General features: G+C 34.7%; 5 protein-coding genes, 2 non-coding genes and 2 pseudogenes across 7 annotated transcripts in view; 3 read left to right on the top strand and 6 right to left on the bottom strand.

The window, feature by feature from the left end:
- The first annotated feature begins 9,094 nt into the window (after positions 1-9,094).
- LOC144998863 (Mitochondrial substrate carrier family protein) lies at positions 9,095-11,525 on the top strand. The gene is made up of 7 exons (XM_078958591.1): positions 9,095-9,425; positions 9,898-9,980; positions 10,063-10,270; positions 10,403-10,529; positions 10,620-10,804; positions 10,895-11,017; positions 11,101-11,525. The coding sequence occupies exons 1-7, from the start codon at positions 9,246-9,248 to the stop codon at positions 11,242-11,244; spliced, it is 1,050 nt and encodes a 349-aa protein (XP_078814717.1). The 5' UTR covers positions 9,095-9,245; the 3' UTR covers positions 11,245-11,525.
- LOC144998862 (pentatricopeptide repeat-containing protein At2g15690, mitochondrial pseudogene) lies at positions 11,487-12,955 on the bottom strand (annotated as a pseudogene).
- Positions 12,956-36,977: 24,022 nt separating this feature from the next.
- On the bottom strand, positions 36,978-38,012 carry LOC145046225 (uncharacterized). Its single transcript, XM_078994521.1, has 2 exons — positions 37,427-38,012; positions 36,978-37,357 (listed from the first exon to the last, which is right to left on the bottom strand). The coding sequence occupies exons 1-2, from the start codon at positions 38,010-38,012 to the stop codon at positions 36,978-36,980; spliced, it is 966 nt and encodes a 321-aa protein (XP_078850647.1).
- Positions 38,013-40,446: 2,434 nt separating this feature from the next.
- Positions 40,447-41,564, bottom strand: LOC144998836 (uncharacterized). The gene is made up of 5 exons (XM_078958570.1): positions 41,284-41,564; positions 41,130-41,201; positions 40,982-41,038; positions 40,745-40,828; positions 40,447-40,660 (listed from the first exon to the last, which is right to left on the bottom strand). Exons 1-5 carry the CDS (start codon positions 41,494-41,496, stop codon positions 40,502-40,504), a joined length of 585 nt encoding a protein of 194 aa, XP_078814696.1. The 5' UTR covers positions 41,497-41,564; the 3' UTR covers positions 40,447-40,501.
- Positions 41,565-44,547: 2,983 nt separating this feature from the next.
- LOC145046226 (serine acetyltransferase 5 pseudogene) lies at positions 44,548-47,779 on the bottom strand (annotated as a pseudogene).
- On the top strand, positions 46,533-46,615 carry TRNAL-UAA (transfer RNA leucine (anticodon UAA)). The gene has a single exon. It is a non-coding gene; the product is annotated as a tRNA-Leu (tRNA).
- A 6,584-nt stretch (positions 47,780-54,363) lies between the features above and the next one.
- LOC144998870 (serine acetyltransferase 5-like) lies at positions 54,364-57,334 on the bottom strand. Its single transcript, XM_078958599.1, has 2 exons — positions 56,864-57,334; positions 54,364-55,071 (listed from the first exon to the last, which is right to left on the bottom strand). The coding sequence occupies exons 1-2, from the start codon at positions 57,233-57,235 to the stop codon at positions 54,583-54,585; spliced, it is 861 nt and encodes a 286-aa protein (XP_078814725.1). The 5' UTR covers positions 57,236-57,334; the 3' UTR covers positions 54,364-54,582.
- On the top strand, positions 56,586-56,668 carry TRNAL-UAA (transfer RNA leucine (anticodon UAA)). Its single transcript has one exon. It is a non-coding gene; the product is annotated as a tRNA-Leu (tRNA).
- A 13,702-nt stretch (positions 57,335-71,036) lies between the features above and the next one.
- LOC144998872 (protein EFFECTOR OF TRANSCRIPTION 2-like) overlaps positions 71,037-72,089 on the bottom strand; it is a 2,601-nt gene continuing 1,548 nt past the window's right edge. Inside the window, exon 3 of the mRNA XM_078958601.1 lies at positions 71,037-71,990. Within this exon, the coding sequence (XP_078814727.1) occupies positions 71,220-71,990 (771 nt within the window). The 3' untranslated portion in view covers positions 71,037-71,219. The remainder of the gene's footprint in view (positions 71,991-72,089) is intronic.

The following is a 72,089-nucleotide window of genomic DNA, read 5'->3' on the forward strand; positions in this document are numbered from 1 at the left end:
ATTAATAGCAATGTAATAGTCTATGTTAACCTTTGTAACCCATTTTGAAATAATAAGAATGTATTATTTGAGTATCATGTGTTTTGTGCTTAATTGTGTGACTTAAATGAATTAAGGATAAAAATATGAGTAAAACTTAAATATTAGACAAGCCCGATATCGATACATGAAGACGTAGTGGTCGTAACGAGCTTTCCGAAGATATATAGAATGCCGAAATCCGAGTTATAATGAAGAAATTATGATTTGTTGAAGTTTCGCGACAGAACCGGTACGACACAACGTGACGTAAATAGTGAATTTATGATGGAGCGATATTTAGCCTTAGTGATGTAAACAAAAGTCGTATAATATGTTAAACTGAGAGCGTGCATAAAAAGAATGCCCAAATCTGACTTCATATGAGGAAGTTATGATTTTCCGAAGTTTCGACTTAGCGGTATGCACTCCGAATACTCGATTTGTGATCGAGTGGTTTTTAGCCGACACAATCTAAAAGAGAATCGAAGATCTCATCGATAGTAGTCCAACGATAAAAGACAGACGAAAACGGACGTCAGATGAAGAAGTTATGAATTTATAATGGAGTTTTTCTGTCCCGACCTACTAAAAATAAATAATAAAAATAAAGACAAAATTAACCGACGGAGTCTAAACGAAAGTTGTAGATCGTAGTCTCACCTACGCGTGGATATATAAACGTCGAAAACGGAGTTCGTATGAAGAAGATATGAATTTATGAAGTTTTTAAATAATTAATATTTATTATTTAATCTTTAATTCGGATGGATATCCGAAGGAGTCACCAATCTGATCCAAACTACGCCCAACGTAGCTGAGTACGCCCAACGTACCCCGATGCATGCACGGCCTCGCACTCGAGTGCTCCGATGACGTAAGCGATGACGAATCTGAAGCGTACGCCCCGCGTACTGAGCATCACGCCCAGCATAATGTGAGGCTTCAGCCTCTATAAAAGGGCATGCGAGGGCAGTCGATTCTTTTGCTCAATTTCTCTTCTCTCTCTCATTTTTTGCATTGTTTTGCGTGCAACTTATACCCCGAAGCCTTGATATCATTCTCGATCCCCGAAGCAAGTCCCGAAGCCCCGAAGATCTCGAGAAGTGCAATTCCTGAGCTGAATCTCTACCCGTGAGAAGCCCGGTTTTTGTGAAGATCTTTCAGATCTACCGAAGAATACTACTTCTACAAGTCGTAGTGCTGTCCGATCATCTTCTGATCAAGTGAGTGTGTAGTTACTTTTTGTTCTAACGCATAATTACGAAGTATTTTATACGAAATACGTATTATATGTATATTTTGTTGGTTATATGTGTGAATGTATATTCACTTTCTTCTATCTCATAGATATGATTTATTCTCTATGATATACATGTTATGTGTATGTGTCTCATCTGTTGTTTGGAATATGTATTGAATGAGAATGCTATACAGGTTTTAAACTATGTATAAAAATATATATTTTTATCTACTAATATGTTAGGTAGAACATGGGTAGATAGTTGATGTGTGATAAACAAATGAGAGACCTCGATGTTGTTGTTTTTGATCTAGTTATTCAGCGGAGTATGGATAACGACCATATACTCTTTCTAGATAGTCCTGTGGAACGCTAGCAGGCTCATAACCTGTAGGTGTTGTGAATGATGTGTTCACCGGTGTACTCTATCCCCCTCATGGTTGCCTTAGGAAACCCTTTAACAGTAATGTCCGTCCTGAAGAAAATCCTAGATTAGGTCCCTTGAGATAGATGTTGTTTTAGGGATGTAAAGTGAGGATAACGGGAATAGGTAATCGGGTTATTGTTGGTTGGTAAAAGTAAATATAATTATTTGTTGCGGGTTGAAAACCCTATATGCTAACCAGGCTCCCAAGCCTGACCCACTCAATTTATTTGTATTACAGGTAGTGGTGCGAGGGCATAAGATTGATGAATCATCAAGTTATTTTGTTTATTAGACCGGTTGTTATATGTAACTGTTGTATGGTCTATCTTTTGTTGTTTATGCTTTTGTGTCTGTATCAAAACATGACATCCTAAGTTTTGATTATATAATACATTTCTTTATGAAATGCTTTGGTAAATATTATTTTATTATATTTTGTTTTTGGGAACAAATTCCGCAACTCTTTTAAATCAAAAGGATTTACTCTGAAATTATTTTAAAAGTATAAATGAAACCGGTCTTTTCAGGCCATGATTTTGGGGATGTCACATATTAATAATATTATTTAATTAGTATTGATCAAAGAATTAATTTGGAATTAATTAAGTGATCAAAAAGAGACTAAATAAATATATGGGGTTGCATGTGTAAGTCATCCATTCTTATATAGTGGGCTAATGATCCATGATTTATATGAATTGGGCTAAACCCATAAGGTGCTCCATGGATAGTCCATGAGAGTTATAAACCCATGGATCATGGAATATGGAAAACCGTGACAATTAGGGTTTACATGGTGTAACCCTACTTGTGTCACAACTATATAAAGACCCCATATCTAGCAAAATCGGCCACTACAAGCAAGTGTAAGAGGGCTAGCTGAATTTTGAGTGTTAGTGAACTTCTCTCAAGGTTAATCCAAGTATTGTGGTGTCGTGTGAGACATTTGAGGCATCACACTTGAGGTGCTAGGCTCACAAGGTTCTCAAGGAATCTAAACAACAAAAGTTACGTACTTCAACTAGCTATTATGTTTAAAAGTTCCCTATGCCATGCTAGTTAGGTTAATAACCTTGGAAAAATCAAATTTGCATGTATCTTAGTAAAACATAGATCCAAGGTTTCTAGGGTTGCATGTACACCTTACGATAGATTACTTTTTAGCCTTAGTGATCTACATGAAAGTTGTAGAGTATGTATCCACCTACGTGTGGATATAAAGAACGTCAAAAATAGAGCTTGTATGAAAAAGTTATGACCTTCCAAAGATACAGTTGTCTGAGAGCATGACACGTGTCAAAAACCCTAAACTGGGTGGACTCACGATGTGAGCATGATTTCTCACGACGTGAGGAGTCAAAACGCCACTTTTCAAGCCTAGAATGCAGATGACAAGTCTATGTTTAACGCTTACGACGTGATCATGTTTGCTCACGACGTGAGGAGTCAAATGGACACCTTCTGAAGCTAGGGACACAAATGGCAAGTCTACAAGGTGAGCATGATCGAGCTCACAACGTGAACATGTATGGCTCACGACATGAGAGACCAAAAATTAGTCTATAAATAGCAAGCTCAACCATTTCACTTCTAACACCAAATTCTTCTCACTCACTCTCTCTCTCTCTCTCTATATATATATATATATATATATATATATATATATATATATCGTTTACTAAAGGCATTTCGCTTCCCGAGCCCGACGATCACGAACCGCTGACCGTTTCTAGTCAGATTCTAACCGCAATCACACTCAAAGTGAGTTCATACCCCCTACATTTTTACAAAGTTTTTCTATGTTTTTAGGGGGGGGGGGGGGGGGGGAATACAAGTAACACACAAGAAAATTTACTTTAAAAACATAACCATACAAATACTTTTAATTATTATATTTATGAAAAGTGATAAATACATGAAATGACTTTATTATCAAACTCGTATATTATTACGGGCAAAGTTTTGGTAAAAACGTAACGATGTGAAAAACAAATACAAAATACTTATTTTCTTATATATATATATATATATATATATATATATATATATATATATATATATATATATATATATATATATATATATTGAGTACGACTTGGTTTCTATGATAAACTATATACATACGGCTTATGGAACTTTACCCCTTTGTAACCCGTTGAGTAAAGGGTATAATTATATAATTTTATTACGCCATTTTCATTATTATCTCGACCAAGGGGATAATTACATATTCAAACGTTTTCAGTATAAAAACATGTAAACTCTTTGAACAACTTTGTGAGACAGTCTTCACAGTACACTACAAAGTACAAACGAAAGTCTTGTTTTATAACCAGAGTCTCCTCGAGGGAGAACGTGATATTTGTGTATAGATCTATAGAGAACTGACAATCCCACACCTAAACTGTTAGCTACATTTAAACCGACAGGTATGAGGTGACAAATGTCATAACATTCTGACGCCTGAAGAACGTCGCAACAGGCGAACATCGGTCATTGGTACGGTTATAAAAACTCACATAAAGCAACAACGAGTCTTTTAGTTTATGCAAAAGCATTTCATTCAAATCGTTTTATATACATGATTAAAACTGTGTAATATTATTTTAAGTGTGGAAAATACTTATACATTACGGTCTTGGTACATTTAAGACTACGATACATTTTATGGAAAATATAGGATTTTTTGGTATGACAAACATTATTACTTTACAAGGAGAGGTTTACATATTAAAAACGCTTATGAACTCACAAACTTAATTGTTAACACTCTTTTCAAACAACTTGTATTCTAAGGGAATCAGTAAAACAGGTAACCACTGGATTTTGAGGATGAGACGCTAAGGCGCCTAAACAAATCTTTTGGCAACATATTATAATTGTCTTTTGAAATATGTAACGCATACAAACGATGTAACTATTTCAATTATATATATGTTGGTTGTGTTGATTTGATCATTTATACTCAACTATTATGATACTATACATTGATAGTTGCCCCCGGACGTTTCCGCCATCCTGGTTTAGGGGTGTGACATAATCCATGTATAATAATCAAGTATGGTCTTGACTGAACTTCATCTCTATAGCAATGCTAGAAGGAGTAAGTGATTCTTCTAGAATGAATACATTGCATTGATAACTATACACATTTAAAGCAAGACTTGTATAAAAGGATTTTCTAATACTCATGTCATTGACTATGGTTAAACCTTTTTCACAAATAGCTATGATTAGATAAAAAAGGATATTATTTACTATAAATTCATATTCTTAATATGAGATATAGCAAATAGATTTCAAGAAAGACCGTTTTTTTAATATACATCTACTAGAAGATATCTATATAAATTAGCCTGGTGGTTTTCTTGATCAATGCGATCGTAAAAAATGTATAAAGCTTGAGATCCACATGTGGATATAAAGCAAACATCTCAAGGTTGCAATCATCATTTTAATATAAAACCACAAGGTATGCTTTTATATCAAAATGAATAAAACGTGTGTGATTACTAAGAACTAGTGAGAGCATAGTGACATTCCTAATATTGTATGGATGATACATACTTAATCATGAGAAATTACCGTCTGATCATGCCAGGCCTTTTCAGGTTGACTCGGAATGCATTTCTAAGATGAAAGACTTAGGAAGGACAAGATACATTCTTGTAATGTAAAATCTATAGAGATTGATAAAATGAATGTTAAAAGTTTTACATCTTTATCCATATATTGACAATATATATCTTAAAAGAGATCAAGATCTAAAACTCCTTTGGAGGAACCTTAGCATTATCACATGGCACAAAGTTTAAGCCATCCTCAAAAGAACCTAGCTCATAGGTTTGAACTAGCTAAAACGATTTATATTCGATTAGCTTGGAAAATGAATACATCATTTATGCCATAATTATGCTTAAGACCTGGTATATGATTATACTATAAGCATATCATACTATAGCAATTAAATACATGGTTGAGTCACTAGATGACTATAGGAACATTCTAAGAGTACTTTAGAAGAACTAAGAGAATGTATATGAGATAATTAGTTTAGAAAGGATCTTTACGTAAAGAGCTACATAAGATTCTGATTTCTAAACAAATGTAGATAATTATGAATTATAATTGGATTATGACTTCATTGTGGGATGAAGAGTAAGTTTAGTTGGAATGAGGTCTAAGCAAAACATCATGACACGATTTACTACAAAATAAGAATACGATACTTTATATGTTGAAATCAAATATGATTGGATGAATGAGTTCATTGAAAAACTATTTTGATTTCTACCATTCAAGAATTACATAGAAATCTTTGTGACTTTGAGAGTATACTTAATCAAGCTAAGAGACTTTATGTCACGAAAGAACACCAATCATATACTCCTAGATATCTAACTATACCTAGAGTAAAGTCGAATATGAAGATGATAGTATGCGTACAATTCTCACAAATTAAGTTTAGTCGAACTCATTAATAAATCCCTTCTTATGAGCTAAGTATGAATGGTCACACTTTAGCTATAAGAGTTTATTATTTTGGAAATGAGATTTTGATTTGGATTTAGTATTTGGATATTGGAACACTGTGACAACAACTATTATATAATGTTTTGATATACTGGGATATGATCATAACATCAACACTTATTGTGTTCTATATTAAAATGCTTAATCCATGAATAATCTTATTATTCTAAAAGTTCATGTTCGGTTATAATTATGCGAGCAGTTATGAAGTAAGAATAATATGAATTGGATTGGTTGACTTTCACCAGATGAAAGTAGGCAAGTGGTTGTAAAAGTTCCATAGGTACTTGTCAGAGAACTAGTATTGAACTCGCCTGCATCAAGATCACTTCATGGATTGCTATCATGAGTGATACTTGATTAAAAGGTACTATCTTTGTATCCTTAATACCTGAGATAAATAATGGAACTTAAGTGTAGGTAGTATTGTGCTTTGATGTGGTCAAATGTTGATCCTTAACCAGGCACGAAATCCATTTCCAAGTATAGTGTGAACTATGCAAGAGGCTTATGTAGTCGAGATGAGATTTGTTCCTCTTATGCGCCTTACCAAAAGTTGAACACCTAATGAGATTGATCGTGATTCGTATCTCATGTTCAACATGATGTCTGTGACAAAGTTCTTGGTGTCTTTCATTTTCCTTTGAACACCAAAAGATCGCCACATACACATAAAAGTTTGATTCCTTGTCAAATAGAAAATTGTCAACATTGAACACCAAAAGATCGTAGGTAAGAGAAGTTCTTCATGTCTTTCATCTTCCTTCGTTCTTTAACTGATGAACACAATGAATACCAAGTGTTCTTGGTGTTCGTATGAGTAAGAAAGATTGGTCCAAAGATAAATGATTTCAGAGAAACAAACAAAATAATCCTCTACCGGTTACCTGCGTATAAAAAAGGGGAATTTGATTCCTTGTTGCTGAGGATTCTCACACATACACATAAAAGTTGTGAAGAGGACGAAAGAGTAGTGTCGATCTTTGTTTACTTGAGGTAAAGGATACGAACGTAGAAAAAGCAAAATCAGGACACAGCAGCAAGCACAATCGCCATTTGATTTTTATGGTGGTGGAAACGTACTGTTGGTCTTGAGTAAATGGTGGGGCTTTTTTAATTTACCATATATTAAAATAATAATAATAAAGCCACATGACTTAGGCCCCGTTTGTTTACCTCTTAATTGAAAAATTAAGAGGCAATGTCTTAAAAATTCAGATTCAGATCGTTTGTTTGCGTCTTATTTTTTACCTCTTAATATTATAATTGCCTCTTATTTTTTCAGATGTTGAACAAGATCTGAAAAATAAAAAAAACAAGTCGCGTACCTATTTTGCCCTTATAACGATCGGACAATTCTCTTCCGTCTTTTCTTCCTTCGCATCTACTCCCGCTCCCAATCGCTCTGGTTCTCTTCACCAGCAAGGATCCGACGAGGCCTTTACCCTTCCCCGTCGACGACGCTTCTCCCTGGAACGCCGCCGCTGCCGTCGCACGTCCTCCCGCATCGACTTCAGGTATGTGTTTCTTCTTTTTAAATTTGATTTCTTTGCTATTCTTCTATCTTCCTTCTCCTGAAAATCGATTTCCTTGCTGCTCCCAAACCTGAAAATCAAAAATCGAAATCATCTTATGTTATTTGTTCCTGATTTGTTCAAAAACGAAATCAGGTATGTGTTTCTTCTTCTTAAAATCGATTTCTTTGCTATTATTCTTTCTTCCTTCTTCTGAAAATCGATTTCCTTGCTGCTCTCCAACCTGAAAATCAAAAATCGAAATCATCTTATGTTATTTGTTTCTGATTTGTTCAAATAACGAATTGAGTTATGCAGAATCTTAAGTATGTTTTCTTGAATCGAAGGTAATTTGCTCGATTTCTCTGTGTTGAAAATGTGCTCTTTGTTCTAATTTGTTCCTTTTTGTTGATATATTTTTGTTGATATATGTGGATGTATAGCTGAAATTGAATTAATTTGTTGAAATTGAGTTCATTTGCTGAATTCATTTGTTATGGGTTGTTTGTTCATTTGGGTATTTTTTTTTGAAAAAATTTGTGTTATGATTAGTGATTAATGGGTAAAATGATGGTTTAAGATCATGTTTCCAGTTTGACGGATTTCATCACATATGTTTTTAAGGTGTGGTTTCACTGGTTACAGAAATGGTTATAGAAATAGGAGAAAAGGAAGAGAACATATTTTCCTAATGTTAGAATTGAAGGGGGTAATGAGAATGAATTGGCCTTGGAATGGAATGAAATTCCACTTGCGAAGAGTTTCTGTTTGTATGTATTTAGATGCATGACTAGATAAAATTATAGATTTGTACATAAATTAATAATTAATTATTCATACATTTAAGTTTGATTTGGATTGATGTTTAATTTTGATTTATTTAATTTGAATTTTTTATTTTTTTCTACATAATTATTCAAGAAGTTGATTTGTTTATTTTATAAACAAAAACATTGAAGTTAGCAAAAATAATACAAAAGGGTAAAACGGTCATTTTTATAATTCAGAGGTTCCAACCCAACAACAATTCAAAATTCAGATCTTAAAAATTTAGACCCTCTTAGAAATTCAGACCTCTTAAAAATTCAGATCCTGCCAAACAGCCCCTTAGTTTAAATAGTGAAACCATATAGAATATAGATAATTTTCCTATTTTGCAGGTATATAACAATTTTAATGATCTATTACGCAAAATATTAAGTTCAGAAATTTACCACGTATATAACTAAATTTTAATGTATTACACTTCATTTTCCCTTTAGTTTTATTTGAAAATAGTTAAGTTTTGTTGGTTAAAGCACCAATTTAGAAATTTACCACGTATATAACAATTTACCACCTACGGTTACGGCCTACGTCATCCCCATCGCCTTCCCCTCTCCAATCTCCAAAAAACCAAGAAACGTCTCCTCTCCTCTTTCCTCTTTCCTGTCTACGCAGTGTTCTATAATAGGAAAGGAATCTTCCTTTCTTTCTCTCTCTAGAATCTAGAGAGAGAAAGGTGTGCGCCATGGGGGAGAAGGTACAGAATGATAAAGATGGCGTATCGTACGATACGAATACGACGCCCCGGGAAGGAGTCGTAGAGGGTATGCCTTTGTTTGCTAAAGAGCTGATCGCCGGTGGTGTCGCCGGAGGAGTCGCGAAGACAATTGTTGCTCCTCTTGAGCGCGTCAAGATCTTGTTTCAGGTATGCTTTTCATCATCAATTATGCCTCTTAATTGCAGATCGTTGTCGGTGACAATTCGCAATTTTGTTAATATCTGATGTGTTCAATTTCATTTTTGGTCACATTAGTATCTAATTGTTCATAAATTTGGGCGAGATTTTGATCCTAATTTATTTAGACCTACGTTCTGTTAGATGAATTTTGCCGATTAATGCTAATTTCATGCTTTTGATTGCCAATTTTAACAATGCTATAAACAGAAACAGAAATTCCCATTTTGTGAAGACAAACTTGACTTATATCACCTCCACACCTATTCATTAAATAACAAAACACTTCCCACCTCCATTTTTTCATCAGGCCCCTCGTATTCAAAAACGGTTATTAATAAATAAATGATCAGCTAATCAGATATTTTTTAAATACAATGGTGCAAATGCTATTTCTTGCATTTATTAACAATCTTTTTACTCTTATATCACAATATTACAGACCAGAAGCGACTTTCACAATATAGGATTGCTAGCGTCTTTTAGAAGGATTGCAAAAACAGAAGGCCTTTTTGGGTTTTACAGGTTGGAGACCAAACTTCTATCGATCAATTTCAACTCCAATTTTCTTTTGTTTTTTAATCTAAAGTTTTTTATTGTAATTTAGAGGAAATGGAGCTAGTGTTGCGAGGATTGTTCCTTATGCAGCTTTACATTATATGGCATATGAACAATATAGAAGACATATTGACCACAACTTTCCTGGAATGGGAAGTGGCCCAGTTGTTGATCTGTTAGCAGGATCATTATCTGGAGGAACTGCTGTTCTTTTTACTTATCCACTTGATTTAGTTAGAACCAAATTGGCTTACCAGGTATACAATCATCATTCCCAAAACTTTATTTCAAGATTTAAATGCAAAAAATCGTTACTTACTTTTTTTTTAATTTTGCCATAGTTTGAGTGTCTGTCTAACTAGCCCAATCATTTTCATCTGATAGTACAGGTTGTAGATACTCCCAAATTGAACATGAAAGAAGCCATGACTACTGAACATGCATTCAGAGGAATTAGAGATTGTTTTTCAAGAACTTATAGAGATGCTGGGATTAGAGGGCTCTATCGTGGTGTTGGTATGAATTTTTTTAGTTTCTCATACAAAATAAGTTTTTTTTTTTTTTTTTTTATTATAATAATTGAATCTTTTTTTTTGTGTTTTGTAGCTCCATCACTCTACGGAATCTTTCCTTATTCAGGTTTGAAGTTTTACTTCTATGAGAAAATGAAAAGCCATGTCCCCGGTGATTACAGAAAGAACATGATGGTCAAACTTGCTTGTGGGTCCGTTGCTGGTTTACTTGGTCAAACCTTCACTTACCCTTTGGATGTTGTGAGACGCCAAATGCAGGTAATCTTTTAAATATATGTATGTGTATGTGTATATGTATATAATTAAAGTATGAGATGATGAAGATAAATGTTGTTTTGAGTATCACAGGTTCAACGGCTACAAGGCTCAAACAGCTCACAACTGAAAGGAACAATGGGAACTCTTGTCATGATTGTCCAAAAAGAAGGATGGAAGCATTTATTTTCAGGGTTGAGCATCAACTATCTCAAGGTGAGATTGTTAATTAGTTACCCGAAAGGGCAAATTTGTAAAAAGTTAGACTTAACAAGGAATTTTTTTTTTTTTTTTTAAAGGTGGTGCCATCAGTTGCAATTGGATTTACTGTGTATGACACCATGAAAGTATATTTAAAGGTTCCACCACGAGAAAAAGCTATTGTTGAAGTGGCTACAAACAAAAGAGAGACTCATACATCAACCTTGCCCTCATCACAATAATTACAATTTTAACCTCGTATTCTTTTTCTCATTAGTTTTTAAGGTGATTGAGAATTGTATATTTGATTCTTTTGTAATCTAGCCTAGGTTCTATTCCAATGTATAGGCACAACTATCCTATCCCCTCTTTGCAATGATTTGAGGGTGAGTTAATAATCCCTTAGATTGATAATAATCCAGGGCTATATATATATATATGTGTGTTACATGTCAACATCAAAACAATGTACATAAAAATAAGATTTGTAAATGAATATGTAACATCCATAATTTGATATTTATATTCCAAGACTGTTATAATTATGTTACATGTCAAAGATTTACCAATAATCTCCACAAGAGCACATACCATCTTTAAAATGATGAAACCTTTTGTTGTCTCTTACAATGAGCTCCCTCCCAACAATTTTGGACATGATCTTGATAGCGTTATGACAATCACCACATATCCTTAAATTCTTGATGATCCTAAGAGTTGTTCTTGGTGGAGTGCTAATTAAACCATATGCAATAGCTAACCTTTCACTGTGGTGCATCAAGGCTTGTTCTTTAGCTTCTTGATCAATGTCATGAAGCACATATCGGGTATCTGGAACATACCCTGCATCTCTCATTTGACCATTTAAACCGTTTAGTTTTTTGTCTGAATCTTCTTTGTAAGGATCCGGATTTCGGTATTCGTAGACTTTGTTCTTCTTTCCTTCAAGCATATTACTTGCAGATTGATTAAGAAAAGGAGGTTTGTGTAATGCGATTGATGGTTGAAGAAATGCCATGGCTCGATCTTCGAGCTCGATATCACCATGGATTCGAGCAGAATTCATCAATGATTCCCATATTTCAAATGTAGGTTCAAAAGGAATGTTTTCAATGAACTCAAAAGCTTCGTTTAGATGCCCGGATTTCCCCAAAGCATCGATAACCCCTAAGTAATGATCAATTTCTGGATCTAGATTGTAGTCGTTCTTCATTGATTTGAAGTGTTTGAAGCATTCTTGAATTGAATTAACATCTGCACATGCTGATAAAAGTAATCGGAAAGTCTCCTTGTTTGGAGTTAACCCCAGCTCTTTCATCTGGTCGTATAACAACAAACCTGCATCAGGTTCCCCGTTATCTGTGTATCCCTTTATCATTGAATGCCATAAGTTTATGTCGTCTCGTTCACGCATTCTGTCGAACACCCTGCGTGCATCCCTCATGCTGTTGCATTTTATGTATAGTACTATCAATTTAGAGTTCAAATTTACAAAACCGTAGTAGGGAGATCGAATAAGAAGCTGCTGAACCTTCTTCCCCAGTTCAAGATCGTCACACGAATCCAAAACAAGCTCGAAAACATCGGATCCTGCGGGCACACCTTGAGACATTAACTCAATCGTTTCTTTAATCGACCCATTTTTGCATAGCGCCATTAAATCCACATCCGGTGGCGGAGATGAGTTGGTGCGTTTTTGTGTTTTGGGAAGAGTTGGTGGTTTTGTGGATGTGTTGAGTCGGCGATTGGTGGTGCGTGTGGTGGCATCGTTTCGGGATGCAGTGCAGAGGGAATTGGGAGTAGGGTTTCGAAGGTGATATGGAAATTTGAGCTTGGGCTGTTTTGGTATGTCAAATTTGAATTCAATAGAAGAGAGAGATGACGCCATTGGAGAGCACGAGGTCTGGTTAAACCGTTAAACCAGATAGATGATAAAGCAGGAAGAAAATATCTACAGATACGTTGTCGTTTTAATGTTTTATACATATATTTTTGTACATAAGGGTGGCCACTCATCTTAATTGTTTTATATTGACAAAACTGCAAATTTGGTTCTTGCAAAAAAAAATGTGGGTACGATTCAAAAGTTTCCTACTTATATGGTTGGTCCAAAATCAAGAATTTTACTTTGTTTTGATCCTAAAATTAAGATATTCCCATGGTTTTGGTCCCTGTAAAACCTGAATGGATGTTTTCGCCCTTTTAATTTTTTTTTTACAATTTTTAATGTTTTATAATTACAAAATAAAACAAAATATACAAATACAAAAAATACACACCCCACCATTACCCCACCCCCACTCCACCGTATCATCTCTCTTTCTCTCTCTCACACACACACATACACTCACTAAGGTGCTGTTTGTTTTTTCTGAAGCAAAATGTCTGCAGTCTGCGGACCACATCTGTAGACCTCTGCAGTAGAAGAGGTGAACCAAACGTCTGCAGTCTGAAAAAAGAAGACTGTTTGTTTTTTTAATATCTGCGGGCTATTAAAATAAACTGAAATCTAAATAAACTGATTTTTTAAAACTTCAAAGCAATTTTTTTATATATTTTTACGACTTTATTATAAATATATAACGAATCTAGATCAACTTTTATGTATTATTATATAAAAAATAAAAATAAAAATGGTATTAATTCATATACATATTTGATAAATACCAACAACTTTGATTGCAAAGTTATAACTAAACATTATAATTAGTGATCAAAGAATTTGATACATAAATAGATGGAAATAAACTTCGATTTTTTCAAATAAATCTATTAAAAACGTACGATAAATATTTTCTCGAAAAATTGATGATACTCTATTAAATAAAGTTTTACAAAATTTTGGCAAAAAAATATAAGAATATATTATGATTTTTTTTTCATATTTATATAAACACCTTCAACGACTATTATTATAATAAATTTTTATTTATAAATTTGTTAAAAATATCATGTTTGTATCGTCAAATGTTTTTTTTTTTTTTTAAGTTTTGTAATTTTTTTTCAAATTGTTTATCATTAATAAAGTTGGAAAAAATATAAATTAAAAAAAACTTTAAAAAATAAAGATATATATGTTTTTTTAGGCTAGAAGATGTCTGAAGATGTTAGAAGACTCTGGTCCACATCTGCGCCAAGAAGAGGGCGCGCAGACATTTTTAGGTCTGCAGTCTTCAAAAAAACAATCAGTCTGCGAAGACTAATGTCTGCGCGTGGTCTGCACGGCGCAGACAGAAGACGTCTCGCAGATCTGCAGACAAAAAACAAACACTACCTAACTCACACACACTCTCTTCTTCTTCTTCTTCTTCTTCAAAACCTGCAAAAAACAGAGACCTACTTGAAGATTGAGAGTAAGCTTCATTGCAACCCATCATTCCTTTGTCCTTATTTCTTCGTTGGAAAACCCAAACAAAAACAACCCCACTGGGGACTGCCACCTCCAACCTACAACCTGAACAAAAACACCCACACACATTAAGAACTGATCTAGTAAAAAAGCTTCCTCCATCCTTATTTCTTCGTTGGAAAACCCAAACAAAAACAACCCCACCGGGGACTGCCACCTCCAACCTACAACCTGAACAAAAACACCCACACACATTAAGAATCGATCTAGTAAAAAAGCCAACTAAATCTTACCTTAAAAGCTTTGACTCGTCTGTAATACAACCAAATCGTTGATGGTGGTTGTGTTATGGCTCTGCAACGTACATATCCGGTGGCTATCTGAATAATGGTGGTGGTGGTTTGGCTCTCCGACGACCAAATTCTTTACCTTTGATGAACGATGGTAATGATGATGGTGGGTTTGATTTTCTTAGTTCTTCCTGATTTTAATCTTGATTTCACAACTGGGTCAAGAACAAATCAAGAGGTGCACTCGATTCTCGAAATCCCAGACTTCACTAATACAAAATATGCATTATAGAAATCGGAACCCTAACCCACCCTATCACTCCACTTACAACCCAGATTGGATTAACTCCAAATCAAACAATGGATTTGTTTGATTCTTTAGAAAGCACATCTATCCATCACAAATAGAATCGAACAAAGAGAAATCATAGGGCGTATCACACCAAATCGAGTAGCAATAAGGATTAACTCCAAAACCGTAATAAGTTCGAATCAGGGGGCAGCAGAGCAGTTCGATTTTGCTACATTTGATTTTCGATTTGCTGGGTTTTCACAAAATCGCAATAGGCTCCAAAACATAACAACCGATCACTTCGTATTCTATGGGTTAAAGTTGTTAACAGTTAGAAGGGTTTTCTCAAAACCTTCATGTTTTGGGTTTTTGATTTGCTTTGTCTGCATTCAAATTTTTGGTTTCTGGAATATCTAGTTTATCAAGAAGAAGGGAAAGAGTGTGTGTGTGGGGAGAGAGAGAGAGAGAGAGAGAGAGAGAGAGAGAGAGAGAGAGAGAAAGAGAGAGAGAGGGGGGGTGGGGGTTCGAGTCTGGTGGGGTAGAGATATGGTGGGATTTTTTTAATTTTTTTTAATTCTCGAAATATAGAAATAAATATTATAAAATATAAAAAAGAAATTCAAAAGGGTATGATAGTCTTTTCACATTTGTAAGGGACCAAATCCACAAGAAAATTTTCATTTTGGACTAATGGTGCAAGTTGAAATATTTTTGGACCTCATCCACAGTTTTTGACAAACCACAATGACCAAATTTATAGTTTTGTCTTTTATATTCATAAACTAATATTTACCATGAGGTGATTGGGGTTGTTTTAAAATAATTTTTGGTTTTTAATTTTTTTTAAAAGTTAAAAAAAAAAGTCAAAACGTGTTTGGATTGTTCAAAATTCTTTTGTAAATGACTTTTGGAAAAAAGAAAATAAGAAGTTTCTAAAATTCATAAAAACATGACTTTTTATGATTTTTTGTTGTTTTACCTATAAAAGTTAAATCAAAAGTCTTTTTGCCAATCAAAACAAATTTTAAAAACCTTTTTTTTTTTTGCTAAAAGTCATTTTACAAAAAATACTTCTACAAAAAGAACTTTTGATGTTCAAAAATAATCCCAAATACCCTCTAAGTTGATTATCAATTTATTATGTATAAAACCATAATTAACTTCTAAAAATGAATTTCTTGTTTAATCAATTTCTTCAATATCAATTTCATTGAAACTTAAAAATTATCAAAGAAAAGTTTTGAACTTTGTAAAAGGTTTTATTTGAGTTATGTCATTCATTAAAACCGAATTTGATTCTTAAATATTTTTATAAGATGATCATGTTTGAAAAAAAAAACATAGAGTTGGTTTTTTTAAATAACATATATATATATATATATATATATATATATATATATATATATATATATATATATATATTTATAAGTTTATATGAAATTGACTTATAAAAGAAATTATTTTTTTGTTTTGTTCAAATTTGGGTAACGAACTTGTAGGAAGTGTTTACATATGATCATTTTAACAGGCATTAACAAGTTACAATCGGCCATAATGATCATATGTGAACACTTCAAGAAGTTTCTTTACCGATATGTATACAAAAGAAAAGAAATTACTTAAATATAAATAAAACGAAAAAGAAATTATCCAGATAATTCAATTTGCATTTTTTATTTTACCTTCTAATTTTGATTTGAGATAAAAATTTAACCTGAATGGTAAATATTTTTAATACTATACCATTTTGGTGAATAATTGTTTTTAAATACACTAATCTGGCTTAAAAAAACTTAACGTTTGACAACGAAAAACACACATCGTCATTTTATAAAATTTTGTTGTTTAAGATATTAAATATACAATTAAAATTTACTAGAGACTAAAAGTATCACATGTAAAGAGTAATAACTTGAAATAAAATGCGGTTTTCAATGAAATTTGATCCATATATTACAAGAAATGACTATCAGAAATGACTCGTAACTTATATATATATATATATAAGTTGAATATATATATATATATATATATATATATATATATATATATATATATATATATATATATATATATGGTTATTTGATAATTATGCTATCAGAAATGACTCGTAACTTAACCAATTTAAATGTTCATTATTCTTATAAATATTTTGTTTTAAAGAAATTTAACTGAATCTATTAATATTACAAATATTGTGATCGACCGTCCTAATAAAAAGAAAATTTGACTTATTAGGGTAATTATATTTTCGTTTTGTTTATATTTTCGTAACTTTTTTTATACATAACTGCCTAACGAATTTGTTTGAAGTGTTGACATATGATCATTATGATCAGCTATGACCGGTTGTAACTTGCTACATCCGATCATAATGGTCATATGTAGGGCTATAAACTAACCAAACGAACACGAATAAAGGTTTGTCCATGTTTGTTCGTTTAAGTTAGTCGAACAAACGAACAAACACAAACAGATAAACGAACGATTTTTCTTGTATATGTTCGTTTATTTAACAAATTACCTTGTTCGTGTTCTTTTGTTTATGTATGTGTAAACGAACAAAGATAAACAAACACAATTGAGTGTATATGAACATAAACGAACATATAATAAAATAATATAATAAAAAAAAATTTGAACATAAATGAATATAAAGAAACTTAAACGAACATAAATGAACGTAAAAGAAAAGATTATAAACGAATGTTCACGAATATAAATAAACGAACAGGACCATTGTTCATATTCGTTCTTTTAACTAAACGAATGATAATTTTTGTTTTATGTTCGTTTATTGATTAAATAAACGAACTTCTGATCGCACGGTTCACGAATAGTTCGCCGAACGTTTTGTTCATTTACAGCCCTAGTCATATGTGAATACTTCCAAAAGTTCGTTACCTAGATGTGTAAAAAAAATTATCGAAATGTGAACAAAACAAAAAAATAATTAGTATGATAAATCAAACTTCTTAAGTTTATTCAGCTATCTGTAACTTTATCTACTAACTATTCCATTCAATGGTTTTAAATATGTTTAACAACCAACTTTTAAGAACTTTTAATTTCTATCATTTAAGGAAAAAACTTAAATTAAAGAAAAGTTTTGTTTGGAAATATGTTAGTTTTAAACAAACAATAACCAGGATAGCTAGAACTTTTGTTTTTTACTTTTAGTACAATTTTACGGATTTTAAGGATTAATTTCACCAAACAATCTACCCTAATAAATGAAAATGTTATTGCCACTTATCATTCTCATTTATTTGGCCACATGTCATTTTGTTATAATTTTGAAATATATTTATTTTCCTCTTGTCAATTACTTCATTATTCATTTCCACTGTATCATTAATTTAGTTTCCATAAATTAAACCTACTATAATAATTGTTAATTTCAAATTTCAAATTTCAATTTCAAATAAATTTACACTTTAAACATTTGTATTTAACATTTTATTATAATAAAGAGAAAATGACAAAAATAGCCATTTGCACTAATGACATTACAAAAATAGCCAAAAAATATCCAAATTACAAAAATAGCCAACGATTTCGCAGATGGAAATGCCCCATCTGCGAAATCAACATGCCATCTGCGAATGTACAAGCATCTAAAGCACTGTTGTGCTTTAGGTGCTTGTACATTCGCAGGTGGTTTTTTTTTTTTAAATTTTTTTGTGTATATATAGGGGTAATTTCGCAGATGGAGAAGGTCCATCTGCGAAATACTCTCATCCTATCTGCGAAATACTGAACTTTTTTGTATTTTTTTTTTAGTTTGACTATGAAATGAATTGGTTTGACTACGAAATCATGTTGCTATATAAAAAATTTTGTAGAAAAATATCATTTTGGTTGTTATTTGTTTAGGAACTTTCTCTACAATTTGCTCAAAAATGATTGAATATTTGGTTTGTCTTGTAACCGGTGGGAGATGGCAAGTTAATGGAACTAATCTGGAATACATATGTCGACAGGGAGGTATTTCTGAACTTGCTTTGATATTTTCTGAGTATATTAGTTATAGTGATTTTGTATCTTCGATAAGAAGCAAAATTGGTTTGTTAGACAAATATAGAATTAGTCTTCGTTTCCACCACCCCGAATTAAATTTTTATATAGCTATAATTGAAGACATGGATGTTAGAATGTTGATAAACGTAATCAAATGTAGTGGAGGAAGGGCTGTGAAAGTGTTTGTGGTGGTTGATGAAGTTGAGGAGGTTAATGAGGGTGGTGAAATTGGAAACCAGCTTGTTGGTAATTTATGCAGTTATAAAGGGAGCAACGATCCGATAGGTACTTTCAATACTCCTAGTGTACCTCAGTTTCATAGTGTTGCTGAAAATGGTAATGTTAGTTATTCACCTATTCACTATGTGGATCCTGAGAATTACAAGCATGTTGGTGATGACGATGATGTTGGTACTTATCTTGATGATGTGGGTGGTCGTTGTGATGATGTTGCCGAACAAGAAGTTAAAGTTATAAGTAGGCGTGTGGTAGATAAAACTAAAAAGAAAAAAAAATTCAAGTCTAAAAAATGAAAAAAATCATGTTTACGGGCATTATGTTGATGTTGGTGATGTATGTTTAGATATAACCGAGCTACAAAGCAATTCCGAAAGAGATGAGTTGGGTGATGAAGTTAAAGCTAAGTTTCCCGATAACCTTTTTCACGGTATGCCCCCTGTACCAGCATGGCCAGTTGATATTAATGAAGATATCCCAACACAGATGGTAGACATGAATCTTCAAAAGATTCAATGTGAGAGTATATTTAAGAACAAAGAACTTTTAAAGCGATGTATTGGTAAAAAATGTCTTCGAGAAGGTTTCCAGATGAGGACAAGTAGATCCACCAAATCAAGGTATGAAGTTGTGTGTGTTTCGAAAAATTGTTCTTGGTTACTAAGAGCAAAAGCAATAAAAAATTCTGATGGACTTTTCCAAGTGAATAAATTTGTTGATGTACACACATGTTCTTCAACATTGTTGCAACCTAATCATCGACAAGCAAACAAATATGTTTTGGGTGAATATGTTGCTGATGTTTTGGCTGAAGACTATAGTAGAGTTTATCGGGGAAAAGAAATTGTTAATGATATGAATGCTCAATTGAATATCAATATCTCATACCATCAGGCATGGCGTGCGAAGCAATATGCATTGTTGTCGTTAAGGGGTACGAAAGAGGATTCTTTTACCAAACTTTCGGCGTATTGTCACAACTTGGCCAAACATAATCCGGGTACCGTCACACATATTAAAACAGATGCTAATGATCGCTTTGAGTTTTTGTACGTCGCACTCGGTTGCTCGGTTAGTATTATCATATTATATTATAGGTACGCGCTTTTGTCAATTTTTGTAAGCCGACCCTAGTAGTAGATGGAGCTCACCTAAAGGGCGAGTTCAAAGGTACCATGTTACTTGCAGTTACTAAAGACGGACAAAACCAAATATTACCGGTTGCATATGGTATATGCAAAAATGAGTGTACCGATTCTTGGACATGGTTTTTTCAAAAACTACGTGAGTGCATAGGAAATATGCAAGAGCTTACAATTATATCTGATAGGTCTCCATCTATAGCAACATCCGTTGCCAACATTTTTCCTCACGCTCATCATGGAATATGTGGTGTCCATTTGTATTTCAACATAGTATCTAGATTCGGCAAGAGTAAGATGGTTAAAGGAATTTTTTGGGAGGCGTGTAGGGCCTACACAGTTGATGATTTTGATGCTGCTATGAATGTTATGAAAAAGACAAAAGAACCAGTATGGGAGTACTTAAAAAGTATAAATCCAGAAACTTGGTCAAGAGCACATTTTAAAGGGAACCGATACAATCTTATGTCGTCCAACAGTGCGGAGTCTAAATTTGCATTATCTAGACACGCACGTAAGGTGCCAATACTTATGTTGATCGATTTTTTTCGTGCTACAATGCAACAATGGTGGTTTCAAAGACGTAACTTTGCAGGTATTAAGTAAATTTTTAATATTAATGTTTTATTAATTTTGATTTTATTGATCTTAACTTCTTCATTTTGGCTATTTTTTTAGCGGAAGCAACAACAACACTTACCCCTTGGGCAGATGAAATTGTAAAAGAAAATAAGAAAACTTTTACCAAATGGGATGTTCGCGTGATCTCAAATACGAAATGCGAGGTCAAAAAGGGGGCACAAAATGTGATTGTTGATTTCAAACATATGACATGTACATGTAGGCATTGGCAACTTGATGGGATCCCTTGTGGTCATGTCATAAGATGTTTAACAGTGAACAATTACCAAGACTGCTCGAGGTATGCATTAAATGCTTACTTTACCGAAACACTGAGGAAAACATATGAGGAATCAATAAACCCTCTGCCAAAACCATCCGAATGGGAGATCCCCGATGATTTGATGATTGTTAAGCCACCAATAATGGATAAACGTCAGCCAGGCAGGCCAAGAAACACAGACCGCATTCCATCCCAAGGCGAGGGTTCAATTATAAAAGAGTGTTCTACATGTGGTCAAATAGGACACACGAGAAATAATTGTACTGGAAGGGCGTCCGGTAGCGGAGCACGTCACATAATTTCTACTGCAGAAATGGAATTTAATATTGGTGGTTCAGCGAGTTGCTCACAAACCTTTAACGCTGATTTTGATTTAAAACAACCTTGAAATGAAGACTAATGACGAGTTGTTAACTTATTATGTATTGTAATATTTTTATTAAATCTTACAAGACATTGCTATGCTTTCATATTTTTGTTTAGTTTGTTGATTATAACAATTAATGAAGCCTTAATTTTATAAAATATAGTTTGCAGAATTTTTTTAACAATTACAACTTGTTATTTAAAAAAAAACAACAAACGATCCTTTTGCAACCTAATCTGTATCATGATAATATCAACAATTTTGTAACTAGTTTTTAATAAACTTGATCTATAAGCGGTATTTATACATACTAGACAGTAATGACAAGTCCAACTTTGAAATGACTAGACAGTAATGCCAAGTTACTGTAGTAACCTGCAAATCGTAGTGGAACCCTTAAGTGACATGACATAAATGACAGTTTGATATGACAAATCACTACATAAAGCTGAAAATCGTAGTCCAAATGTAACCATTTCATAGTCAAAGTTTTAATTCGTAGTCTATTTATTTATATAAATAGATGTTTAAGTTCTAAAAACCAAACACCCAAATCACCTAAACGAAACGAACTCCCATTATTAGAAATGTCGTCGAATGCAGCAAGTTCTTCGAATGAAGTACCTGATTCCAATTCTGAAAGGCCATGGACGACAAACGAGGTGTTAGTTCTAACACGTTGCTGGCTAAGTGTTAAGGATGGTGTATCGTTACTTGCTCCCCCGCATTGTCTAATTGGTGATGAATGGACTCGCATAACATCTTTGTTTAACCATGAGATGGGAAAAGGACAAAAAAGAGAAAAATCAGATGTTGTTACTAAGTGGCTGGATGTAAAGGAAGAAGTGACATGGTTCAATCGAGCATGTAATTATGTGAAACGTAACAATGTTCGTTATCGGGATGAAGAAGAGTTCTTGGAAGTTGTTACAGATTTTTACATCTGTGAGCATGACGGCAGAGACTTCGAATATGAGGAAGTTTGGAAGGTTGTTAAAAATAAACAGTATTTCATGTAGACCGCTCTAATTTCTGTTAAGAATAACCCATGGACTTGTGTTTTACGTTAATGCTTTGTTCGTATTATGTCGTTTTTTTCATGTAATTGTTGTAATTGTTTGTAATGGTTCATGGAATCCTTGTTAGAAATGTATTCTGATGTATTGTGAAAACTAATGCAATGGGCATTTATTAATTCAAATTAATCATACGAGTTGCTCACATAATAAACTAATTTAGATTTTAAACAAACGAAATACATACGAAATACATGAAAATAACCTAGTACTCACATAATAAACTAAAATAGATTTTAAACAAACGGGATATATTTCAAAATATTCCAAGGGGCTTCAAATTGGAATTCCAACCCGTTACTTGATGACCTGTACTCCTCCTTAGCAGCTTCCAAGATGACCTCCTCAGTAGCATTTAAACGGGTGTCGTCAATTTTGGTATAAAGATCGTTGAATAATAGAACTTCGGTTTTTATTTCATACCATCTTGCTAAGATGTCTAGTTCATCACGATCGTTTCTTGTAGCCATTTGGTTTTTAGCATTGAAAATATTGGTTAAACGGCTCCAAAACATTGGATCGTTCAACTTGCTTGTCTAGTACACATGAATATAAGCATGTGTAAGAACCAAGAACTCTTCATTGCTCCATGATATAGAACTCATTTTGATTGAAACTAAGAGAGTGGAATATAAAAAACAATATTTGAACAGTTGTATTGGTTTATTTAATAAAGTATTTATGTAACATAAGGTCAATTTATAGTAGTTTCTACACAAAATCGCAATCCAATCTTCTAATATGTCTGCATTTCATAGTCAAAATTAACTGACGAATGCAGTGTACTATACTTATAACATAACAGAGCACTGTTCGAGTTGACAAGTCATCCCCGGTCGAATGACAACACAATACATTGCTGCTTGAATTGACAAGCCATTGCAGCAGGAAAGTAAGGAGTCGTTATAAATAGATTTTAATATCCGTTGTAGTTGTTTCGTATTACTTCCCTCCTTGCAATTATGGACTCACCACATACATGGAGGAACGCAGAGGAGGTCGCTTTGGTTCAAGCTTGGATTATAACTGTAACATCCCAAAAATACAGGCCAAAAAATTCATTTTAAAATATGTCATTATAAAACCAACAGTGTGATAAAACATCTGTAACATCATGTCATGTCAAAACCAAAGTAGAAATAATCAAACGTGTTATCATAAAATAATATCAGAGTGTAATCCCAAAGATCTCATGTGCGGAAAACCATAGTGTGATGCGCTGCGATCAAGCCGGCTCCTTTCCTTTAGACACGAAGTACCTGAAACCAAAACTGAAAACCGTAAGCACAAAGCTTAGTGAGTTCCCCCATCATACCAAATACCATACAATCACATAGCATACATATTGTCGGGCAATTCTGGGGTGCCCGACCTACCCGTGTCAAGCCATTCTGGGGTGCCCGACCTACCCGTGTCAAGCCATTTTGGGGTGCTGACCTACCCGTGTCAAGCCATTCTGGGGTGCTGACCTACCCGTCGGTCCTAACAACCGACCCTCGGGGACTATCCACCCCCTACTGCTACTATCACATATATCATAACATAATCATCCTATCAGACATATCTGGGGTGCCTGAACTACCCTTCGGTCCTAACAACCGAACACGGGGACTGGTCCCCTCATACTACCTCTATCGCATATAACATAACAAGCCAACATGCAAACATATCATCACATACTGTCAGATGTATCTGGGGTGTCTGACTACCCTTCGGTCCTAACAACCGAACTCGACTACTATCACATACAACATATCATGCTAGCATATAACATATCAGGTAGTAGCAAACCTAGATGATATCACAAAGACAATCATCTATCATACGTCTCCTACTGGTGGGCCGACATTGTGGCCTTAGACCCACCACTACTGGAAGGTAACTCACCTCACACTGCTGAAGTCCCGAAGACACAATCCCACACTTGCCGAAGTCCCGCAGACTCGACCCCAGCTGCTGGCTGACAGACTCCCGAACTGTCAACACCAAAATAACACCCAATTAATAATTGGGTCCCAACACATAACCATCATACATACTTGGATAATTACTTCATTACCTCAGGCTTGGCTTACATAAGCCCAAGGGCCAATCCATAGGCCCAAAGCGAATTAGGAATCAAAGCCTAGCATATGGCCCAATTTTCCGAATTGGGCCCATGCCTATATGTGGTCTTATTCTAAGGCCCAACATTATACAATCATTAAGGCCCAACTATGGTCCATCTATGGCCCAGTTTTCCAAATTGGGCCCAACCCCTTACATGGGACTTACCCTAGGCCCATTAAATTATTTTAGTCCATATAATTATTCTTGGATGGCCCATTAATAATCCAATCATCAAGGCCAAATAGAAAGGCCCAACAATAAACCCAAGTGAAGTTAGGGTTTCACATAAAATGCCGATTAGGGTTAAGTTTCCTACTTAACCCGTTAAGTCCATCATTCTTCTACATAAGTCATATGGTGTGATTGGGCTTAATCACACAATTCCATTCCAATAGCCCAAATGTGGGTCTCGATAAGTCCAAGCCCATAATCCCAAATTAGAGTTTTCACATGAAATGATGATTAGGGTTCGGTGTTTCTTTCTTAACCCATTAAGGACTTAATCCATTAAGTCCATTATGCCTTATGTTAGTTTGCCAATGATTATTATTTAATATCTCAAGTTATTAAATAATTCTCGTGTGTGTGACCCGATTAATTCCCCAAATTAAGATTTACTGGCATTAGGGTTTTTCCAACTCAAATACTAGCCCATTATTAATTTGTTGGACTTTTAGGTTATTTAGGGCTTTATTGGGCCTATTAAGCCCACTAGAATATTATTAAGCCCATTAGGGTTTTATTAGGTCCATTAGAGTCCATTAGAGCTTACAAGGCCCATTAGGGTTTACAAGCACCCTAAACGAATCAAACTCACAAAGCGAGCACACTGTGTAACGCCCGGGTTTTCAGGGCTAAGCATTTTTGTCAATGTAATAGTCTAGGTCAACTATTGTAACTCTTTTTGAAGTAATAAATATGAAATATTTGAGTATTATGTGAATTATGTGTGTTTATGTGTTTATTATTTAATTATAAATGTATAATTAATAAAGAATAAAAATGAGCGTCAAAATTAAAGTGTGAGATAATCCCGATATCTCTACATAAAGTTGTAGAATATGTCTCAAGGTTTCCGTGCATATAAAGAATGCCGAAATCCAAGCTATAACGAAGAAGTTATGGCCCGCCGAAGTTTTACGACAAAACCGGCACGATACCGGGAGACGTAAATAGTGAATTTACGATAGAAGACTTTTTAGCCTTAGCAATCTAAACAAAAGTCGTAGAATATGTTAAACTAAGAACATCGATAAAAAGAACGCCCAAATCTGACTTCGTATGAAGAAGTTATGATTTTTCTAAGATTCGGCTTAGCAGTGCACGGCCTGAAACTCGAATTTTAGTTCGAGCGGTTTTTGGCTTACGCAACATAAATGAGAGTTGAAGATCTCATTAATAGGAAATCAACGGTAAAAAGACAGACAAAAACAGAGTCCGTATGTAGAAGTTATTAATTTTACGCAGACGTTTAACAGTATAATCTCCTTGTACTGTTAAATTTAAGATCGGTCGAGAATTAGCTGACGGTGTCAAAATGAAAGTTGTAGATCTTATTATTACCTACGCGTGGATATAAAGAACGTCAAAAACGGAGGTCGTATGTGAAAGTTACGGATTTTAGAAGTCGGAAGTGTGCTGTGCGAAAATGGGTAATGTGGCACAATCTTGGCCATTGCTTTCTCCCCAAGGCTTGCCACCAGATGGTGACATGTGGCACCAAGTTCAGCCACATTTCACCCTATAAATACCACCTCTCCCACCCTCATTTTCTTCACACCTTTCCCATTCTTTCTTCTCTTTACTCTCTCTCTCTCTCTCTAGAACCTCTCTCTAGCCCCGAAATCCCCCGAAAAGCCTTGGGAACCTCCCTAGCACGAGGCGGAAGCCCCGGAGTGCTCGAAGGCTCCGAGAAGAAGAGCTTTTCGGCTCGGGAACGCTGCTCCAAGCAAAGCCCGGTTTTCTATAAAACCCGCTGTAAGTGAGCTACGCCTACGCTATTTTTAATATAACTTTTATTTAATTATAGTAACGTTATTAGGAACTTATAATAAATACTTGGGCTATTATTATGGGTTATATAAGTATTTTTTTGACGCTTATATAATAATAATAATAATAGCTAGACTATTAATTAGTCTCGACGAATAATAAACTAAACTCTAGTGGTAATAATACTAGGTTTCGTCGAAGAAAAATTCTTTTTAAGAAGCGAAGCGCTGTCTGAGTTCGGAATCACCACCTTTTCCGGTGAGTGCATAGTTACCTTCAACTTACACATAGATATGAAGTATTTTATATAAATTACGTGCTATGTGTGCATATTATCTGAATACTTGCTATCTATGTTAGATGAACGTTGTTATACATGTTTTCAATGATTTAAACTGTATATGTATTTTATATCTACGAAAATGTTGGGGTAAAACATGGGTAGATGTAATAGGTGATGTGTGATAAAATGATGAGAGGCCTCGATGTTGTTGTTGTTGATCCAGTCATCTAGCGGAGTATAGATGACGACCACGGACTCTTCTAGACAGTCCAGTGGAACACTAGCAGGTTCGCAACTTGTAGGTGTTGTGAACGATGTGTTCACCGGTGTACTCCATCCCCCACATGGTTGCCTATTAGGACATTTATTGCTGAGGAATCCCCTTAGCAGTAGTGTCCGTCCCGATGATAATCCTTAGGCTAGGTCCCTTATGATAGGTGTTTAGGGACGTAAAGTGAGGATAACGGGAACGGGTAATCGGGTTATTGTTGATTGATGAAATTAATAAACTTATTTATTGTGGGTTGAAAACCCTATGTGCTCACCAGGCTCCCAAGCCTGACCCACTCAGTTTTATGTATTACAGGTAGTGGCGCATGAGCATAGGTGTGATGTTTTGGACGAGGGATTACGGATATAGACCTGTAGATATGAAATAATGTAGTAAGGCTTATATTGTACTGTTTATACTTTTGATCTGTACGAACATGACATCCCGAGTCTTTTAATGAATACATTTCTATGGAAATGCTTTTGATAAATCTTTATCATATTATTGTTTTGGGACAAATTCCGCAAACCATTTATTAAAAGATAACTCTGATTTTGAAATAAAGTATAAACAAAACCGGTCTTTTCTGGCCGTGATTTTGGGGATGTCACAGTTGGTATCAGAGCATTAGTTTAAGCGAACTAGGAATTTGTAGGATTTCTAGACTTAAACTTAGAATGCTAAGCGATGATTGTGAGGTGTGAGCACTAGCTTATTTTAGGAATTGTGCCTAAAATGCTTTTATGTGCTAAATGTTTTATGCATGATATGCTGTTATTTTGTTCGGGATCTATGGTCTGTTGCCGACCGGATCTGGAACCTTATGTGTTTAGGATTCTAAACGTACGACTACGATATTAGAACTAGCATGTAAACGTTTCGGAGTGATAAGGACGATTTAAAACGTCTCTCCTAAATAAAGATCTAAATCCACCTTATTCGGTATATAGATCAAGATGGTAAGGACCCGTAGCGGAAACGTAAACGCAAATGGGAACGGACACCAACCCCCCGTGATCGAGCAAATACCAGTTGTGGAAGCCGCTGCCGGACCAATAACGATGGCCGGAGTGCAAGCGATGATCCAGGCAATGTTGGATCGTCAAATGGAGGAAACCAGGCGTTTGCTCCAGCAAAATCGAGAGGAAGCGACTATTCAGCTCGAACAGCCCGAGTTGAACGAAGGGCAGACTGAAGAAGGAAACTACAGTGGGACTATTGGTCAAGCCAACCCACCGATAGTTAGGCAAAACCACCAGGATGGAGGAAATGATGGACGTGGATGCAAATACAAGGATTTCATGGCATCCAAGCCACCGAGTCTATCCGGAAGCCCGACGCCGGTGGAAGTCATGAACTGGATCTCTGAGATGGAGACAATGTTTGAGAGTTGCGAGTGTAGCAATAGGCAGAAGACTGCTCTTGCAGTTCCTCTATTGAAATCTGGAGTACTAAGCTGGTGGAAGCTATTAGCTGATTCAATGCCCAAAGATGAAGCAAGCAAAATGTCGTGGGAGGATTTTCTGGTACAGTTGAAGATGCAATACTGCTCTGAGCAGGATCTTCTGGAGATCAGCAACGAATTCCAGAATCTGAAGAAGGGAAGAATGAGCGTTACTGAATACGCTGCAAGCTTTACTGAGAAAATGAAGCTTGTTCCTCACCTCGTCCCAACTGAACTCTCCAAGGTTAACAAATTTGCCCTCGGATTACCAGCGGACTTCGGTCCAATGGTCAAGCAAACTAGCACTCTGAAAGCTGCCATCTGGGCTGCTAAGAATGTGGAGACCCAGATACGAGAAAAGGGTCTGGAGAGAGCGGAAGTGGGAGAGAAACGGAAATTTGACGGATCCTCGAGGTCCGGTAAGAAAGGAAGATTCTCGAAGTCTGGTTCGAGAGGAGGAGGATCAGAAGCAAAGTGGTGTGACAAGTGCAAGAAGAAGCACTTTGGGAAGTGTGATGGAGGAGTCACTTGTTACAAATGCGGAAAGCCTGGGCACTATGCCAACGAATGCACCCTCAACCAGAAGGCCTGTTATGGGTGTTATGAAGAAGGGCACATTTTGAAGGACTGCCCGAAGAAGAAGGAGGCAGGAAGACCCAACATACCACCAAAGCCGAAGGCGAGAGCCTTCCAGATGACGCTCGAGGCTGCAAAGGAGGCAGCGGACGTCGCTTCAGGTACCTTTCTTGTAAATGGTTTACCTGCAAATATACTATTTGATTCCGGAGCCAATTACTCCTTTGTATCGCATAAATTTGGTGGAAGATTAGCATTGCCTGTAGAAAAACTAGATAATGCCCTGATTGTAGAAGTTGCCAGTGGCAAATTCGTACCTGTTAGTAATCGTATTAGGAACATCGTCATTAACCTAAACGGAAACGAATTCCATGAGGAACTATTACCCATAGAGTTAAACGGTTTCGACATCGTTTTGGGTATGGATTGGCTTAGCGCCAACGATGCCGAGATATTATGCCGAAAGAAGATAGTTAGGATAAACCCACCCGGAAAGGAATCATTTATGGTGTACGGGGACAAACGCAGAGTGAATTCTGGAATCATCTCCTTGATGAAAGCCAGAAAATGTTTGTCCAAAGGATGTGCATCATACTTGGCATTCGTAATCGATGCTAAGAAGGAAAAGAAAGAGGTGCAGAATATACCGGTTGTGTGCGATTATCCGGAAGTATTTCCCGAAGATCTTCCCGGATTACCACCTGATAGGCAAGTAGAATTTCGTATAGACTTATTACCAGGAACAACACCGATAGCAAAGGCACCTTACCGATTAGCACCGACGGAGATGAAGGAGCTCATGACGCAACTTCAGGAGCTGTTGGACAGCGGTTTCATTCGACCTAGTTCATCACCCTAGGGAGCTCCAGTGTTATTCGTGAAGAAGAAGGACGGAAGCATGAGGATGTGCATAGACTACCGAGAGTTGAATAAGGCAACGGTGAAGAACAAGTATCCATTACCGAGGATTGATGATCTATTCGATCAGCTGCAAGGTTCGAGCTACTTCTCAAAGATCGATCTTAGGTCAGGATATCATCAGCTGAAGGTGAGAGAGCAGGATATTGAGAAGACTGCATTCAGAACAAGATATGGACACTACGAGTTCTTGGTTATGTCGTTCGGACTAACCAATGCTCCCGCAGCATTCATGGATTTGATGAATAGGGTTTGTAAACCATTCCTCGATAAATCCGTGATAGTGTTCATCGACGACATTCTCATATACTCGAAAAGCCAGGAGGAGCACGACAAGCATCTACGAGAAGTGTTGGAGGTGTTAAAGAAGGAGAAGCTTTTTGCAAAGTTCTCCAAATGCGACTTTTGGATACGGGAAGTCCAATTCTTGGGTCATGTTGTTAACCAAGAAGGAATAATGGTTGACCCTGCCAAGATCGAAGCTGTAATGAAGTGGGAACGTCCGAAGAATCCCACGGAGATTCGAAGCTTTCTAGGATTAGCCGGATATTACCGACGATTTATCCAAGGCTTTTCTTTGATAGCTGCTCCATTAACAGCTTTGACCCATAAAGGAGCTACGTATACATGGAGTGAGAAACATGATGAGGCGTTCGAGAAGCTAAAGAAGAAGTTATGTGAAGCGCCGATACTTTCTCTACCCGATGGAGTTGAAGATTTCGCAGTTTATAGTGATGCATCTGGAGTCGGGTTAGGTTGTGTTCTGACCCAAAGAGAAAAGGTGATAGCATACGCATCTCGACAATTGAAAGAGCACGAAAAGAACTACCCCACTCATGATCTGGAGTTGGCAGCAGTAGTATTTGCCTTAAAGATATGGAGGCATTACCTCTACGGCACGAAGTGCAAGCTCTTCACTGATCACAAGAGTCTCCAGTATCTCTTTAATCAGAAGGAGTTGAACATGAGGCAACGACGCTGGCTAGAACTTCTCAAGGACTACGACTGTGAGATACTTTACCACCCAGGTAAAGCAAATATTGTTGCTGATGCTCTCAGTCGGAAAGTCAATCTTGAAAGGAAAAGGCCAAGAGCGTTAAGAATTGAAGTCGTCTCGACGATTGTGGAAAGTATCAGGAAAGCCCAAGAAGAAGCCTTAGAAAAGAATGACCGAAAGGAAGAACGTTTGGGAAAAACGTTAGTGTTCGGTACGAACAGTCGAGGACTGAAGGTATTCCAAGATCGAATTTGGGTACCTAAGACGGGAGGAATAAGAGATCTTCTAATGGAAGAAGCACACAAGACCATGTACTCGATTCATCCCGGTAGCACTAAAATGTATAGGGACCTAAAACCCTACTACTGGTGGCCGACGATGAAGCTCGATGTTGCAAAGTATGTGGCTGAGTGCGTAACATGTGCAAGAGTTAAGGCACAACATCAAAAACCGTATGGGAGTTTAGAACCCTTACCTGTACCCATGGGTAAATGGGAAGACATCACCATGGATTTTGTGACTAAACTGCCCAGAACGAAGAATGGTCACGACATGATTTGGGTAGTTGTGGATCGTTTCACCAAGAGTGCACACTTCATAGCCGCCAACGAGAAGTGGTCTATGGATAAGCTCGCAAATGCTTACGTGAAGGAAATTGTAAGACTTCACGGTGTCCCTCTTACGATTGTGTCAGATCGTGATAGTCGTTTCACGTCAAGGTTTTGGAGGAGTCTACAAGAGGAGTTGGGTACAAAGTTGTGTTTGAGTACTGCTTACCATCCGCAAACTGATGGTCAGAGTGAAAGAACGATTCAGACGTTGGAAGATATGCTGAGAGCATGTACCCTCGAATTCCAAGGGAATTGGGACGAACACTTACCTCTAGTAGAATTTTCCTACAACAATAGTTTTCACTCGAGCATCAAGATGGCTCCTTATCAAGCCTTGTATGGGCAGAAGTGTCGTACGCCGTCTTGTTGGCTTGAAGCCGGAGAGAAGCAGTTTATGGGCCCCGAGATAGTCCATGAGACTGCTGAGAAATTGAAGGTGATTAGGGAAAGAATGTTAGCAGCTCAGGATCGTCAGAAGAGCTATGCCGACAAGAAAAGACGACCGATAACCTTCGAAGTTGGGGATTCCGTTTTACTTAAAGTCTCACCGTGGAAGGGACTTATACGATTTGGGAAACGAGGAAAGTTGAGTCCAAGGTTTATTGGACCATTCAAAGTTCTTCAGAGGATTGGGAACCAAGCTTACAAGCTGGAATTGCCCGAAGAACTCAATGGTATTCATAACACCTTCCATGTGTGTTATTTGAGGAAATTCATGGGAGATGTTCCCGACATAATTCCAATCTCGGAATTAAGGATGGATGAGAATAAAAGGCTGATCGAAGAGCCTGAGGCAATTATTGACCGTAAGACTAAGAAGTTACGACGCAAGATGGTCGACTTGGTGCTAGTCCGATGGAAACATTCGAATGGGCCGAATCTCACTTGGGAAACAGAGGATGACATGATGAGTCGCTATCCACATCTGTTTGCTGATGCATGATTCCGGGACGGAATCATCCTAAGGGGGTGAGAATTGTAACGCCCGGGTTTTCAGGGCTAAGCATTTTTGTCAATGTAATAGTCTAGGTCAACTATTGTAACTCTTTTTGAAGTAATAAATATGAAATATTTGAGTATTATGTGAATTATGTGTGTTTATGTGTTTATTATTTAATTATAAATGTATAATTAATAAAGAATAAAAATGAGCGTCAAAATTAAAGTGTGAGATAATCCCGATATCTCTACATAAAGTTGTAGAATATGTCTCAAGGTTTCCGTGCATATAAAGAATGCCGAAATCCAAGCTATAACGAAGAAGTTATGGCCCGCCGAAGTTTTACGACAAAACCGGCACGATACCGGGAGACGTAAATAGTGAATTTACGATAGAAGACTTTTTAGCCTTAGCAATCTAAACAAAAGTCGTAGAATATGTTAAACTAAGAACATCGATAAAAAGAACGCCCAAATCTGACTTCGTATGAAGAAGTTATGATTTTTCTAAGATTCGGCTTAGCAGTGCACGGCCTGAAACTCGAATTTTAGTTCGAGCGGTTTTTGGCTTACACAACATAAATGAGAGTTGAAGATCTCATTAATAGGAAATCAACGGTAAAAAGACAGACAAAAACAGAGTCCGTATGTAGAAGTTATTAATTTTACGCAGACGTTTAACAGTATAATCTCCTTGTACTGTTAAATTTAAGATCGGTCGAGAATTAGCTGACGGTGTCAAAATGAAAGTTGTAGATCTTATTATTACCTACGCGTGGATATAAAGAACGTCAAAAACGGAGGTCGTATGTGAAAGTTACGGATTTTAGAAGTCGGAAGTGTGCTGTGCGAAAATGGGTAATGTGGCACAATCTTGGCCATTGCTTTCTCCCCAAGGCTTGCCACCAGATGGTGACATGTGGCACCAAGTTCAGCCACATTTCACCCTATAAATACCACCTCTCCCACCCTCATTTTCTTCACACCTTTCCCATTCTTTCTTCTCTTTACTCTCTCTCTCTCTCTCTAGAACCTCTCTCTAGCCCCGAAATCCCCCGAAAAGCCTTGGGAACCTCCCTAGCACGAGGCGGAAGCCCCGGAGTGCTCGAAGGCTCCGAGAAGAAGAGCTTTTCGGCTCGGGAACGCTGCTCCAAGCAAAGCCCGGTTTTCTATAAAACCCGCTGTAAGTGAGCTACGCCTACGCTATTTTTAATATAACTTTTATTTAATTATAGTAACGTTATTAGGAACTTATAATAAATACTTGGGCTATTATTATGGGTTATATAAGTATTTTTTTGACGCTTATATAATAATAATAATAATAGCTAGACTATTAATTAGTCTCGACGAATAATAAACTAAACTCTAGTGGTAATAATACTAGGTTTCGTCGAAGAAAAATTCTTTTTAAGAAGCGAAGCGCTGTCTGAGTTCGGAATCACCACCTTTTCCGGTGAGTGCATAGTTACCTTCAACTTACACATAGATATGAAGTATTTTATATAAATTACGTGCTATGTGTGCATATTATCTGAATACTTGCTATCTATGCTAGATGAACGTTGTTATACATGTTTTCAATGATTTAAACTGTATATGTATTTTATATCTACGAAAATGTTGGGGTAAAACATGGGTAGATGTAATAGGTGATGTGTGATAAAATGATGAGAGGCCTCGATGTTGTTGTTGTTGATCCAGTCATCTAGCGGAGTATAGATGACGACCACGGACTCTTCTAGACAGTCCAGTGGAACACTAGCAGGTTCGCAACTTGTAGGTGTTGTGAACGATGTGTTCACCGGTGTACTCCATCCCCCACATGGTTGCCTATTAGGACATTTATTGCTGAGGAATCCCCTTAGCAGTAGTGTCCGTCCCGATGATAATCCTTAGGCTAGGTCCCTTATGATAGGTGTTTAGGGACGTAAAGTGAGGATAACGGGAACGGGTAATCGGGTTATTGTTGATTGATGAAATTAATAAACTTATTTATTGTGGGTTGAAAACCCTATGTGCTCACCAGGCTCCCAAGCCTGACCCACTCAGTTTTATGTATTACAGGTAGTGGCGCATGAGCATAGGTGTGATGTTTTGGACGAGGGATTACGGATATAGACCTGTAGATATGAAATAATGTAGTAAGGCTTATATTGTACTGTTTATACTTTTGATCTGTACGAACATGACATCCCGAGTCTTTTAATGAATACATTTCTATGGAAATGCTTTTGATAAATCTTTATCATATTATTGTTTTGGGACAAATTCCGCAAACCATTTATTAAAAGATAACTCTGATTTTGAAATAAAGTATAAACAAAACCGGTCTTTTCTGGCCGTGATTTTGGGGATGTCACACACTGCCACCCGACACGGCGGCCGGTGGCGGCAGGAAGCGGCAGCCACCACCCTAAGGTGGTGGTTTTCAATTTCATTTCATTATACTTTAGCTAATTACACTTTACAATGCCTTAACCAAAAATAAACACATGCTAACTACATTAAACACACACAAACCACCTTGAGGTGGCCGACGGTGGTGCATAGCGGCAGCCACCACCTCACGGCGGTGGTGGTGGCTGTTTTCAGTTTTCCGACCAAATGAAATCACCCATCACACACACCCATATGCATTTCTGCTTGCAAAACGAATCCAACACCCACCTGTGGTGGGTGGCGACGGCAGCAACACTCTAGTGGCAATCAACGGCGGATTGCAGCAACAGCAAGGAAATGGCCACCATGGTGGGAAGCCATGGTGGTTCCCACGTTTTTCCGGCCAACAGAAGGCATACGCACACACTAACACAAGTCAAGCAAGAGGAACACACCCAATCACAGCCACCCCCACGGTGGCTCACGACAGTCGGAAAGAAACGCCATCCACAGTCGCACCCGCTGCTCGATAAGGCGGTGGCGGCGATATCTTGACGACAGAAGAAGAAGAAGAGACGAAGTGGCGGCGTAGCAGCAACACAGAATGGAGCGGAGAGGAGAGGAGATCCGTCGGCGGGAGCAGTGGAGGAAGAACCAAACGACAGCGATGGTGGCCTCCGACTTCATCATCTGTGGCGACGGTTGAGAAAACGACATCAGCCCCGATGTCGAGCTCAATCCCTTCGTCGGAGTCGTGATGGCAGTCGCTCTTGGCTCACTGAAGTGTTACGGAGGCGACGCCGGAGGTGATAGAAGGAGGGGTGACGGCTGGAGGGAGGTGGGGTGACGGCTGCACATAAGGGGGGCGTTTAGGGTTTGCTAACCGGTGAAGCAAGTTTTTATACCCGAGGCTACTAAACATTATGCCATAACGACATAAACAGTCCCTCCTTCCCAAAATATATTCAAATTAAATCCTGATGATGGTATTTTAGACCCTTAAACTTTCAATTATGACTTTTTAACCCCCGTAACTAACTTCTTGCCACACTATTCCGCTTTTAGGGCTATTATGTATTTATTACTTTACTTATTTAATAAATAAATAAACGGGTATTACAATAACTGTAGAGGAGGATTTTCCACCGGGTCCCCCACAAGTTCGTGCTGGATCATTTTGGTCTCGTGTCTGTCATTTGTTTCACCATTTAATGGGGCGTACTCAATATCGAAGAAGAAAAGATGTCAAAGCGAAGTTTCTGGATTTGAAAATGAAGGTGAAAGAATTTCAACGTATTTACAACGAGTTGGATAACGAACATGCAAATACGGAGGAAGACATTCTACGACAGGTGGCTTTGGAACTATACCGTTTTGAATATGATGGTAGCGAGTTTACCCACTTAGATGCATGGAATCTTTTAAAGAATGTTCTCTTATTTTTAATATGCATGTTGGTTAAGGTAATGGATTTTCGTTATATAAGTTGCTTGTTGTTGTATGTGTATAGTCGTCATTATTTAATAAACGTCCATTTCTTTTAATGTATGTTGTTTCCTCAATAGCCAATACATAATACGACATAAATTAAATAACTAATACATAATACACCATAAAATATGAATGAGGTACATAAATAACTAATACATAATACGACATAAAATATAAACAGGTTTAACGGATAACTAATACGTAACACGACACTAAAATAAAAACAGGGAACATAAAAAACTAATACATAATACTACATAAAATATAAAGGTGCTACATGAATAACTACTGCATTGAGGGAGGTAACAGGATCACCGTTTCATTTGGTATTTCCCAATGTACATGTGATGGTATAGTATTCACCAACTCAGATCCATATGCAAGTCGATACACATAACTAGTGAACTTGTAATCAACCATTCTGTTAATGGATTCAAATGTACGGGTTCTTAGACATGCTATAGCGTGGGCACATGGTATACCGCTTTTTTGCCATTTACCACAACTACATACCCTTCGTTCAAGTTGTACGTTGGTGGTGGCAAAATCGTCATCGACTTGATATGTATCCCCATACAAACGTCTTGCATTCCAATTATAAGACTTGTTGACACATTTTTGAACCTTACTCTCAACGTAAGGGGTCAACCCACCAGAAAACCTCCCTGTAAAATTTGATATTTTAATAAAAATAATAGCATATTAAAAAAACTAAATATAACAATCTCCCTTACCCGCCACGTCGGCCCGTTCAGCATAGTTTGATTGTATCGACGTGGTGATTAACTCAATTATCGTTGTTACAGGAAACTCACGTCTGGATATAATTTGCAGAATTTCAGGGACGTCAATCGATTTAACATTGTAGCGTATTTTTGGGAAAAATGCTCGTGTCCATTTTGAAATCGGTATATCGTCAAGCCAGTAAATTGGACTCCTAAGCAAGGAAAAGAAAGGTGATTTCCTACATGCAGTTTGCAACCTTTCCAAACACAAGTAAAAATCATCAACGCTATATGCATTGCATGACTTCCAAAACAACGATTCAACTTCCGTATTGTTATGTCCCACAGAGTCACGTATCTTTCGAGCTATATCTTTAGGACAATATCCATTATAGGAATCCGGGTAGGCACTCTGAACACCAAATTCTATTTTATCACACAGGTTGCTTATGAAACCAACCCCTAAGTCCTCACCTAAACAATCTTTTAACCTCATCATGAACCATCTCCATGATTCTTCACACTCTAAGGTTCCCAAACTAATTACTAAGAGTAGTGGTTCATGATTTCCATCTAAAGCCACTGCGAAATACATTGTTGTCAGATAGCTCCCAATAAGGGGTAAATAACCCACATATATCAGCGGTATCATGCACCTAAGGAAGGTACGAATCTACATAAAAACGAACACATATTAGTGATGAGTAAAAACTAATCGAGATACATTACCATGAAATATTATATAACTCAATAAAAGAAGTATGTTATACCACGCAACCTAAAGCCACAAAACAGAGTTGAAAGCGGTTGGTATCGGTTTTCTTGATGGCTGTGAAGGTATTAGGATTTGTTCTTTGAAGGTTATGCAAGAAAATTGGTAGTTGAGAAAAGCTTCTTTCGATGTAAGTACTCATTTTCAAAACCGATGAAAGTGCTCTACAATCATCACACAAATGCAACATCAATAAAATGAGATTATAAATAGAAAATATTGTATCTCTACTGTTCACAATTCATAGTTTAACCTTTTAAATTCATAGTCAAACCAGTTCATTTCATAGTCAAATTTCACTGACCGACATGACAATACTACAGAACGTACTTGTCTGGATTTCGTAGTTCAACTTTTTGAATTTATAGTCAAACCAGTTCATTTCATAGTCAAATTTCACTGACCGACAAGACAATACTACAGAATGTACTTGTCTGGATTTCGCAGTTCAACTTTTTGAATTCATAGTCAAACCAGTTCATTTGATAGTCAAAAAGAATTAACTGTAATATGATTTCTTCTATAAAAGGGTGTCACTCGGTATGAAAAATGTATCTGTCAAAGCAACTCCTATTTATAAGAAAAACAAGGCTAATGGCATACTGCAATTGCGGAGGAGAACGTATCGTTAGGATTTCGGGAACATCTAAAAACCCAGGAATATTGTTTTACGCTTGCCCATATTTGGTATCATGTTGTTAACGTCATTCAAATTTAAACCCTCGTGTCTACATGACAAACAATTAATTTCTTACTGTCAATGTTAAATTTAACAGGGACCAAAATGCGGGTTTATTAGTTGGGTTGATGAAGAGAAGGATCAATCATCTATGGTAATAGCTAAAGTAGCTAACTCTAATAAGCTCTTTCAATCAGAAAATAAGAAGTTGAAGATAGCGTTGATTTGTAGTTGGGTGTTGTTCTTGGCAGTTCTTGTTTACAAGTTGTAAGCTTTTTAATATTGTTTTTATGGTTTTGAAGTTGTTAGGTCAATAAATTGTTGTATTTGTACTTACGTTTACAACAGTCTACTTGTAACGTTAAAACAAATGTTGTAGTCGTTCTTATGTTGTATGTATTCATAAGTTATTAGTAGGTCATTAATTTGTTGTAATTGTCGTAACGTTAAATTTTTTGCCATCCGTTCACGAAACTGAAAAAATAAACTAATAATCATATCCAACATTAATTTAGATATACAATTATATAATCCAACTACATAGGACCAAGACTAGACCCCCAAAAAAATTTTGCTATCCGTTGACGGAACTCTAAAGCTGCGGTCTTTGGGTCAATAAGAACACGTATTGGTTGACCTGAAACGAATCGCTCCATAAACATACAAACAAAAACACCGCAATCTCCTAAATGACTACTTTGTTGGGGAACATTTTCTTCATAAATGAATTGCATATTCAATGGAATCCTTGGGGTGTTCCTCCGGGCCCAATACTTAATCTTGTCCAAATAATTTGCCACCCGACGTTCAAATTTGGAAAAGATTCCTTCAGAGTAGAATTTTTCATAAGCCGCTCTACCAAGACTGTCATAAATATGGACTTCCATTGATGCTAATCATAGTTCCCCAAATAGCCAATGATTAGGGGATGAATGAATCGGCAATAAGACCTGTATAAGGATCATAAAATAAAATTATGTTTTTTTACATCACAATACAAAAACATAACAAAAATAACGATATTATTTTCAATATAAACAATTAAGTTTACCGTATCAACATCCCACCAAGCAACCATGAAGTCGGGGTATGTAGCTATACCAGACATAAACGCCCTCCAGTCCTGTCCTTCTTCCAAAGCATGAGAAACAAAAAAAATTGGAGGCATTATTGTATGCCGGTCGCTTTTAAACCGTCTCTTCATTAATAGTCGGTACCAAATGGTTATATGCTGCACACATGATACTTTTGTTATTGACTAAAAAACAATTAACTTTTAAAATAATAAATTAACAATTAATTTACCGATGACTCCAACCATCCGTCGTGTGTATGCCCAAACAATGAGCTCCAAAAATCTCTATCTAACACGAAATTTAACAAACGATGCTGGACATCATATGAATGAAATAAATAATTTTGAATGACAACCTCACCGCCTGCTACGTAAGGGTGCAGGCGCAACATGGAGAAGTCATGAGCAACACCAAAAACTGGAGGAGGAACGGGGCTTGTTGATTTGATATCAACCTTCTTTTTTGTTCTTCTTTTTGGCTTCGGTGTCGTGTGCAACTAAAATCAATATTCAAATGTTTAAATCTATATCTTTCAGATAATTCACATAAATATAAAATCATGAGTTTATAAATAAAACGAATACCTCGGTGTAAGGAGTGCACAAATATTGTGATGGTTTTCGAGTCCTCATTTTATCGTGTGGAACTTCTTTGCCATCATACTCATCAAAATAATCTACAACTGCCGTAATTCTTATTGCATCTTCGTCCGGCACCTAATTTAATAACCAATAATCTCTAATTATAAATAAGTTTCAATATACTAAAAACAAAATATAATTTAATGTAAGTATAAGAACCTCTTTAGCTTCACTATAATCATTTACGTCAAACACCTCATCATCAAATTTGTTCCCCGTATTGTCATTCCTCTCCTCCGACTCCTACATTAAAAATAAAACTTTATACTTAATAACGAAATACACATAATTTAATAAGCAATAATATCTAATTAAATAAATTATTTAATCTACTAAAAACAAAATATAAATTAATGTAACTATAAGAACCTCTTTAAATTCAGTATAATCATTTACATCAAACACATCATCATCAAATTTGTTCCCCGCATAGTCATTCCTCTCCTCCAACACCTACATTAAAAATATAATTTTTTACTTAATAACGAAAGACACATTATTAAAAAGTAATTATTAAAATCGTAAAGGTAATATCTATAACAACCTTGTCGTCTTGAATATCACCAAATACATTTTCAGTTGTATTGTTTTTATTCAACACTTCATCTTGCACAACCTATATTTTCAAATATAAAATATGAACACAGGTATTCGTATTTGTTAATAAAATTTAAAAAATAATGTAGCGTGTAACTAACCTGTTCATCATAATTTCTTTGTGACACTATCGGATCATCAAAAGCAATGTCGTTCCAAAATTGTTCAGTATTCACTTCTTCACCAAAAAACTCTGTAGGTTGTCGGTTCATAAACACATGCTGCTCCAGTGCATGTAGCCGTTTCAACACCTCGTCTAACTTGTGTTTTCCACTGCCCCTACCTCTACCATGAGAGCGACCACTGGACGACATACTAGACGAAGATTCGTCTTGTCTCCTAAAATGGTCCCGTACTGGGGATGGAACTGCTTTCCCTTCACCATATACATACTTTTGAAATGACATATAATAACAAGATGTCATCTCACCATCACCCGGTAACATGTTTTGTCTTGGTGGTAGACCCTCCTAAAAAATTAAACATATTAAAAATGTATATAAAAGTATAATAATCAAGTTTATTAATAATAAACGAAAAATTTATAAACCTGCATCTTTGACCAAATCTTGTTCACGTCAACCCATTTTAATTTTTTAGTTCCACTTCATCGTTTCATCCGAGGCAAGTCTTTATTTTTTTTCAACACAAATCCACATGCGCGAACAGCCGGAATCATCTCATATATCCATATCTACAATTTTTTATAATTACAGTAATAAAAGTTAAAATTAAAATAAAAAACTTAACAATAAAACAATTTAAATATTAGAATATTTTTATACTCTAATTGGAGCCGTAAATCCTGATACGGAGTACTTTAAAGTTTGACCACGCTCAGAAAGTGATAAATAATGATGTATTTTGTTCCATGTATCCTCAAGGTCAACATAAGTAAAATCACAAAGATAGCTACCTCAAGCGAAACTAACAAAACAAAAAAACAATATTAGTTTTTATATAAATTATAACTTTAATAAAATATAACTTTTAACTTAAACAAAATATACCTGTTCCAGATATCCAAATTCTCAGCAAAAAAAAACCAATCTTGTGGCACCCGATCATTAACTTCTTTACCCATAAAACCTTCACACAGAATGTATATCAAACATACTCTAACTGCATCAACGTCGTCAAGTGCTACGAATGTTCGATTTAAAATTAAACGTTTAAGGTCGCCGATTTTCACCGAACTATTGGTATGGTCCGGAAATAGCCGTTCACGCAATAAACATCTTTTTTTACTGCTTAATAATTTTTCCGATCCTTTTTTCCCAATGTTTTTTGGATACTCCCCAAAATTGAAGCCGGTTATCAAACAAAACTCTTCCGGCCCATAAACCATTTTCGTATTGCCTACTCGAAAATATAATCGTTTTATTCCATATGGAGATAAAACAGGGTCCGACCGGATCTGATGAAGGAACATTTTATGGAACAACAATGCGTCCCCTTGTAAACGAGGGACATCAATAAAATAACCAAATATGGTATTTCTGAAAATGGCACGTCTGACATCATCTAAAACTTCAAATACTTCCCATATGTTACCGCCAGAACCTTTTAAGTTCTCAAACGCTTTCACATTGATAAAACTAAAGTCATGCTGCAAAAGAAACACAAAAACAAATTAGATAACTAAAAAATATTTTGTTTTTAAAATATATGATTACGAACTGCAATACATAAACAATTAGTAATGCAAATACTATTTCTTAATTAATAATTATTTTTATATTTCCGATAAAAAACAATAACATACACATATATAAACAATTTTCCAAGTTATACAACAAATATATTTACGATAAAAAAACAATATCATACATAATTATATAAACATTTTATTAAACATATTTTCAACTTAAACGACAAATATATAAATGACAAATTTTCAACTTAAACGACAAATACATAAACATTTTTTATCTTTCTAATCATATAAACAAACAATTTTTCAAATAAAACGACAACCAAATTAACAATTTTGCAAGTTATACGACAACAATTGTTCAACTTATACGACAAACACAACCAATTTCTAACAATATATATACGATAAATTTTCAACTTATACAAATGCTATACTTATAAAACAAATATATATACAAACGACTATTTTGCACATACTATAATTTAACTATTTTTCACTTTATATAAACAATTATACGATAAAAATATACAAGTTTTCAGGTTATACAACAACTAAACAAACAACAAAAATAACAAATTCTAAACATTATCTACGCAATCTCTACTTGTACATTCAAACAAACACTAACAAAATACCATTTAAGCTTCAAGTATACTAAAGAAATATTAAAACTATCAAAATACAACAAAATTACCCTTTTTAACACTAAATAATACAATAAATGATAACAAAAAAAAAAAGCTTAAACATTTAAAGAGTTAAAATCTAACCATATTCGCCGGATTGTTGACATAATCCTCCATTTTCTTCAAAAACTAGCCAAAATCGCGAAAATAGCCCAAAGATAGAGAGAGTTTTTGTGTAGAGAATGGTGAAAATGGAGAAAAAAAACGTTTATATACCGAAATAGTGGGGATTTCGCAGATGGAGTCTCAATTTCGCTGATGGAGTAAGCCATCTGCGAAAGTACAAGCAGCTAAAGCACAGTTGTGCTTTAGCTGCTTGTACTTTCGCAGATGGCATGTTGATTTCGCAGTTGGGGCATTTCCATCTGCGAAATCGTTGGCTATTTTTGTAATTTCGATATTTTTTGGCTATTTTTGTAATGTAATTAGTGTAAATGACTATTTTTGTCATTTTCTTTATAATAAATCGTTTACTACATTGGTCTAACAATTAAACATATAATTTTAATTAATTTATTTTTTGCATGTTTTTTTTTCTTCATAATTTGCACTTATTTCATATTTCAAATTCAAATAAACTTTTCATTAATCGCTCCTCTTTAACATTATGTTTTAATTAACCCGTATAATATACGGGTTTCACAACTAGTATTACATAAATAAAAACTACGATTTAAGCCTCTAACTTCCAAATATTGGTTAGTTTAACAAAGATACACCTAATCGTAAAAATCTCAATCATCACTTTGGAAAACCATATGTCCAAGCATCCCCATAATATTTTTACATTTGGCTAGCAACAATCCAAATAGTTCTCTTAAGTTTCTGACCTAAAAACAATTATTAGACATTTCTTGTTCTATAACCAACACTCTTGATATTATTTGAGTTGCACTAATTTCAAACATTTTGAACCTTAGTAACCAACACATTAAACCATCAAGATAGATTCAGATTCAGATAGTGTAATCAGATCCACAAACCATCAAGATAGATTCAGATTCAGATAGTGTAATCAGATCCACAAACCATCAAGATAGATTCAGATTCAGATAGTGTAATCAGACCACTCTGATATAAACGAAGTATGATCCATAGACATCCCCGGACATTCATCAAGCTTCGACGCCTCCTTCCCTTCCACCACCCTCGCCGAATTCCCAACCGCAGTGGCACGTGGCGGCACTTCAATCAGAACCACCGAACCCGCACCAATCTTTGCTCCGTCACCAATCTTCACGTTCCCCAAAATCGTCGCCCCGGCACCAATCAACACCCCGTCTCCGATCTTAGGGTGGCGGTATCCGCCAGCTTTTCCGGTGCCTCCGAGAGTGACGTGGTGGAGCATTGAAACATTGTCGCCAATAACTGCGCTCTCACCCACAACGACACTGTCGCGTGGTCGAACAATATTCCCTTCCCAAGCTTAGCACCCGGGTGGATGTCAATTGCAAAGACATCGGAGATCCGGGATTGAAGAGCTAGGGCGAGTGGTTTCCGGGATTGAGTCCATAGTTTATGAGACACCCGATGAGCCTAATCAAATGAGAAAAACAAGTCATTAACAAAGGGGCTGGGATAATGTGTCGACATAATAATATGCATCGATGCTCCTTGGCAAACTGTTGTGGTCAGCTAAAAGGTAACTGGACAAATATATATTTTTTTCTTTTAGAATGTAGTATATTTTTGAATACTTCTCTAATCATAAACGAGTAATCTGTAAACGAATTTGTTATTTTTCAATCGTCATACACATATTTTAATTTAATACAACAATAGTAAACCACAAAAATGAAAGTGCTTCACTTAGATAATCACAATCTGAAAGAAAAAGTTGATTTCGGTTCTTTGCTGTTAACCCCTATATAACTAATCATAATCTTTTAAAGTACTCTAATTGAACTTTTACAAAAAAAAATGTAATAAAGTCCCTGAAGTTTGGCTCTGTAACGAAAAGTCATCCTTTTTTGGTGCAATTTAGATCAAAAAACCGGTAAACAATCCTTGTTCTGGGCTAATGTCGTTTTTCAAGGTTTTCTGAAAATTTAAGGACTAGTCTGAAAATAAACAATAAATATGGTTTTTCCGTTATGTTTAAAATTTAAGAACTTTTCTGAAAATTTTTCTATTTATATCTAAATTAACAAAGAAAAGTCATATTTATTCATTAATATATATATATATATATATATATATATATATATATATCATTTGAACTAAAAATTTCATTTTTATTTACTAAAAAATATAATAATGATAATTTATATATCATTTTTTTAGGTTTTTTTTGTCATTTCTTCAATAAATATTATAACTAAAATTATAATTGTATATATCATTTTCAACATATGTTTTTATAACAATAAAGGTAACATGTGTCCTACAAAATTCAACAACTCACTTTATTTATACCTACGACGTGAAAATTCAATAATAAAGGTAACATGTTTCATAAAAACGCATTTCATACGATAAATTTTCAAATCAATAAAGTCTTCTTAAATTATATATGATAACTAAAATCATTAAGATACCATTTGTATGAGTTTTCTTCGTTAATTTAGTAGATATAAAAAGAAAATTAATTTTTATTTTAAATTTAACCTTATTAACGAAAAAAACATTTCTGATTGTTTATTTTTAGAAAAATCCTTAAAATTTTATGAAACCGGGGTCAAGTGTTTTTTTTTTTTTTTTTTGCAATTGTTTACTAGTTTTTTTGAGATAAATTGCAACCAAAAAAAATCAAGGATGGTTTTTCCGTTAATAGAGCAAAAGTCTAGATACTTTATTGCAGATTTCACAAAAAAAAAAATGCAAAAAATATAGAAAGATAATCAACTTTAATCAATTTCTTTCACCAAAACAAAAGGGTAAAGTCTGTCAACTTTTGTTAAGGTCAAGAAACTTAAATAAGTAAAGTAACTTTCAACTATTTCTATTTCGGTCGACAGTTAGTAGTTCTAAATATTAGATAGACGCAATTAAGATAATTGTACATGTAGCTGGTTTGCCCGAGAGGTTAAGGGGGAAGACTTAAGATCTTCTGCACATAAGTGCGCATGGGTTCGAACCCCATAGCCAGCAATTACATTTATTTTTTTTATAGATTATTACAAGTAAAATCAAATGACCATTCATATTGTAAGTGGTTACATCATCAAACGAACATTCTAGATTATCGTTGATTAGTATGGATAAAAAAAAAAAAAAAAAAAAATCATACGTATGTTTCACTTAAATTGACATATTATTCAATGATGATATCTGGATTGGAAATAAATTCATACGTATGGATAAAAAATATCAGTATGTAAGATTGACATGCATAAATAAAAAATGTTGTATATAAATTAGTTTTTGTGAGATTTGGATTCAATTATGCGGCTGTAAAACAGCTCGAAAAAATCATTTTTGACAATTTATGTTGATTTTCTCATTATTGTTACTCAATCGTTGATAAATCCACATTTTTGTTGAAAATCAATGTTCATAAACATCACCACCAACCATTATAAACATCCATCTTGATTAGAGGTGTTTGAACAAGTTAAAACAAGTGACTATTTCTATTTGATTTACTACAACTTCAAATAAGAAAGTTATGTACAAAAATTATACCTACAATATGATTTATAACGAAATTGATTGTCATATCAAAATAACCCTTTGATCACTCATGCAGAACGGAAGTAACATGTTTAACACACATTTTAGAGTAAAACTGATAATTTTGCAAAAATAATTTAAGGTCACAAAAGGGTGCTTTGTTTCACGCCTATGATCTTCAACCCATCGTTGATTTTATTTGACGTCTATGATATAATTGATATTTCGTGGACATCGAGAAAAGAATTGTTGGACCTTCCCGCTTCAATTTGCTGAATACGTGAAGTGAACAACTCATTAACCTAAAAACGAAATATGGGTCATAAATGAACCTAAGGTACTATTATATATTGGATAAAAATTGGATCTGAGAGTGGATCATACTTTTTAACCCTTATAAGTTGTTATTTATAATAATTTATGATTTAAAATGGTATATTGTTTTATGTTTGCTAACTAAATTACCTTAGTTACCAAATTACGAGTTTCATCATTTTTTATTTTTGAACTATTATCATTTTTAGCTAATTTAAATAATAAGATCTCTATATCTAATAATTGAAATCGTATTGCTTTAATATTATCGACATGGTTGGCTTGACGAGTAGATGACAATAGATTAAGAGTTAAATCATTTCGCATTATCCTTTAAATTTACAATGTTTTGATATCGTTAAAATCGTATTTATGTGTTTATATATATATATATATATATATATATATATATATATATATATATATATATATATATATATATATATATATATATATATATATATATACATTGTATGGTTCTAAAAAAAATGCTTAATTCTACCATATTAATCATATCATACAAAGTTAAGTTGCAAACCACAATGCGTATAACAAGCTCCGGTACTTATATTTAAAAGTACTTATATTTAAAAGTTTTTTGTACTTCTTTTGATGGTTTTCTTTCATATTTGATCCATACTCATAACCAATTTATGCACATTATGAATATCAAGATCAAGCAAATTTAATTCACTTTTTTAAAACATCAAAACTTTATTGGTCACTTGTATTATTTACATATAAGAAGCCTAAAAAGGATTCTTCAACGCATATAAAATTTGATTGAGATATCCACATATTTTAAAATTAAACTTTTTTGTTCTTGGTGATTTATGTTGAGAGTATAATCTAGTATTATAGAAAAATATTTTGTTTTTTTTTATTTTATAAGTAATCTTATATTTTTTTTAAGAAAGCAAAAGTATTAATTCAATTGTATCCTATGCCCAAAATAGTGATATTGGTTACCATTTTCATTTGTAATAAGTTAAACATGCTCTTAAACAACCACTCCAATTATGTCAACATTTCTATTAAGTTTAAGAAATTATTATTATTATTTTTATAGAATTTATTATTAGAGTAAATTACACGAATGGTCCATATGGTTTAGGATAATTTGCATGTTTGGTCCCTAATTTATTTTTTTAACTCTGAAGGTTCCTATTGTTTGTTTTTGTTACGCGTATGGTCCCTGTCTTACTTAAAAAGACTATTTTTTCGTACATTTTTGAAAAAATTACAAAAATGGTCCCTGTGGTTTGTCAAAAGTAATAAACTTAATCCCTATCTATTTTTTTGATGCATTTGGCCATTGTGATTTGTAAAAGTTGCATTAGAGGTCCTTTTTCATAACACCATCAATTTGTAGGTGTTTGGGGTCATTAAGTTGGGGGTATATTCGTCTTTTTACGTTTGGCGCTCATTTAAGATGGATTAGGTAGTGATACGTCATTAACCTATCCTCATTAAGTAGAGTCTAAGAAACCCCCTTCATCCCCTCTTCACCTTAGCCTACTGATCATCTTGACGATCTTCATCCTTCATCCCTCCTATCCGATTTTAGGTTTTATCAACTAAAAATGGTACTTTGTATGTGGAATTTACGTGGTCCTCATACGATTGCACCTGACCTTGATAAAGATTACAGTAAGTTGTTTCATCTTTTGTTTGGTGTTTCTTGGTTTTATATATTCAAGGCTCGTCATTTTTCTTTTTCAGATGCTCACGATAATCTCTTCACTTTAAAGATACATCATGGTGGATTTTTTTCAAAGTTCCCAAGATGAAAGTACGTTGAGGGAAGGTTGGCATTCTATGACTTTGTTGACACTGATCTTTTTTCAGTTCATGATCTAAATGACATGATTCGTGAGATAGGGTATTCAGCGGATGGCACAATGTACTATCATTATATAATTCCTAATCTAGACTTCGATTTTGGATTGAAGGCTCAAGTAAATGATCAAGATGTTATATCTATGACTCAATTTGTCCCTCAAAACAGAGTGATTAATGTGTACTTTGAACATGGTTCTACAAGACTTCATACTTACTTCATGTCCCCAAGTAAAGTTGTTATTGAGCAACTGGATGATGATCCTTCTCCTGAGCTTAATAGGATTAGGCCTAAGAAAAAGGGAATTGGTTCGTGTAGGAAGAAATTAGACATGAATGTCCCACTTAAAGAATCAGCTAATCAAGCTCAGAAAGAAGATGGTGTGTATGATTTTTCCATGTCCCTAGTTCCTTTTGAGCCAAACAAGCAAGACATTGTTAACGAGTTTAAGGACAATTCGTATTTCCCTGTACCAAAAGAAACTGATACAATGCAAGAAATTACAATTGATATTAATTGTTAGAGTCATAGGGAAATGCTAGATGATTTTGAGCCTTTTAGTAGTGATGGATATCAGAATATGGGTGAGTTTGAAAGAGAGATTGAAGCTGAAGAAGAACGGGACGAAGAAGATGAACAAGGTCATACAGAGGATTCAAAAGATGATTTAGAAGAGCATACGGAAGAAGATGATGATTCTGACTACATTGTTGACCCAAAAGCTATTTTAGATGATTGGAAGGTTGATATGAGAGAGTTTCATAGTTGTGTGGATGAGGTTGAATGGTTTGGACAAGGTCCAAACATAGAATTAGATTTAAATCGAGATGATTATTTAGGTGTGATCAACAATGATGACTTTGAAAGTGCATGATATGAGGAATACCTAAGGAAGAGAGTGTTAAAAAAACCTGAACAAGAACGTGCCTTGTTCTTCTGGGGTAGTTCATGTTACACCATTTTTTGTGGGCTAAGCTTTTAAAACCAAAAAAGATATACAAAGTCACGTGAAGATGCTTTCAATAAAAACAAGGAGGGCCCTACACATGGCAAAAAAATGAAAATTTGAGAGTAAGAGTCAAGTGTAAAGGGGTGGTTCCAGATTCCACTGTAAGTAAAGCCACATCAAAGGGCAAAACTGTAATTTCACAAAAAAATTCTTTTCCTTTTGCTATTCAGATATCTAGATCTACGGAAGAGGAACAATGGTTGGTGAAGACAATTGTTGATGAGCATTTATGCTTACAAAGTAGAAATGTGAAGGAATGTACATCTAGATATCTTGCAAGCATTATTCTCCAAAAAGTGGATTCTAACCATCGCATCCCAGTAACAGCCTTACAAGAAGAGCTTCGAATGGATTTGGAATTAAGCATATCAAGAATGAAGGTGTTCAGGGCTAAATCAATTGCAAAGGAACAACTGTATGGTGACTACGAAAGGCAATATAATTTGTTGAGAGATTACTGTTTGGAGTTACAAACCAATAACCCAGGTACAACAATGAAGCTAGAAGTGTGTAATGAACCAAATCCTAACGTTCAAACTCGTATTTTCAAGAGGACATACATTTGTCTTGGAGCAATTAAGTTGGGGTTCAAATATGGAAAAAGGGAATTATTAGGATTGGATGGATGTTTCTTGAAAGGACCACACCCTGGACAAATTCTAACAGCTGTAGGTCTTGATTCCAACAATGGAATATATCCACTAGCTTATGCAGTTGTGGAAGCTGAGACAACAAGTTCATGGACATGGTTCTTAGAATGCCTTGGTGATGATTTGGATTTGGATGCATCATGCAACTTCACTTTTGTATCTGACATACAAAAGGTATGAATACATATAACATAAGTATATTTTAAAGCTTGTAACAATACTAACTATAAATTACATTGTATGTAGGGCATAATACCTGCAATAGCAAAAGTGTTTCCAAATGCAGAGCATAGATGGTGTTTGAGACATATACATGAAAACATGAAGTTGCAATAATAAGGATTAACTCCAAAACCGTAATAGGTTCGAATCAGGGGGCAGCAGAGCAGTTCGATTTTGCTACATCTGATTTTCGATTTGTTGGGTTTTCACAAAATCGCAATAGGCTCCAAAAACATAACAACCAATCACTTCGTATTCTATGGGTTAAAGTTGTTAACAGTTAGGGGTTTTCTCAAAACCTTCATGTTTTGGGTTTTTGATTTGCTTTGTCTGCATTCAAATTTTTGGTTTCTGGAATATCTAGTTTATCAACAAGGGAAAGAGTGGGGGTGGGGGGTGGGGGGGAGAGAGGGGGGTGGGGGTCCGAGTTTGGTGGGGTAGAGATATGGTGGGATTTTTTTTATTTTTTTTAATTCTCGAAATATAGAAATAAATATTATAAAATATAAAAAAGAAATTCAAAAGGGTATGATAGTCTTTTCACATTTGTAAGGGACCAAATCCACAAGAAAATTTTCATTTTGGACTAATGGTGCAAGTTGAAATATTTTTGAACCTCATCCACAGTTTTTGACAAACCACAAGGACCAAATTTATAGTTTTGTCTTTTATATTCATAAACTAATATTTACCATGAGGTGATTGGGGTTGTTTTAAAATAATTTTTGGTTTTTAATTTTTTTAAATGTTTAAAAAAAAAGTCAAAACGTGTCTGGATTGTTCAAAATTCTTTTGGAAATGACTTTTGGAAAAAAGAAAATAAGAAGTTTCTAAAATTCATAAAAACATGATTTTTTATGATTTTTTTTGTTTTACCTATAAAAGTTAAATCAAAAGTCTTTTTGCCAATCAAAACAAATTTTAAAAACCTTTTTTTTTTTTTTTTGCTAAAAGTCATTTTACAAAAAATACTTCTACAAAAAGAAGTTTTGATGTTCAAAAATAATCCCAAACACCCTCTAAGTTGATTATCAATTTATTATGTATAAAACCAGAATTAACTTCTAAAAATGAATTTCTTGTTTAATCAATTTCTTCAATATCAATTTCATTGAAACTTAAAAATTATCAAAGAAAAGCTTTGAACTTTGTAAAAGGTTTTATTTGAGTTATGTCATTCAATAAAACCGAATTTGATTCTTAAAATATTTTTATAAGATGATCATGTTTGAAAAAAAAAATATAGTTGATTTTTGTAAATAATATATATATATATATATATATATATATATATATATATATATATATATATATATATATAAGTTTATATGAAATTGACTTATAAAAGAAATTATTTTTTTGTTTTGTTCAAATTTGGGTAACGAACTTGTAGGAAGTGTTTACATATGACCATTTTAACAAGCATTAACAAGTTACAGTCGGCCATAATGATCATATGTGAACACTTCAAGAAGTTTCTTTACTGATATATATACAAAAGAAAAGAAATTACTTAAATATAAATAAAACGAAAAAGAAATTATCTAGATAATTCAATTTGCATTTTTTATTTTACCTTCTAATTTTGATTTGGTATAAAAATTTAACCTAAATGGTAAATATTTTTAATACTATACCATTGTGGTGAATAATTGTTTTTAAATACACTAATCTGGCTTAAAAAAACTTAACGTTTGACAAAGAAAAACACACATCATCATTTTATAAAATTTTGTTGTTTAAGATATTAAATATACAATTAAAATTTACTAGAGACTAAAAATATCACATGTAAAGAGTAATAACTTGAAATAAAATGCAGTTTTCAATGAAATTTGATCCATATATTACAAGAATTTTAAAATGCAAAAATAAAATTAATATATATATATATATATATATATATATATATATATATATATATATATATATACATATATATATGGTTATTTGATAATTATGCTATCAAAAATGACTCGTAACTTAACCAATTTAAATGTTCATTATTCTTATAAATATTTTGTTTTAAAGAAATTTAACTGAATCTATTAATATTACAAATATTGTGATTGACCGTCTTAATAAAAAGAAAATTTGAATTATTAGGGTAATTATATTTTCGTTTTGTTTATATTTTCGTAACTTTTTTTTATACATAACTGCCTAACGAATTTGTTTGAAGTGTTGAAATATGATCATTATGATCGGCTATGACCGGTTGTAACTTGCTACAGCCGATCATAATGGTCATATGTAGGGCTATAAACAAACCAAACGAACACGAACGAACAAATGTTTGTCTATGTTTGTTCGTTTAAGTTAGTCGAACAAACGAACAAACACAAACAGATAAACGAACGATTTTTCTTGTATATGTTCGTTTATTTAACAAATTACCGTGTTCGTGTTCTTTTGTTTATGTATGTGTAAATGAACAAAGATAAACAAACACAATTGAGTGTATATGAACATAAACGAACATATAATAAAATAATATAATAAAAAAAAATTTGAACATAAATGAATATAAAGAAACTTAAACGAACATAAATGAACGTAAAAAAAAAGATTATAAACGAATGTTCACGAACATAAATAAACGAACATGACCATTGTTCATGTTCGTTCTTTTAACTAAACGAATGAGAATTTTTGTTTTGTGTTCGTTTATTGATTAAATAAACGAACTTCCCATCGCACGGTTCACGAATGGTTCGCCGAACTTTTAGTTCGTTTACAACCCTAGTTATATGTGAATACTTCCAAAAAGTTCGTTACCTATATGTGTAAAAAAAATTACCTAAACATAAAAGAACAAAAAAATAATTACTATGATAAGTTAAATTTCCTGAGTTTATTCAACTATCTATAACTTTATCTACTAGCTATTCCATTCAATGGTTTTAAATATGTTTAACAACCAACTTTTAAGTACTGTTAATTTCTATCATTTAAGGAAAAAACTTAAATTAAAGAAAAGTTTTGTTTGGAAATATGTTAGTTTTTAACAAACAATAATTAGGATAGCTAGAACTTTTGTCTTTTACTTTTAGTATAATTTTACGGATTTTAAGGATTAATTTCACCAAACAATATTACATAAATAAAAACTACGATTTAAGCCTCTAACTTCCAAATATTGGTTAATTTAACAAAGATACACCTAATATTTTTACTTTGGAAAAACATATGTCCAAGCATCCCCATAATATTTTTACATTTGGCTAGCAACAATCCAAATAGTTCTCTTAAGTTCCTGACCTAAAAATAATTATTAGACATTTCTTCTTCTATAATAAACACTCTTGATGTTATTTAAGTTGCACTAATTTCAAACATTTTGAACCTTATTAACCAACACATTAACACCACTCAGACAAATCCAAAAACCATCAAGACAGATTCAGATTCAGATAGTGTAATCAGACCACTCTGATATAAACGAAGTATGATCCATAGACATCCCCGGACATTCATCAAGCTTCGACGCCTCCTTCCCTTCCACCACCCTCGCCGGATTCCCAACCGCAGTGGCACGTGGCGGCACTTCAATCAGAACCACCGAACCCGCACCAATCTTTGCTCCGTCACCAATCTTCACGTTCCCCAAAATCGTCGCCCCGGCACCAATCAACACCCCGTCTCCGATCTTCGGGTGGCGGTCTCCGCCTGCTTTTCCGGTCCCTCCGAGAGTGACGTGGTGGAGCATTGAAACATTGTCGCCAATAACTGCGGTCTCACCCACAACGACACCTGTCGCGTGGTCGAACAATATTCCCTTCCCGAGCTTAGCACCCGGGTGGATGTCAATTGCAAAGACATCGGAGATCCGGGATTGAAGAGCTAGGGCAAGTGGTTTCCGGGATTGAGTCCATAGTTTATGAGACACTCGATGAGCCTAATCAAATGAGAAAAACAATTTGTTAACAAAAAGTAGGTGCATGTATCCCGGAGGTCAAAATTAGTCATGGGATAATGTGTCGACATAATAATATGCATTGATGCTGAGTAATCTGTGAACGAAAGTGTTATTTTTGAATCGGCATACACATATTTTAATTTAATACAACAATAGTAAACCACAAAAATGAAAGTGCTTCACTTAGATAATCACAATCTGAAAGAAAAAGTTGATTTCGGTTCTTTGCTTTTAACCCCTGTATAACTAATCATAATCTCTTAAAGTACTCTAATTGAACTTTTACTAAAAAAAATGTAATAAAGTCCTGAAATTTGGCTCTATTAACGAAAACTCATCTCCGAATTTTCTTTTTTGGTGCAATTTAGACCGGTAAACACTTGAAAAAAAAAAATTATTTTCCGGGCTAATGTCGTTTTTCAAGGTTTTTCTGAAAATTTGAAGGATTAGTCTGAAAATAAACAATCAAATATGGTTTTTTCGTTAATAGGGTTAAAGTTTAAGGATTTTTCTGAAAATTTTTCTATTTATATCTATTAAATTAATGAAGAAAAGTCGTATTTATTCATTATATATATATATATATATATATATATATATATATATATATATATATATATCATTTTCACTAAAAAATTCATTTTTATTTATTAAAAAAATATAATAATGATAATTTATATATATATATATATATATATATATATATATATATATATATATATATATATATATATATATATCAGTTTTTAGGGTTTTTTTTGTTTTTTTTTTTGCCATTTCTTCAATAAATATTATAACTAAAATCATAACTATATATCATTTTTAACATATGTTTATATAAAAATAAATGTAACATGTTTCCTAAAAAATTCAACAAGTCACTTTATTTACACCTACTACGTGGAAATTCAATAATAAAGGTAACATGTGTCATAAAAACGCACCATACGACAAATTTTCAGATCAATAAAGTCTCTTAATTTATATATGATAACTAAAATCATTAAGATATCATTTGTATTAGTTTTCTTCACTAATCTAGTAGATATACAAAGAAAATTTAAAAAAAAAAAAGTTCTTAAAATTTAACCATATTAACGAAAAAACCATTTCTGATTGTTTATTTTCAGAAAAATCCTTAAAATTTTATGAAACCAACATTAGCCAGGGACAAACGGTTTTTTTTTTGAAATTGCTTACCGGTTTTTTGGGATAAAGTGCAAAGAAAAAAAAAATGGAGGATGGTTTTTCCATTAATAGAGCCAAAGTTGAGAGACTTTATCGCAGATTTCACAAAAAGAAAATGCAAAAAATATAGAAAGATAATCAACTTTAATCAATTTCTTTCACCAAAACAAAAGGGTAAAGTCTGTCAACTTTTGTTAAGGTCAAGAAACTTAAATAAGTAAAGTAACTTTCAACTATTTCTATTTCGGTCGACAGTTAGTAGTTCTAAATATTAGATAGACGCAATTAAGATAATTGTACATGTAGCTGGTTTGCCCGAGAGGTTAAGGGGGAAGACTTAAGATCTTCTGCACATAAGTGCGCATGGGTTCGAACCCCATAGCCAGCAATTACATTTATTTTTTTTATGGATTATTATCATCAAACGAACATTCTTGATTAGATTATCGATTATCAAAATTTAAAATCATTTTATTTATAAGCTTTGGAAGTTATTGTTTTAAGTGATTATCATAAAATGATCAATCTTGATTATCTTTTTGCAATTCGTATCAAATATTGTAAAATTCAAGAGAAACTGAACCTGGCAAGCAAGGAAGCCTTTGTAATTGAGTAGGCAATGAGAGAACGAAACGCAAGCAGGGTCACGGGACCTGGCGGCGCGTAAGTCCGCGACGGCAGCTGATCGGAGGTCAGGGTCGCCGGAGAACGCGTTGAGGAAGAGATCGTAGAGCAGAGTTGACAGCAGCGTGGAGGAACAAAGCTTATTACCTAGGTGGAAAGAGAGAGAGCGATCCAGGGAGGAGTGAGAGAGTATGGTGGAATATAAGTAGCTAGCCAACGCCGGTTCCGACTCGGCGTCGCGGCGGGCCTCCGCCTTGATCTCTGCCCATACCCACTGTGCCTCATCCGCCGCATCCGACTGCGATGGTTGTCGGGATTCACCTACTGGCATTGATTACAACACAACGTCGCTTTTGCAAATCTATTGAGAATTTATCGTTTCTAACAATGGCTTTCGGAGGAATAGAGACGAGAGAGGGCGATTTTTTCAGATTTATTTTTGGACAATTAAATTGAGATAATGAAGTATCCACGTGGACGGTTTAGATTGCTTTCTATATACCCAAAAAAAAAGGGTTTAATTAGTATGTTTCACTTAAGTTGACATATTATTCAATGATGATATCTGGATTGGAAATAAATTCGTACGTATGGATAAAAAATATTAGTATATAAGATTGACATGTATAAATAATAAATGTTGTATATAAATTAGTTTTTGTGAGATTTTGATTCAATGCGGCTGTAAAACAGCTCGAAAAAATAATTTTTGACAATTTATGTTGATTTTCTCATATTGTTACTCAATCGTTGATAAATCCACATTTAGGTTGAAAATTAATGTTCATAAACATCACGACCAACCATTATAAACATCCATCTTGATTAGAGGTGTTTGAACAAGTTAAAACAAGTGACTATTTCTATTTGATTTACTACAACTTCAAATAAGAAAGTTATGTACAAAAATTATACCTACAATATAATTTATAACGAAATTGATTGTCATATCCAAATATCCCTTTGATCTCATGCAGAACGGAAGTAACATGTTTAACACACATTTTAGAGTAAAACTGATAACTTTGCAGAAATAATTTAAGGTCACAAAAGGGTGCTTTTTTCACGCCTATGATCTTCAACCAACGTTGATTTTATTTGACGTCTATGATATAATCGAGATATTCCGTGGACATCGAGAAAAAGAATTGTTGGACTTTCCTGCTTCAATTTGCTGAATACGTGAACTGAACGACTCATTACCCTAAAAACGAAATATGGGTCATAAATGAACTTAAGGTACTATTATATATGGGATAAAAAATTGGTCCTAGAGAGTGGACCATACTATTTAACCCTTATAAGTTGTTATTTATAATAATTTGTGATTTAAAATGGTATATTGTTTTATGTTTGCTAACTAAATTACCTTAGTTACCAAATTACGAGTGTCATATATATTTTTTTGAACCATTATTATTTTTAGCTAATTTAAATAATGAGATCTCTATATCTAATAATTGAAATCGTATTTAAAATTTCGAATTTCTTTGGATACAGTGTAAAAAATTCCGAATTTTTCGTTTTTTCTACATTTGTACCACTACGTAAAAAGAAAAATGTGTCACCGACAACACCTACTACGAAATCTTGGGCCCGTCCCTGTACGACATGACATGATCATTAAACAGGTAGAGTTATGGTCAAAACTTTTGACTCACAGATGACTCGAATATGACTGGTTTAATTATATATCATTTTTATAAATTTTATATTTATATAAATATATTATATTATAAACTTATAGTGGACCAAAAACAAGAATTAAAAGTAAATTTCAAACTTTCAAAGTAACTTAATTTGTACTCATCCTCACAACATATCATCTTTGCTCCTCAACTCTAATTTTTTCTATTTTGCTTTCTAAACTTACTATGAATTTTATCATTCCACCTCCTAACTATAGTGCTTCACTTTTTCCTTTTCGCTTCCTGTTTCCTACTTTCCAACATTTTAAAATGTTTCAGCCTACATGACACAAAATAGTTACAAGGTTTAAACCTTAACCCAAAACCCGACACAAAAATAAACGGGTTGATACGACGCGACACGATACTTAAACGGGTCAGGTTAGGGTCAAGCCCTCTCAACTCGTTTAATGTCTTGACACAACACGAAACCAACATAACATGACACGTTTGCCAAGTCGAAATAAATGTTGTGAGGGCCCTATACATCCCACCTGTCTAATCCCATCCCCAACCACCCTACATTATGTAACGCTTGTAGATCCGGACTACTCAATTTAGAGATAATAGATGACGAAAACGAATTTTTGACAAAATATTATTTAGAAGAAGTAATCTTAACCAAGTTGTAGAATATGTTTCAAGGGTTCCGTACATATAAAGAACGCCGAAATCCGAGTTATAACGAAGAAGTTATGACCCGTCGAAGTTTCGCGACGAAACTTGCTCCACACCAGGAAGCGTAAATAGTGAATTTATGATAGAGCGATAATTAGCCTTAGCGATCTAAACGAAAGTCTTAGAATACGTTAAGCCAAGAGTGTCCATAAGAAGAACGCCAAAATCTGACTTCGTATGAGGAAGTTATGATTTTTCGAAGTTTCGGCTTAGCTGTGTACAACCCGGAGTTCGAATATTAGATCGAGCAGTTTTTAGCCGACACAACCTAAACGAGAATCGAAGATCTCGTTAATAGTAGCGTAAAGATAAAAAGACAGACGAAAACGGACGTCGGATGAAGAATTTATGAGCTTTTAACGGACCAATCTTGTCCCGACCCGTTAATAATATAACTTTTAAAATAAAGTCAAAATTAGCTGACGGAGTCTAAATGAAAGTTGTAGAGTACGTTCCCACCTATGCGTGGATATAAAGAACGTCAAAAACGAAGCTTGTATGTAGAATATACGAATTTTTAAAGTTGGAAATTGAATTTACGAAGCTGGTGCGAATAGTGATGACGTGGCTCGGTCTGGACCGTCCATTGCTGATCTTGGTATCGCTTCGGATTTGCAACACGTCGCCCCTCGCCTACGCCCCGGTTCTGAAACTGGGAATTCCCAACGTACTTCGGTCTGGTGCGGTCCGAGAAGAAGCCACGCTCCACCATCGACTCAATGCCACGTACGAAGACAGCTGGAGCTCTTATCCAACGAACGTGCTGTGCTGAGGTTGAGGCCAATAAAAAGTGGCGAAGCTTCTCGGATTTTTCACGTCATTCTCACTTCTCTCTCTCTCTCACTACTTTCTCTCTCTACCATTTCTAACACCCCCCCCCCTAAAGCCTAGGTGAACCCCTAGCACCCGAAGGAAGCCCCGAGGATCCTGGAGTCCCGAGAAAAAGGGTCTTTCGGTTCAAAAACGCTGCTCCAAGCGAAGTCTGGTTTTCTATAAAATTCGCTGTAAGTGAGCTACGCCTATGCTATTTTTAATATAACTTCTAATTAATTATAGTAGCGTTATTAGGAACTTATAATAAGTATTTGGGCTATTGTTATGGTTATATAAGTATTATTTAATGCTTATATAATAGTAATAATAGCTAGACTATTAATTAGTCTCAGTGAATAATATACTAAACCCTAGTGGTAATGATACTAGGTTTTGACGAAGGAAATTGTTTCAAGCGTAACGAAGCATTGTCTAAGTTCAGAATCACCACCTTGACAGGTGAGTGCACGGTCCCTTTTATCTTACACATAGATATGAAGTATTTTATATAAACTAAAATGATACATGTGCATATTATCTGTATACTTGCTACCTATGCTGGATGAATGATTTTATACAAGTTTTATATGATTTAAACTGTATATGTATTTATATTTACATAATATGTTGGGTAAAACATGGGTAGATGAAATACGAGTTGGATGATGAGTTGAGAAGTGATATAGACCATGAGGTAAGGGTGAGAGGTGGACAATGTTAGAATCCTTATTCCCAAATGTTGGCCCCATCATCTAGCAGAGTATGGATGACAACCACAGACTATTCTAGACAGTCCAATGGAACACTAGTAAGCTCGCAACCTGTAGGTGTTGTGAACGATGTGTTCACCGGTGTACTCTAAAACTCATTGACATGTATTGTGAGTGGACTCTCGAAAACAATACTGTTAATAAACGAGATAACCCTAGCAGATGTGCTCGAAGGACAATACTGACAGCTGCACCTCATAGAGAATGTCACAATTATGGTAGTTGCACCTAAGTGATAGAACTAGCAACTATGCTTGACAGTTGTGTCATTGACAATGATGGACTTCGTACATATTCCTTAGGATAACCCTTAGGAATGAATGAACGAAAAATAGTTGATCCTTAGGGTAGATACTTAAGAGTAAAGAAGATAATGAAGATGGGTAATTGAGTTAACTGTTTGACGATTAAACATAATAATTATATTATTGTGGGTTGAAAACCCTATGTACTCACCAGGTTTCCTAACATAACTCACTCAGTTTATTTATATCACAAGTATTGATATGAAGTCGCAATACACTGAGAGATTAATGAGATATAGATCACTAGTGATAATGAATGTAAGTTATGTTTATGCTTATGTTACTGTATTGACGATGACATCCCAATGTTTTGAAATGAATAAAAATACATTTCTTCGGAAATGCTTTGATACATATTTATCATGTTTTACAGGGTACAAATTCCGTAACATTTTTATTAAAATAAGTACTCTGATTTTTATAAAGCATAAACAAAATCGGTATTTTCTGACCGTGAAAATGGGGATGTCACACATTATCCGTTAATCGAATCGTTTTAAGCTTTCAACCTCTTAGTCTTTCAACACCACAAAACCAACAATATTCACTCACAACCACATCACTGGCATCCTGAGGGTGGGATATTGTTGGTTTGGCAGTTATGAGATGTATTTGTTTATGTTAAATAATTATTTAATCGATAATGATTTAATTAATTTAATTAATTGTTTAATTAAAAGATAAAGATTAAATCAAAATTGGTTTATTTTAAATTAAAATAATTTTATATTGTAGCATTTCGTTTAAAATAAAATAAAATAAATAAATAAATAAAATGAACAGTAAACACTAAAACCCCGAGATGTAATTTATATTTATATTTTATATTAGATCTAAATCCGTAATAATTAAATCAGTGTTAGCCATAAGGAGTTAAACGTTATAATTTCTAGAATGTGGGATTTATATTGTAATATTTGGGCTTGAAATGAAAAGAATTTCGTGCATCAGGGGCTGTTTGGTAATTAGTGGACTTAATTTGAAAACAAAGGGGGATGAAGGGACTGAAAGCATTAAAATTGCATTATGTTTGATAAGTGGAGACGAGGACTTAAACTCGTCACCCTCCTTGTCTCTCACATACCCTAAAACCCTAACCCTACAACACTCTTTGAGCCGCCACCCTTATACCCCTTCACCTCCAGTCGCCGCCACCTCCACTGTTGAAGTTGGAAACCACCAAACCCAACCACCATAGTTGATGTTGCAGAAGATAGCGATGATCGACGAAAGTGTGGTCGATGTTGCCTCTTCCTCTCCGATAATGGCACCGTCCCTTCCCACTCTCTTCGTTCTTCTGTTTCTTCATCCTGCCGTCTCCGAAATTTGTCATGTTTTGACAGCATTCTTCCGACCACCGCCTGCCACCACGAGGGTGGTGGTATTGTGTGTTTTTCATGTTTATGATTATTTGTTTTAGTCTAGGTCGACGAGTGTGTGCGTGTTCTAGTTGATGAGGCGTGTGTGGGTGTTTGTCGGTCGAAATCCAGGTTGAAAACCACCATGGTGGCTGCTGTCGTGTTACCATCTTTTTCCGCCACTGTGAGAGGTGATTGTGTGTGTGTGTGTATTATGACATGAATGTGTGTGTTTTAATGGTATGATATTGTATGAACAATCATTGGCTAGAAAATCAAGGAAAACCCACCACCACCATTTGTATGATATGGTATGATTCAACCTATGATAATGTTTGGTAAAGAGAATAATAAAAAACGTAAAGTGTTTGAGTAATAGAAATGAGATTCGCCAATATCATGCTAAGAATAGCTAAGATTTCTAGAAGAATATGCCATTCGTTTGATGAGAAATAAAAAGGAATATCGAAAATTCGAGTGGCAACTGATAAAGTACATTACATAGTCCATTTTAAGGATTGGCGATTTACCCATTCAATGACTTTGGCACTGGACGTTCCCCATACGGAGACTGTCGGGTCAAGTGAATTTAATAAAATACCGTTGCAATTCATCCCATTTCATCAGATTCGAGAAGTGATATGGTTCCGAAGGATAAACCAGATATGGACAATTCCAACAAGATTTCATTCTTGAACAAAAATCCATTTTTTGATTTATTTCATCTATTCCATGATTGGAACAGGGGATGATACACGTTACACCACGATTTTGAATCAGAAGAGAGATTTCATGAACTTGCAGATTGATTCACTCTATCAATAACTGAGTTGGATCTGGTGTATCATAAGAAATTTGCATTTTCTATTTATTCCTATGGATTAGATCCAAAACAATTCTTGAATGGGGTATTCAACTCCAGATATGAATGGAAAACAGTTGATTGTTTCGTTCCTGTATCTTCCAAAAAGAAAAAAGATCTATGATAGTTCTTTCCTGAATCCGAAAGAAAGTATTTGGGTTCTCCTAATCACTAAAAAGTGTAGCATGCCTAAATCTTAATTGGGGTTCGCGGTGGTGGAGGGACTGGATTGGAAAAAAAAAAGAGGGATTCTACTTGTAAGATATCTAATGAAACCAACTTCTAAATAAAGAAGAAGTAGAAAAAGGATTTATGCAATCAATAGTGTATTGAATTAATATAAGTCGAATAAAGAACTTCGATTCCTATGTTATATACATTAGAAAAACTCTTCGTTGATGCACTATACACTGAGTGGCTTTATACCGATAAAGAGAAAAATAACAACTTAAATATTCCTCATCATGAATCATGTGTATTTCTCGTAAAATGGAAAATGTTCAATTGGAACATGAAAATGTGACTACAGACAGCGTTCGAAAAGGTCAAATCTTTGACGATTCCATCATCTATGATTAAGTTGAAAAAACTTCTGGATAGTTATCATACATCTTAACTGAATTTTTTCTGGTTAATGAAACCATTGCTGGAACTGAGATCTTATTCAAAGAGAAAGGTCTCATATGTATGGAGTTTTTCTTTGTATATTATAGGGATGATCCGATCCGCAAGGACCATGATTGGGAATTGTTTGTACACCAGGAGCCGTTGCACCAGGTGCTAAAGCGTGGGTGTTTTGTATCCATTCAGAAAAGACGGGTAGTAATTGGATAGCGGTATCTGAAAACATATCTTGAGGACGCCATAAAGCGCTCATGCTATCGTTATGAATATACAAACCAGAACCGTGAAAGCTTAGAAATATAAATACCCAACGGATTCACCGTCGTACGACTGACCAACGATTATTAACGATTCCGACTTCATGCGGGCTAACCTCTTTCAGATATGAATCTATCTTATTCAGAAGGGTGTGGTTTTATGAAACCATGTATTATGGCTTGAATCCGTAGTCAATCCTATTTCCGATAGGGACAGTTGACAACCGAAGAAAAGAGTTCTCGCTTTCAAATTCTAATAAATTCCAAAAAGATCTACTCACTCAAGTTTTCAGTGAAGACCAGGAATGAAATCTTTATTTAATTCAAAAAAGCAAACAAGTCCAAGGCAATAAAATATGAAAAAATTTGATTTTTCATATTTCAAATATTGGATAGAATCTTATTTTGCTTTCATTTTTATTTTTAATAATTCTTTTCGGATACATATCTCGGTTTTTCACAAAATGAACTAAATAGAGTTCAAATGACATGCAAATGTAACTGACTCCTTTTGTGACCCAACTAAAGATAAGATGGGGGCATAGATCACAGTTAAAGAAAGATTACTTAACCTCAGGTTAAACAAAATATGAAAATACATATAAAAGGAGGAAGTGCTTAGCCTATGGGTATGTATTGTTATTCTATTTCAGTGACAATAGTCTTTCTATTTTTGTGAAAAAGAATTTGCATCCCTTAAATAAATTTTAAATGATTTGACTCCGAAATGCTCGAGTACCCTTTTTATTTTATTTAAAAACTTATTGTAAAGGGTGATCAATTTGTTTAGGCTACTTCTTCCTGAATTTTTGGCTGATATAGGGATCAAATGGTTTAATTCATTTGTTGGTAGCTTGGAGGATTAAAAGCATGACTCTTGCTTTCTAATTGGCTATTTTTGCATTAATTGCTACTTCATCAATCTTATTGATTAGCGTACCCATTGTATGTGCTTATCCTGATGGTTGGTCAAGTAGCAAAAATGTTGTACGACGTAACTAAAAGTCTTCGTCATATGTGGTCTTTTCAAAAAAAATTATTGTTAAGTATAATCATGATTTTTTCCATGAATCTGCCTTTTCACACTTGGAAGGGTGGACACTTAGCTAGAGCAATGGGTAATGTAGTGAAACTGATTTCAAAAGAAGGGAAATCAACCACATCACCCCTTTCTTTTATCTTTTATCTTTTATAAAGGATCTGTTGGTCCAATCATTTGATCAATCCTTTTTTCTATCGTTAAGGTGGAGACCCGTTCGTTCTTTTTTCTCTGACAGATGGTCAGAATTTCATCTGGGTTCGAATCCTACAAAGAGGTCTACTAGGTATAAAAAATTGTTGAAGAAACAACAACATCTTTCTTTTCTCATGCGATCGGAAAATAAAGGTTTTTTTTTTAAATTGATTCAATTGTGAAATAAAGTATCACGACGTATGTATCTAGGGAACAGTCGCTTCAAAGTGAATTCTACCTAGATACATCTATTTAATTAAATTATGAATATGTGCCAATTCCGAATATATCTATATTCATAAAGATTCAAAACCTATTTTCGGCCATTTCCTAAAAAAAGATGGAAAAAAATCTAGAATTAATGAATTAAAAATAATCTATTTCTCGCCATTATGAGTTTAGGGCTTAAAACTGAGGATCAAATAAAATATGAATTTGATAAGGTAGTTTCTAATAATTCATGAAATTGAATAGAATATTCCCACAATTGTAAGTAGATGTGAGATCTATAAATCTTTATTGACGATCCTTTACTCCGATAACATTTAGGGTTCCTCGAACAATATGATATCTCACACCCGGTAAATCCTTAACCCCCTCTTACTGAGACTACATAATGTTCTTGTGAATTATGGCCAATACCGGATATATATAAGCAGTGATTTCAAATCCAGAGGTTAATCATACTCCGACAACTTTATGTAAGGCAAAGTTTGGTTTTTTTTTTTGTAATAGTGGAAAAGTTGATAAATAAGTCACCATTACTGCCACTCTTCAGAATCGTACATAAATTTTGGGAAGTGGTTTTGATTGATAAAAAAGAATAATCAACTTCAAGCAATATGCCCTTCGACACGACCATACATAACCTAAAAATCACACTTGGAGACTTTATTATAAATATAAAGAGAAACATTGGTTTATTCCAAGCAAACTACTTTTTTTTTTTTAATTTGAATATCAATTCTAATTTTAGTGAAAAACAAAATATCAATGGAAAACAAGTAGAGGATTTTTTCAAATTTAGCCCGTCAAATTCAAAACAATATTTTGATAAATGATCAAACCTTTGGGACTTAAAGATTGTTAGTTAGCCTTCATAGTGTAGTGCTAATATAGTGATTCTATCCTTCTCTTTTTTGCCTCTAAAACAAAAAATGTTAACTAATTACTAGTTACTAGAATAAAACATACTTCATTATTTGTATATAGCCTTTTTTTTTTCCTAGGTGCTCATTTTGTATGAGCTTTTAGTTTAATGTTTTTAAGATTGAGCCCACATTTTTTATTAATTTGAATTTTATATTCCTTATCCTGTTTGATGAATCCAATTTGCATTTCATCCGTATATCCCAGGGCATGGCCCATATTTGTTTTAGGTTGGACGGAACTGTAACGTCCCAAAAATCCGTACCAAAAATTTTTCTTTAAATCATTATCAAATCCATATTCATAAAAACATATCATAAGTCATAACATAAATTCAGATTATTAATTCCAAAACCTATTTCATTATCAAAGTAAAACATCTCACACTGACTAATCAATGGTGTGTGTCATGCGATCACCCTGAGCTCTTCCCTCCGCTACCAGAAGTACCTGAAACAAAAACTGAAAACTGTAAGCACGAAGCTTAGTGAGTTCCCCAACCTACCACATACCTTGCATAAACACATACAACATATACTGGGCCACGCCCGCTACTTCGGGCCGCGTCCGCTATAACTGCCTCACCGCTCTAGGCCCCGCCTGGCTTCGAGCCCCGCTCGGATACAAATATGTTTCTTTTAGGCCCCTCCCTATAACCACATATAGTACAGAATAGCATATAACACGTAAATGAACATACCCTACTACATTCTTGTCCTTAGGCCTCGCCTGTCTTGGGCCTTGCCCCTGTCCTGTCACTAGTGAGTCATGGAACCCCGTCCAAGCTCCTACGGTAAGTGAGATACGGACTCACGCCCATACTCACTCCATGCCTATCTCGGGCCTCGCCCATGCTCTGCTACTAATGAGATATGGAACGTCGTCCATACTTGGCTATTTGTGAGATACGGGACCTCGCCCACTCTCACCTTCCTACCAGGCACATACATGCATCACACAGACAACAAGTATACTCTATCATGCAAACCATTCCTTAGGCACCCGCCCGACATTGGACCTTGGTCTGGAATATCATACTAACAAACAGTACCTAGGGCTAACCCCCGGGTCTTCCTACTCATAACTACATGGGCCGACATTGTGGTCATAGACCCATTCACACAAAGGGAAACTCACCTGCACTGCTGAACTTTTGCGGATAACCCTCAGACTACTGACCGAAAGTTCTCTGAACCGCTGCTCCACTAGCTCCCCGAGCTATCGATATCAATATCATACAACAGTTATTCCCAAACTTAACTCTTAGAAGCTTTCTAAGTCCACTCTTGCCAAAGTCAAAGTCCTGGTCCAAGCCAGCCTTTTTGACTAACTCTACTCGCCGAGTCACCCAAAGACTCGTCGAGTCCATGAATTCCGAAACTCCCATAATACGACTCAACTCGCCGAGTCACCCCAAGACTCATCGAGTTCAACGATCTCTGAGTCCCATCCTTTCCAACTCTCTGGGTCACCATTCAACTCACTGATCTGAGCCTTAACCAGAAGGGGTTGATGTTCTACGAGCAGACTCGCCGAGTCCAAGGCAATCTTTGACAGACTCGCCAAGTTGTTCTTCCAACTCGCCGAGTCCATGCTCATGTTCATAAAACTCGCCGAGTACACCCATGTGACTCGCTGAGTCTCTTCAGATCTCAAACCATACAGTGGCTTTTCGAGCCATGCAGGCTCCAAACCATAGATCCACTCTTCTACAGTCTATCCCCCTCGTAAAGTTTAAAACTTTACGTGAAACTAAGAAGCTAAAAGCCCAAAACACTCTAGGGCTAGGGTTCTAGACAAGCATGCTTCACCAACACCCCCAAGACTAATACTTTATGGTTCTCTAGGCCGAAACACACCTAGATCTGAAGTAGCAACTTTAGATCTGGACTTCTACTCGAAATGACTGTTAATCATGCCATAAAAGCCCCAAATCTCATAACAAAGGCAACACTTTATACAAAAGAGTGAAGGTAACGACTCCTTACCTCGTAACGCTCTAAAAAGTCCCACCAATTCTGGATCTAAAGCCAATCCTTGAATCACCAAAGGTTCCCTTCCTCCTTCTTCCTTCAAATCACCCAAAATGGAAAGAAAGCTTGAATGTGCTAAAATGGAGGCTTAGGGTTTCGTGTTCTGGATAAGAGAGACTATAGAGAACCCTAAGGGAGAGAATGAGATGTTTATATAGTGCACAAATCCCCAGACTTAGGGTTTCCCAATCCAGACCGGACTCGCCGAGTCCACTCTCCGACTCTTCAAGTCGGTCACTTACTCTTCGACCCGGATCCCGCTCGGACTCATCGAGTTCCACCCTGGACTCAACGAGTTGACCCCTTTGATTTAGGGTTTTCCTTTCCTTTCTTGGTTTTTCTGATTATGGGTGTTACACGAACCCTAGGGCTGGGTCAATTTGTATGATTGGTATATGTTATTTTTGGAGAAACTCACTAAACCTTATGCTTACCCAATTGTTTGTGGTTTTATGTATCATCGATTATTGTTGGAAGGCGAAGGCGAGACTGTACACACTCATCAGTAACATTAAAGATTTTGTGTTTCTATTTTTAATAAATATAATTCGCAATAAATGGTTTTCTTAATTAATAGATTAATAAATTGGAATGTTTTATCTTAATAAAAATGAAATTTTTTTGTTGTGAAAATGGTACGTTACATATATTAATTTCAAATTTTTAAATTTAAACCTAGTATTTTAGAAAAGTTCTAAAATACACCTTATATATATATATATATATATATATATATATATATATATATATATATATATATATATATATATATAATAATAGTTTAATATATTATATGTATAATAAACGTCAATCAAATCGCTAGTATGCCTAATTCACGAAACGATGCTATAAATAGGATATAAGAAAGCGGCCTGTAAAAAGATCGTTGAATAGGTGTCCACTCTCACCCACCGTTCTCCTGTGTGGTATATGATCGTTATCTAGATGAATTTGATAAAATATAATCTTATTAATAAGTATAATGATATAAAGTAACTAAACTTTTTTTTAAATCTTACTCTTAGTTACTTTTGAAAAAAGTAAAAAGTATGTTAATCAATGAAAACGTACATCATGCTTTATATGTTATTAGTGGAGTGTGTGTGGTTAACCGAAACACTAATAATGACTATAAAGAGATATGACGGACATTTTGAACATTATCATTGTTGATTAAATGTGTTGTTAACCGGCACATCAATGTGAGATAGTAAATGAAGTCGAGGTTGTCAAGAGAGTTTGGATAGTTATTCACATCTCGTTTGTGATATTTGGCATCTTAGTCACAAAAGTGAGAGCATAATATGATATTAAACATGACATTGATAAGATTAAATAAATTTCAAAAGATCCAGGAGTTTTATAAGATTGAAATTGGTAAATGCCTTATCTACCTAAAATATATTCAAATTTGATTACAACATCTTTCTTCAAAGTTTGAATCGAAAATAATGATCTTAGCATTAATTTAAAATTTATGGGTTAATAATTAAAATCTACTAATTTGAATTCTCTTTATAGAGCAACCCGACGGACCCAACTCAGGTTTCGGGCCTTAATGGGCTGAAATTTATATGTTTTGCATGAATACATTTTTTGTCAGGGCTTTTGGCCTATCCTAGGCCCAACCAAAGCTTTGCACAATACCTTTTTCTCGAAGTTGGTTAGATCTAGTGTGGTGAAGGTATAAACGATTGAGATCTTGTTTACACCACATAGAAAGAGAGAAGAAAGATGGTCGATGCGATAAAATGAATTGTGTTTGTGTGTATATGTATGTGTGTGAGAGAGACCATGGATGTGAGTGGATTTTTTAATTATAAAAATATTATAAAAAATATAAGAAAATACCAAAAAACAACCAATAAGTTAAAATGATATTATAGTCTCTTTATGTTTGACAACGATCAAATAATAATAATAATAATAATAATAATAATAATAATAACTTATGCAAGTTGAAAATTTTTTGCATTTTATCCATATTGTTTTGCATATAAATAGTTCAAGTCATTTGTTGACCGGCCTTTGACCTAGGCCGGGTTCGTTTGCCTCTGGGTTGGGCCCCCATTTATGTAGCTCTAATTTGATGGCAGCTTGCAAGTTGCAACTAATAGTTTCAAAATCTTAAAACAGGCGTATCGAACCAAATTGCTTCTCTATGGATCGAACAAGCCAATCCCTTAACAGTAGGGAGTTATGATAAACTAATAAATCAATAAAATCAAATGGAGAATAGGTCATAGGATGTATCAGCAATCCTAATCCTAACTTTAATAATATTTTAGTTATGTTATAACTTCAAGAGGCCTAAACTTTTCATACAAAATTCAACTAAACTGAAACCACGACACTCAAGGCTCAAGCTCATAAAACATTTTATTAAAAGAAACACATCATTTTTATAATGTATACTTTTTATATTCATATCTAAACAACACACTTGACACATTATTTTTTTTAATAAAAAGAATCAAATCATATCATATCAATTATATGTATACAACTTTTCACACTTGGCATCCGTTGATTGATAATCACCCATCAATTTCGGCCCTGATCATGTTGCCAGCAAAACTTACTATTTTCACCCGCTTTCCTTCTACAAACCGAACCACTCACTGTAACCCCTACACAAGTCAACGAATCCACACCAACTTTTTCATTGACCATTATGCCCTTGTGTCCTTCATAACTCTTTCGCATTTTCATTCTCATTCCTTTGTGTTCCTCACATCGTTTCCTCCCTGCAACAGGCACTCGTGTACATATACACCCATCATCATCAATGGTGACCCCACGACACACGTCAGTGGTAATATCGGTATGTAAACGAGGTTTTACTTTTACAGATGCGTTGACTTTCATCCCTTTATGGTCAACGCACCTCTTTCTTCCCTCAACAGGAGGCCGAGTACATATAGATCCGTGGCCCAATGCCACACCACATATTCCGTCATCATCACTGTTGTTGTTTGTATCATGATTGTTGGCTACTAGCGAAGGGCGTGATCGGGTGAATTTGAAGATTCTTGTGAGGATATTTGTGTCGTTCTGCTTGGTGTAGAAGTTAGATCCGTTTTCCGAAACGGGTGGGTCGCAATGTTTGATATTAAGACCCACCTTTTTTGGACGAATGACATGAAGCTTTTTGAAAACCCGGGATATGGGAACCCTTTTAGTGTTGGAAGCGGTTTTAAGCTTTTGATGGATGTCATAAGGGCGGCGTTCCCCGTTCATACCTCTGTTCCATGCGTAATCGAAGGTTTTTAAAAGCTGGGTTTCTGTTTTCTCAGCATCCTTCTTATTATCCATCTGCAAAATCCAAACCAAATATGGAACTTTTTTTTAATGACTATGCACCATATTAAAAAAAAAATTGAGCCAATAATAGAAAATTTTATATAGTGTTTG

The sequence above is a fragment of the Lactuca saligna genome, chromosome 5 (genome assembly GCF_052625555.1).
Source record: "Lactuca saligna cultivar CGN05327 chromosome 5, ASM5262555v1, whole genome shotgun sequence".
NCBI lineage: Eukaryota > Viridiplantae > Streptophyta > Magnoliopsida > Asterales > Asteraceae > Lactuca > Lactuca saligna.

Excerpts from the sequence above, each read along its gene's own strand:
- LOC144998863 (XM_078958591.1), top strand. The coding sequence starts at position 9,246 with ATGGGGGAGAAGGTACAGAATGATAAAGATGGCGTATCGTACGATACG. Across the intron at positions 9,426-9,897 it reads GCGTCAAGATCTTGTTTCAG|ACCAGAAGCGACTTTCACAA; the intron begins GTATGCTTTTCA and ends ACAATATTACAG. Across the intron at positions 9,981-10,062 it reads GGCCTTTTTGGGTTTTACAG|AGGAAATGGAGCTAGTGTTG; the intron begins GTTGGAGACCAA and ends ATTGTAATTTAG.
- LOC145046225 (XM_078994521.1), bottom strand. The coding sequence starts at position 38,012 with ATGTATTTCGCAGTGGCTTTAGATGGAAATCATGAACCACTACTCTTA. Across the intron at positions 37,358-37,426 it reads TGAACGGGCCGACGTGGCGG|GGAGGTTTTCTGGTGGGTTG; the intron begins GTAAGGGAGATT and ends CAAATTTTACAG.
- LOC144998836 (XM_078958570.1), bottom strand. The coding sequence starts at position 41,496 with ATGTCGTCCAGTGGTCGCTCTCATGGTAGAGGTAGGGGCAGTGGAAAA. Across the intron at positions 41,202-41,283 it reads AAAGAAATTATGATGAACAG|GTTGTGCAAGATGAAGTGTT; the intron begins GTTAGTTACACG and ends TTGAAAATATAG. Across the intron at positions 41,039-41,129 it reads GTGATATTCAAGACGACAAG|GTGTTGGAGGAGAGGAATGA; the intron begins GTTGTTATAGAT and ends TTTTTAATGTAG.
- LOC144998870 (XM_078958599.1), bottom strand. The coding sequence starts at position 57,235 with ATGCCAGTAGGTGAATCCCGACAACCATCGCAGTCGGATGCGGCGGAT. Across the intron at positions 55,072-56,863 it reads AAGGCTTCCTTGCTTGCCAG|GCTCATCGAGTGTCTCATAA; the intron begins GTTCAGTTTCTC and ends TCATTTGATTAG.